This window comes from Canis lupus, chromosome 21 (assembly GCF_011100685.1).
Source record: "Canis lupus familiaris isolate Mischka breed German Shepherd chromosome 21, alternate assembly UU_Cfam_GSD_1.0, whole genome shotgun sequence".
Taxonomy (NCBI): domain Eukaryota; kingdom Metazoa; phylum Chordata; class Mammalia; order Carnivora; family Canidae; genus Canis; species Canis lupus.
In genome coordinates this window covers 28,646,675-28,718,763 of record NC_049242.1, presented here as the reverse complement: position 1 = coordinate 28,718,763, position 72,089 = coordinate 28,646,675, and the positions used below count along the sequence as shown (strand labels likewise).

The window sequence follows — 72,089 nt, the reverse complement described above, 5'->3', positions numbered from 1 at the left end:
GTGGTTTCTCCCCACCCCCCCACCTTTAAAACTGAGAGTATGGCTGCCATGAATCTTTTGTTGAGAAATTAACTTCTTTTTGCTTGCATTTAACTTACTTAATTTTTTGACTCTTGATCTTATTTAGCCAATACCATTTTTATCTATCAGATAACATGAGGTCGTGGCTTCCCTGATTGTAACCATGGGTCTTCTGTCAGACATGTTTTTCACGGCTTCCTGCTTTATAATTTTTTGCCCTCTCTGGGTAAAAAGACTCTTTATAGGGCAGCCTGGGTGGCTCAGCGGCTTAGCACCACCTTCATTCAGCCCAGGCCATGATCCTGGGGACCTGGGATCAAGTCCCAACCCACACTGGGCTCCTTACATGGAGCCTGCTTCTCCCTCTGCTTATGTCTCTTCCTCTCTCTCTGTCTCTGTCTTTCTGTCTCTTATGAATAAATACAAATCTTTAAGAAAAAAAAAGACTCTATAATTCAATCCCATCTTCCTAGATCACATCATTTAGGAAGTGACAGTATAGTCAATGTTCCTTCTAGACTTTTGGTAAATTGGAATGAGTTATCTACATTTTTTTCTGGCCTTGTTGTTTTCATAAAAGAATTATGTGATTGGTCCTGGTCCCTAAAGGAAACAACTCAGCTAAGAACAAATTCTTGCCATTGAATGTGTTAGAAAAAGTAAATAGGATCTGACTTGAAAGCCAAGAACTTTCTCAGTATCTGTAATTTTTAATAAATTTGTCATCATTGTAATGCTTTATCCACTATTCTGGACATTCAATTTATGTACTGACGCAAATTCTAAGCCTCCCTCTGGAGGGTCACAGGAGCTGTGAGTGAACTGGGGGCTTCTCTGGGGGCAACAGGCCGAGTGAAGTTTGGGTTTATTGTGAAGTATAATCGGAAGAAGGGCAGTTTGCCTTGGTGAAGTAAACTTCGAGAAATCTCTGACTGCTTTCTAACTGCTGAGTGACTGAGAAGTGACTGATCTTTATCATGAAAGCAGAACATTTGCATAAAAGAATACATTTAAATGTATGTATTGTGCCACTGTCTCTATCCTCATTTACCAGCACATCAGAAATACTAGTTTTCCATTTTAACTTCAAAATCCGTAGAGGTTTTTTGTTTTTTGTTTTTTTTTTTTTTTCTAGTTTAATAATGAAATAACAAAAACTTGGTACACCTGTGTGGCTCAGTTGTTGAGCATCTGCCTTCAGCTCAGGGCATGATCCTAGGGTCCTGGGATTAAGTCCCACATCAGGCTCTCCATGGGGAACCTGCTTTTCCCTTTGCCTAGGTCTCTGCCTCTCTCTCTGTATCTCAAATAAATAAATAAATAAATAAATAAATAAATAAATAAAATTTAAAAAAATAACAAAAACTCAGGGTTTAAGTATGTATGGTAGAGCTTCTTTTCCATCTGAACCATAACAAGACCTGAGGGACAGTCCTCTGCCCCCTTTCTAGAGGCTGTCTCCTGGTTCATTCACTAAGGGGGCAGGTGGCAGTAGTTGCAATGTTGAGAGGGGAATGGTTGGAGAGCAGAAGGCTTGTGCCTGTGAGATAAGATTCCAAGTCTAGGGAGGGGCTGAACATATGAGCCTGTTGTCTCATGGCTCAGATAGTACCCCACCTCAGCCCTCTCAGTGTTGCATGTATGGGGACTCTTGCTTGGGGAGGGGGAGGGGTTAGTCACTGATGAAGAATGAAGAATGATTTTCTTGAACTTGGGTCCCAGGGGAACACCCTGACTTCCTTTCCCTCTTTAACATCCTGCCCACAAAGAGACTTCCCCTTGGGTTTCCTTTCTGACTCTCATTCCTGTCTCCCTGGCCCTCTCTCATTTGTTTTCTCCCCTTCCTTCACTCATTTTCCTTCCCATCTATTTCACTGACCTTATCTTCCCATCTATTCCACTGACGAAGCCTCCCCCTGAGGCTTGTTCTGTCTTCTCTGCTTACTTTTTCTCATCTTGCCCACTGAGGCTCACCTCTAAGCCACTTAGTCCCCAGGACAAATCCGGATAAGCAATGCATGTCCCCCATGTGCCCTTGCAACACAACTGTCCTGCACACAGCTGATTGCCTGCCTTCTCCATGGGTGCTCAACAGTTGCTAAGTCCTCCTCTAACTGGCATTTGGCAGTGTTTCAAAGCCTGTGGTTCCCAGTGCTGGTGGTGAGGCTGGCCCCCACTCTGGCCACATTCAGACTCACATCCCCAGAGAAGCAGACAGAGGTCCTCCAAGAATGGTTAGGGACATAAACTTTATCCTGCCTTCAAGCCAGTAGATACTGAACATCTAAGACATTATAGAGAATGTCAATTGAAGTGGAGGTTACATCTGGACCATAATCTTTGACCTCAAAGGTTATATCTAAAGATTTTAAAAACCATTACCGTATAATGTAAATGTATCAGTTTATGTTGAATACAATTGAGCACATTTTACTGTAGTGCTAAGCCTCACTAGGGCCTTAATGTGCTTGGAATGGTGTGAAGCTAGTCAGTCACAGCCAGAGCCCTGTCAGGCCACAAGGTGACCTGTAACTCACTTATGTTTTAACGTATGAGTATGCTTTATGGAAGGACTTCTTTGGAGATACTAAAACCATATCCATTGCTGCGTATAAAGGAGAAGATGGTTGCTGACAAGCAGAGCAGAATATTGAGTTGTTATTCTCTCTTTATCTAAATGCCTCTCTTCACAGTATTTTCTACCACGTGCTTGATCTTACCCTTCTTTATCCTCTGAGGAGGGGTAAGATAATGTTGAAAACTTATTGCTGAGCTGGAACCAGCTGGCACAGTTTTGTGTTTGGCATCACCATACACTCTAATCCCATGGTTTCCATAGCTGGCAAACACCAATGTTACTCTGATAACACTCCTCTTAAGGCACAGAACCTGTTGCTCAGTGACCACCAGTTCCTCAGTTACCTAGATACCTCCATGGACTGTTGATATATAATAAAGACATTATTTTCAGTTCTGGCCTAGTTCCTGGCCCTAGTGATCTAAATGTCTACAGAACTCCTTACCAGACAAAAAAGAAATGTTCTTTGGCAGATGCAATAAATAACCACTGGAATTCAAGGTCATTACTAAAAAAACACAATTGGTGTTATTGAGAGTCCTTTATTTATCCCACATTGAATGGGTTGCTATGGTAAGGAGGCAAAGAACCAGACAAAGCTTGAGCAACCCTCTCATAGACTCCTCTTCTGTATCTTTTTCTTTTTCCTCTTTCTCTCCTTGGTTATCCTACAGCTCTTAGGAAAATGTGGAGACCACAATGATTGAAAATCATTCACTAAAAAAAAATCAACATTTCATATAACTCCATTAAAAAGAAAATTCACCAATGGAAACTTAGGGAAGTTGACAAAGATGTCCTATGAGGTTGGCTTCAGTGTACACAGAATATATACCCAGGAAGGAACAGGCCGACTTCAAACATAGGAGACTTTGGTTATTCACTTTGGGGAGTCTCCTGTCACACAGTGTTGGGCAAAAACTTAGAGGAATACCCCAAAGTCAGAGACTTTGATCTCCATCTCTACCTCTACACTCTATATAAAAATGCAGAATTAGGAGAAATAGACACAGGAACATCATCCACTCTTAGTTTATTATTTGATTTAATAAACATTTTCCTTTTTAATTATTTTTTGCATTTTCAAAATGTTTTATTTAAATTCAATTTTTAACATATAGTATAACACCCAGTGCTCATATCATCATGTGTCCTCCTTAATGCCCATCATCCAGTCACGCTATCCTCCCATTCACCTACCCTTCTGCAACCCTATGTTTGTTTCCCAGAGTTTGGGGTCTCTCATGGTTTGTCTTCCTCTCTAATTTTCCCCAATCAGTTCCCCTCATTTCCCATATGGTCCCTTTCATTATTTTAAAGAACATTTTCTTAAACTCCTGCTTCACTCAACCAAAGCATTATTCTTGAAGCTGGTACACAGTGGATTTCATAGTCCAGTAGGGGAGGAGCAGAGAGAGAGACACAAAAGAAGAAATTTTAAGTGTGACAAGTGCTTCTAAACAGAAAGTTGTGCCAATCCTTGGGCATGACAGATACATGATACATTACATAGCTTGTAAACTGCACCAGAGCATTTGCCAAGGTCCCACATTTGCATATTTGGCTTGCCTCCATATTACCCAAAATTCCAATGATTCTGTAAAGTTCTTCTCCTTTGATGATTAAGGGCAAGGGAAGGTGCAAGAGGTCAGAAATTCATTTATATTTAGCCCTGATTTCATCAATCGTTAGGGAAATAATCTTCCTCTGGGTGGCCTCCACAAGGCTGTTGAACTCTGGTAAATTTATTCCTTCCTCTTTCTATATTAAATCTATAGCTACCCTTACTGTCACCTTTGAGAATGGGATCTTATCTGAATCCCTCCTCACCTGCTATATGGATTAAACTTATCCTTACAGCCTGCCCTGAAACCGTTTTCTCCAGGCCAGGCTTTTTTCTGCCCCTAACACATGTGTCTCTTTCTTTTTCTTTCTTTCCCCATAATTACACACACATAATCTACCCTTTGTTACCTCTGTTCTACACACCTGATAAATATACACCAAGTTCCAAATGTGTCCAGTTCTGATCTGAATTAATTTCCTTTCAGGCTCTGATTATTTATAGTTTCTGACTAGCACCCTTTTATCAAGATCATCATAACAAACTCCTTCCTCTGGACAAGGAATTGATTCACTTCTTGATTTCAATTCACTTCACTACGTAAAAATTGAGCATTAATATATTACATGTACAGTTGTCTTGCATGCATACTGTGCTCAATAGCCATCATTTGGAAATTAGCTCAGAAAGACTGTTTCAATGATGACAAGGTTCTAGAAAATGGAGCTGGGTGCACATAGGGACACAACAGATAAAAGTTAATGGTTGCAAGGATGTCCAGTCCACATGAAAACACAACCAAGACTGGAATCTGTTAAACTTGTTGGACCATGCCACAGAATTCAGAATCACATCAGAGCTGTTATTAGTAAAATTAATGCATTTAGTACAAAATGAATATCAATTGAGTACATTCTAAGAACCTTGCACTATGTTTTGTGCCTTACTATGACTTATTACATTTCATCCTTATGAGGAAAAAGAAAGGGGGGGATGGCAGAAAAAAAGCAGCTGTATCTGTAAGACTTTTTTTCTGACATTTGCCCATTTATTTTAACGTGTTTCTTAGAAATCTGTGCCAGTCAAGTTATCATTCTGTTTATAACTTCTTAGTCATTTTCCAGATAGGAGAAAGTAAATGTCATGTTCTTGGTGGGGACAGAGAAAATAATTGGAGTATACTACCGCGAATCTGCTTAGTTTTAATACTATAGATAATAGGGTTCATGAAAGGGGGGAAAAGGAAGTAGATGTAGCTCATTATGATGTGTACTAGATGGGGAACATTCTTCCCAAATCGGTGGATGAATGTCAAACCAAAAACAGTGACATAGAAGACCAAGATGCAGCAGATGTGGGAGACACAAGTGTTGAGGGCCTTGGACCTCTCTTCTTCAGAGGCAATGCTCATCACAGTCTGGAGTATCAAAATATAGGAGCAAAATATTATCAAGCAGTCCATTAGGACCATAGAAAATACCACCACAACAGGATACAGGCGATTGAAGGTGATGTCAGCACAGGCTAATTTGATTACATCCTGGTGAAGACAGAATGCATGAAAGAGGACATGGGATCTGCAATAGGAAAACCAGTAGAGAGGCAATATTGGAGGCAAGATGAGAACAAATCCCCTCATGAAAACTCCCACTCCAATCTTTAACACTTGGATGTTGGTGATAATGGAAGTATATCTCAGTGGGTTGCGGATGGCAATAAACCGATCATAGGCCATGGCAAGCAAAATTCCAGACTCTATCATAGAGAGGCTGTGGATGAAGTAGGCTTGGAGAAAGCAGATGCCATGGCTGACTTCCCTGTGATTTATCCACATCACACACAGCACAGTAGGCATTGTAACTAGGGTCATCCCTAGGTCTGTGGTTGCCAGCAGGGCTAAGAAATAGTACATGGGTTCATGGAGGTTATGGTCAACCCTGATGAGAAATAGGAGAATGCCATTGCCAAGAAGTATAGAGATATAGACGACAGATAATGGGATGGAGATCCAGTGGTGTGCTTTTTCCAGGCCCACGAAGCCAGTCAGCAGAAAGGGTGTAGCACTGGTATTGAGTTCCATAATAGGCATTTTCATAGAGTAAGTCTTCTCTTAAGGAAAGACCATGCACAGGTCCATAGGTCTTCAGAAATGCTCCTTTAGTAGCTTCTACTTTTTTTATTTCCTGTAGTTCTTTTCTAAACTGTGATGACGTCAGAGAAATAAAGTGGTCATTCTTAGGAAAGCCTTAGAGATAGGAGAAAAAAGAAAGAAAGAAAGAAAGAAAGAAAGAAAGAAAGAAAGAAAGAAAGAAAGAAAAAAAAAGGAAAGAAAGAAAGAAAGAAAGAAAGAAAGAAAGAAAGAAAGAAAAGAAAAGAAAAGAAAAAAAAGAAAAGAAAAGAAAAGAAAAGAAAAAAGAAAAAGATCAACAACTGCAAATCATTGTTTAATATATGTGCCAGGGAATGTACTAGGCAAGGTGGATTTAATTGTGAGTTTATGAGATAGAGCTGATTCTTGTCCTTATAAAACATAAAATGTGAAAAAAAAGAAAATATTTGAGATTACACTATTAAGATTAAAAAAAGGATGACATATCTAGGGTCTGGGGGAGGGTAGAAAGGGGGAATGAGAAAAAGGGGGGAGTACTTTAGTAAGTGCAGTCCAGCCTGATGGCAGCCTGCAGCCTTAGGCTTCATGCGGGGGTGGGGGCGAGGCAAACTTTTCCCTGGTAGAGCAAAGAGAAGCAGATTGTGCAAACCAAAACTAAAAACAAACAAACCAAACACCCTCCCCACAAACAAACAATCCAAAGCCAAAAAAGAAACTGTTTTGATAGGGATGGGTCTGAGTTGCCCATCCTCACATGTCTAACCCAGGCTATTTCCTAGGTCATGCTGAGATCCAGAGGAGTATGGGAACCAAATAGGGAGGGAGAGACAGAGTTAGAGAGCATAACTGCTTCCTATTTTACAATAGACATGGTGGGATGTGCCAGTGTGCCCTATTTTTAAATAGAATGCCCAGAAACATCTTAATTACCCTATTTTTTGATAACTGTTACTGAACATGATAAAGAGGCCCCCACAAGGTCCAGATGCCAGGAAGCAGCAGAGTTGTTCTCTTCCTGTATCACATTAGACAAGGGTAATTTCAGAAATGGTGATCTCTTAGTAGTATCTGTGAAAAAAATAAGCCTTAACGTGTCCTTTTCCATGTTCACACTCAAAGACTGAGAACCTGTGCTTGACTCTAGCAAAGTAATGAGCATCCTTTGTGGAGCTGGCTGTTACTGATGTGTGTGTGTGTGTCTTGAGAGGTCCAGGGGTTGGACGAACAGTTAATTGATAATTAGGATCGTATATTCAATGATACAGTTTGATGATGTTGAAATAAACTTTCTAGGCCTGAGATGGAACTGCTTCTACCCAGGGTGCCACATTAGCAAACTGAAACTTACACAACTTTCATGTCCCTGTCAATGTTCCACTTGACCAGAAACACAGTATATCCATCCATCAGCCAAACCCCCAAAACAAAGTCAACTCTGGGCCTTCTCACCCAGACAAGATTGACTATGTGGCTTCAGACAATAAGGTGTTTCTATTGTCTCTTCCTTATTCTTTGTTCTTTATTCTTTATCCTGTAAAAACTTTCTGGCTTGCACCCCATATTGCAGTTCTCCAAAACTGCATGTCCGCTTCATGAAGTGTTAAATATATTTGTTTGCATTGGGGTGCCTGTGTGGCTCAGTCAGTTAAGCGTCTCACTTTGGCTCAGGTCATGGCTCAGTGCTCTGGGATTTAGCCCCACATCAGGTTCCCTGCTCCTAGTGGGGAGTCTGTTTCTCTCTCTTCCTCTCCTTCTGCCTCTCCCCCTGTTCATGCTATCACACTCTTCCTCTCAAATAAATAAATAAAATATTTTAAAAAATATATTTGTGTCAACTAAATGGTCTTCTTTAATCATGATTTAACACTGCAAAGACTTATAATTCTACAACTCTACAACCTTATCACCTTAAAAAAATATATCCATCAACTCACAGAGGTGTTCATTCCTGGGGAGTCCTTAAGATCTTGTATTGATGAAAAACTGTTTTCCCAATCTAATCATTCTATTCCAGAAACTTAGAGGCTTCAAGAAGACACTCTGGTTCTCTCTTTTCTTCTGTGTGTTCTCATGGAGGAACACCACCCAAACATTCAAGTAACACATTTTACATTTGCCTTTCCTTGGGATCCTTCTCTCTTTTGTTTCCAGCCTTTGTTCCCCATATTCCTGTCTGCCTTGTACCCTTTATTCTTATCTTCTGCATTCCCAGCATCATCTCTGCTGACTGATTAGATGATTTATATTATGCTACCTGTTCTGATACATGGCATCCAGTAGATGTAATGTAATCATCAAATACTCACTATACACCTCTACATTTGCTGAGGTGTATACATTTCCAAAGCCACAAACTGATCATCTTACCTATAGATGCAATAAATTCCTGACTTTCTTACCAGTGAATACTGGCTGTGAATGCCTTTCTACTCAAAGCATCCAGCTTTCTTTCCTTGGGTAGCATCCCTTGCTGGTTAAAATGGTGACCACGTTCCCCTACCCATACCACCCCATCACCAGATTCACTATTACTCCCTATCTGTGGGAGTTTAAGATCCTCAAAATCTACAGTGTCTATACCTCAATATGGAAGAGAGTGAACAAAGAAGATCTACTTTGCCTTTAGTTACAGAATATGTACACTTATTTCCTAACAGATAAGAGGCTCTCTTCTGGGAATATGAAGCAATTTAAAGCAGAGTGTGTAATGTCTGCCTCTGCTTTGATCTGAGACTGGCTTCCTTGGCAAGTTTTTCTTTCTCTTAGTCTATATCCTTGATCATTATAGTGCCTCCCCTCCTCAACCTGATTTAAGCTCTGTGGGAATAAATACTTGGTGGCACACACAGGGTTTAAGAGAAAGTTGGTACAAACAGCTGGAGAGCACAAAAATAGCTAATCCATCCCAAACCTCTGAATCATTCTAGAGCTATCTGCCTCTATTACCACAAATGTTCTGCTTTTTTCTTCCAAAATATATCTGCCTAGTAAGGAAGGGAAAGGCATATTTTGGCTTTTCCTTATTCCAAAAATCTGCAAGAAAAGATTGTTTGGGAGTCCAGCTTTTTTTTTTTTTTTTTGAGGGTGGGTTCCTTAGCATATTCCTATGCCTCATCACCTCTTGACTGACATATTGCTGCCTTTCTCCATAAGTTTCATTAAACCAACTCTCTATACTCTATCCTGTCCTGCCATATCCTGTAATCTATACTAAGCCTTCTAGGACATGATACATTGGAGTTTCTTACTGACCTGTTCATGAGTCTTTTGTTCATCGGTGCCATAGATGTGACCCTGGAAACCTGACTCTGGCCAAGGTCTTGGTTTCTACACCATCTCTTTTGGTTGTATCCAGAAGCCAAGCTTCAAGTAGCATTTGTTTCAGAAGGTCCTCCCCAAGGCCCTTTTCTGCCTCCTCCCTCCTTTGTTCTCCCAGCCTTGGGAATTTGGAGCTTTGGAACAGTGATGCCCCAAGGTCTAGAGCTATATCTTGGTTTGGGCATTAGTCTTGCCACCAGGAAGGTGATTAATTTTAAGCATCAGATATTGATAGGAAAGAAAAGTTAGGGAGGGTGGACTTTTGCTCCCCCCCCCCTTTTTTTTTTGAGAACTCCCAGGACTTTGCCTTTACATTGAAGCATATGTGGATATAAGGATCAGAACAAGGCATTAAATTGGTCTATCAGGAAAGTTTCCCCACCCTAACTCCCTTGACCCAAGTGTTCAGCTGAGACCACTGTAATCTCAGAGCTCTGTTTCAGAGGACTCATCTCCATCTAACTTCCCAGTCCTTTATTTCTTAAGAGCTCTTTCTCTGACCTTTCCATACCATCTCTGCAAGGTAGGGAAGGAGAGAAAGAGAAAAGAGAAATTTTGGAGGTGTCAAATGCACCCATTTGAAGACCTTCTAAAATATATTGTTATCCTAATGTCCTTTATATTCATCTACAATGGCAGGTCCCAGGATCACTGGGTCTAGAGAGAAAGTTAAGAAAGATTTCCTTTGATGGAGTTAAATCCCTCTGAATTGATTCCCAAGAGCACAAGGAAAGGATGCATTCTGAAATAAAGAGTTAGGAGTTTATATTTTTGAGGGTGTTACATGAAAATTCAATTTAGGATGCCCAAATATTTGAAGGTATTACAGGACACAATAATAGAGACATTCAGAGGACATGTAGATTCAGAAACATAATCAGAAGGACCAAGAGACACACAGAGACACTGGTCACTTTTTAAGTTTTATTCATTTTGATCAAAAATTTGTATTTTATTAAAGATTACCCATATGGTAGTTTCTGTAATACAGTAGAAGGTAAGACTCATCATCCTCCTGGAGCACATTGTCTAGAAACTACAAAAGGAGATAGACAAATGTCATGCAGATAGATACACAGCTGACTTGAATAAAATAAACGAATGAATAAACAAATAAACAATAGTCCAGTGAGCTCATCTGCTAAGGGTTATTTATAAGCCTGGAAGTTGCTCTAAAGGTCTAGTTTCATGTTTGTTTCTCCATAGTACTCATTAATCTCAAAGAGTTCTGGGAAATTCTCACTTTCTTATGAACAAGACTAGGTGCAGGAGTCAGAAACCATTTTGAATGCCATCATGACAGAGCCCAGAAACAAGCTCCATCTATATGAAGGAAAGTGACTAGTCACTGGGTGGCCCCTTGTGTAATCCTAGCATTTCACACTGGATCTTCTGTTCATAAAAATATCTTCTCTGATTCACATTAAAACCTGTAACCTGGGTCATGTGTACTGCTCTTTAATTGGTCATAGGACTTTATGTGAACTCCTCTGTATGTCTAGAAAATGAACAAAATCAACTTTGATAGCTATTTCGAGCCAGAAAAATGTCATTTTTTTCTTCTAGTCACAACCATTGTCTCTATCCTCTCCCTTTCTCTCCACTCACACATATGACCAACTCTTTGTCAGCTGGTATTTTTCACATCCCAGGAACCCCCATCTAGCCTTATCTGGGGTGTACTGCCAAGCTGGAACTTTAATGCCACTTCACTATTTGAAAATACATATCTCTGATTCCCTGTATCTAGGACTAACTCATTAAGACATTAAGATTTAGGAGTTATATCACTGTTATTATACGTTTTACATATATTTACATATTTACATATAATGTATTAAAATAATATTTAATAAATGTTTATCAAACATTTAACTTTGTAGACTTAGACACACTTTCTGTAGAGTTGTCATATTGAGCTGATGATAGAATAAGGATCATTTTTTTTCACTTAGTGCAATTTTACAGAAATGGCAGTTATACTATTTCCATATTAGCAAAAAAAAAAAAAATGAATGTTTGAGATTTAGAGTGTCATTGCTAGGTACGTCAGAGCCAGGACATGTAGAACAAATGAAGAAACAACAGGCTTTTACTCAAACAGTCAGAGACCCAAACTGTAGATCGAAGAATCATATATTAGGTGCTTTAGGCTCACCAAATAGGGTGAGTGACCTAAAAAAAGAGTATCTCAAGTGTCTCAGTTGGACACTTGAGATATATGCTTAGTGTTATATTTATATATGTGTGTGTGTGTATATATATGTGTATATATATATATTATGATATATAATGCCATGCACAATCCAGCAATAAATATGCTGTGTAATATGATGTTCTAAATATCAGAGAGAGGTAGATTTCGACTGACATGTCTTTCTCTAGCTACTCCTACTGATAAAGCTGTCAGTTTCCCCAGGTTCCCTGAGTTATTTCTTGGAGAGCAATGGGTCAAAGTTATGCTCTAGAATTAGGCAGAGAGAATAAACGAACTATACCACTCTGGATCTGCTTGGTTTTAATGCTATAGATAACAGGGTTCATAAAAGGGGGGAAGAGGAAGTAGATATAGCTCATTGTGATGTGGACCACATGAGGAGCATGTTTTCCAAATCTATGAATAAATGTCAGACCAACTACAGTGACATAGAAGACCAAGATACAACAGATGTGAGAGACACAGGTGTTGAGGGCCTTGGCTCTTTCTTCTCCAGAAGCAATGCCCATGACAGTCTTGAGGATCAAAATGTAGGAGAAAAAGATGATGAGAAAGTCCAACAAGACCATTGCAAATACAACCACAACTGGATAGAGTCGATTGAAGGTGATGTCAGCACAGGCTAACTTAATGACATCTTGGTGTAGACAAAAAGCATGAGAAAGTACATGGGAATGACAGTAGGGAAACCAGTGAAGGCGAATAATTATTGGCATAATTGACAGACCAGCCCTTGTCAATACCCCTATCCCAATCTTCATTACCTTGGTATTGGTAAGGATGGAAGTATATCTCAAGGGGTTGCGGATGGCAATGAAACGGTCATAGGCCATGGCAAGCAAAACACCAGATTCCACAATAGAAAGAGTATGGATAAAATAGGCCTGAGAGAAACAGACCTGATGGCCAATCTCTCTGTGATTTAACCATAGGACACCCAGAACTGTGGGCATTGTGGTCAAAGTCACTCCAAGGTCTGTGGCTGCCAACATAGCTAAAAAATAGTACATGGGCTCATGAAGGCTATGATCATCTTTGATAAGAAAGAGAAGGGTGCCATTACCAAGAATAATGGAGACATAAACCACCAATAATGGGATGGAAATCCAGTGGTGTGCCTTCTCCATGCCTGGGAAGCCAGTAAGCAGAAATGGGGAAACAGTAGTGTTGAGCCACATGGCAGGCCTTGCAAAGAGGAAAATACTCCTTTCAGGGATGCAGTAGAAGCTCTGGTTCTGTAGAAGTTACCCCTGAATGTGCTACCTGTTCATAAGATGTTTATCAGTCTTGACTTCCAGTGATAGCAAGGATGATAATTTAGTCATTCTTTTGAGATTCCTAAGTAATGGGAGAATAGAATGTATAAAGAACTCTACATATAATTCAGGGTTATTGGACAACATACTGGCGATACAGCGATGTAGGAGAATAGCCTTAGCTGATGTCTTTATAAATTATATAATCAAGAAAATAAAGACAAAAATGAAAGAAGAAATCCATATATTTGAATAGTGTTGGAACTTACAGCATGTTTCTCATGGAGCTCCTTATCTTGACTTGCGATATTGAGGGTGGATGGAAAGTTTCCCCAGAATGTATGAAACCTAAAAGATAGTAGAAAATTAGTTCCAGGTAGTGTTGGAAGTGCAAATATGAACATCTGATGGCAAAAGAAAAAAAAATATATATATAAGTAAACAAAAATCAATCAATAAAATAGACTTAATTGATTTGAGGGAATGACTAATACTAGTTGCAAAAAATGAAGCTTTAGAGACCTTTGAGAGGCTACAAAAGTGATACAAGTTAATTAATTATATGTATCTATCTCCAAAACACATAGACCTCAAAATCTATGTTGCCTAGCATCATAATCCCTTAGTTATTGATGTCATGTGTCTCAATGAATTCAAAATTTCACAGTATTGATAAAAAAAATGAGCAAAAAAAACGATTTTATGATAAGTACTTGAGAGCACTATTTGTTAACAGCATAAATTACTGTCAGTATATCACCTATTTGGAGATACAGACATAGATATTGCTTATGTAGGCAAGATCAAGGAGGATATTAAAAGTTATGGAATCTGATGATATTTAACAAAACTGAGAAGGCTCTGTGACATTAGAATTTCAGATATTCCCTCTTGTGGCAGCCAAAGTCTGGGAGTAAAGAAAGCTTGCCTTGTGGCATCATGGAGAGACAATGAAGACCATCTTTTATTTGGTTGATATGGACTAAATATCTCCCATGCTTTGAAAAGGACATCTTTCTGTGAATTTAATATATGAGTCATAGAACACCTTTTTGCCATGAAAAAAGGTCTATGAGATTACTGGACTTTAATCCTCAGAAGAATTTGATTGATGTTCCAGCTGTGCTTTGTATTGTACTTTGTAACAATAATTATATCAGGGAAGTCCTTTCATCCTGGACTTTGATTTCGTTATCTATCAATTTCTATGTTGCCCAGTGACGCTCTTGACACAGGATGTGAGAAGGGAATGAAATCGCCAATGGGGAAGTGCTTTGCAAGGGGTAAATTATTCTTCACTTCTGAAGCTTTGGTATTATTATTGAGAAGAGCCTTCTTCCCATGCTCTCTTTCTCATGGCTATGCACCATGGTTATTCATTCTGAGAAATGTGTCAATTTTTTTTATGAAGCCTGGGGAACAGATACAAGATGCTGGGTGTTTTGAGGAGGCTGGATTTGACTGTACCTGAAAGTATTAAACTAGGGTTTACCTGAGCAGTGGATAAAAGATAGTATGTGTGGGCAGAGAGAGAGAGGAGAGGAGAGTGGTGAGTGAGTGTGGAGACTTTCGAAGATAGCTAAAGACATCAAGCCTGGAGCACTGAGGCTAGAGTATGTTAAGGGAAAAGCAACTCTCTTCATATGGGTTAAAGGAGGAATAGCTGACTCCTGCCTGTGAGTGAAAGGTTTGGGAAATACTTGGCTCGTGCAGGGTTAAAGAAGCAGGTGTGGGAGCACCAGACAGAAAATACAGAGTCAAAAAGCCAATTTAAAGAAAAAATAATAGCTGAGCCTTCATTTTGTGTCAGAACTCTAGGACACTACATGGGTCTCTTTTTTGTGTGTGTAGAAACCTAATAGTAGCCTATTTTTCCCATTTTACAGAGTCAGGTTGATTATATGTCCAAGGTGATACAGTAAGCAAATGACAGAGTCCTTTTTATACACTTTGGATTAGAAAGACCCCAGGAGTGGTGAAATCTTTGTAGTATTTTGGAATACAACCAAGCTTACTGCCTCTTTTTTTCTGTTTTCATATTGAGAATCTGAACATTTTTACTTGATTTACTCAGAGCTATTTTTGTTGGACATGAAATTATCTGTAAATTTCAAGAGTTTAAAAATCCTAGAATTTTAAAATCTTGTCCCTGCAGCCACTGATGATCTCCCTGAATCTTAGAGTGGACTTGAGTTTTAATTAATGAGAAGTTAATTACCAAAGTCTCAAACCCTGCTACAAAAACTGTGTGCTCTGTATAGACACCCTAGGTATCCTGCTCAGACTTTTATCTTCCCTCACCTTCTCTTAGGCTCTTTTCCTGACAATTCCTCTATCCTGCTTCCATTTAAAAACATATATCCTAACCTCTGTTATCCTTCTTTTCTAGATAGTTCAAATTTATAGTCCATTCTCTGTTTACTCTATTGCAGGGCTTCCTATGGCTCTATTCTCAATACATAGTTCTTAGCAGAATGCCTTGCACATGATTCATGTTCTTTTCTGAATGATTGGTCTGCGTATACATATAAATTGATTTTCTGACCATCTTAGATGCCTGAGTTTTTTAAAAAAGATTTTATCTATTTATTCATGAGAGACACACAGAGAGAGGCAGAGATATAGGCAGGGGACAAGCAGGCTCCCCACAGGGTGCCTGATGCAGGACTTGATCCCAGGACCCCGGGGTCACAACCTGAACCAAAGACAGATGCTCAACCACCGAACCACCCAGGTGCTCCTTATATGCTTGATTTTAAGCAAGTTCTCAAATCATCAAAGCATATAGATTGATTGGTACTCAGTGGGTGATTGATTCTGAACACACCTGGAAACACCCTGAGGGCTGTTATAAGGGATATGGAGAGAAAAACTCTACCCTATCTTCAATTCAGGGAGTTGAATACCTATTGTACCCTGTGTCCTTTTCCAGGTGCTGAAGACACACAGCTATGCAAACCTAAAACAAAGGTGCACACACAGCCCCCACTCCATCCAAGACTAATTTGGACCGATTTATCAGTCTTGGATGATGGTGACTATTCTCCAGGAAGTGTTTATACCTCTCATAATTACAGAGCTACCCCTTCTCACTCTTTTGGAAGACATTCTATCTTTGTCATTGATCTGGGCTTCTAGGGGGGAAAAGACCATGCAGGAAATCACAGTGTTAGGCTGGAGGCCAGAGAGGCCATAGGTACAGACATGGGGAGAGCAAGAATGAGAAATGCATAATTCATCCCTGATTCTACACCCATCACCCGGTTTGTTGCCATAAGTCTTCTTTGTCTCCTGTGTTCCAGAATCTGTCCATGGCCTTATTTTATATATCTGAGAAGGTAATCCTTAAAGAAATGTTGGAGGGTCTTAAAAACCCATGACTATTCTCCACATACTCAACAGAGAATGCTATCATTTTCTTTTGCCAAGAAATCAGATCCCTATTTCCTACTCTCTCTGCCCTCTTACCTGCAGTGAGGCATTGGAGAGAAGATTCATTACATATCCTCACTAACCTGAATTTTGTTTCCCTTTCATTCTTCATTCCGTAGTTGTAAATCTGGAGTCCTTGGCCTTATCAACGACTTAGTCATAATGCCACTCTTTTCATAGACTGCACAGAATCTTGGCAAGTAAGAGCATTTATTTCAGAAACTCGTCTCCAGGGTCTTTTCCTGATTTAGGTCACTCATTGTCCCTTCCTCTCTGTATCCCTCCATCCCTTTGTTCCTCCCTCCTTCCATCTTTTCTATCTTTATTTGAACCCTTGACTTTGGAGATCTGAGGTTTGAACAGCAATCCCTAAGGTCTCCGTCTGTTAAAAAAAAAAAAAAAGTGTTGGGGGGGTGCTTTAGTAAAATCTCCGTTGCTAGGAGAGTGATTACTTGTTTATACCTATTGGTATATGGAAGGAAAAGTAGACCATATAGGACTGTGGACTAAAACAGAGTTCTTCAGAAAGCATTTTCCCCAGTTGTCTGTGGGAACTCCTCATCATTGTTCGTAAAATGAGGAACGTGTACAAGTTAGAGGAGAGCAGGACATCACTTTGGTGCAGTAAGAGTTCTCCCCATCCCATTGCCTTTCTGCTAGTCTTGAGGTCTGGCTAAAGTCAATGAGAGCCCAGATGCCTATCTCGGAGAAGGAAGCTCCCTTTCCTCCTCAGCCCCTGATTTCTTTTCCCTCCTCTATATCTTCCATCTTCACGTTCTCCATAAGAAGACAGAGCAAGGATGGCAGTTACTTTTAATCAAATTATAAGTGAGCTATGGAGGACAGAAATTGTAATGCCAATTATCTGGAAACCAAGAGTCTTACTCTCTTTTCCCATAGAGAAATGACAACATATTATACGTGTGATTAAAAGCATGAATGTTAGAACTTGAGTACTTGGTTTATACCGTGACTGGTTCTTGCTGTGTTACTCTGCCACTTTTGAGGACTTAACCTCATTGTACTTGTGTGTTCCTTATCTCTAAAATGCATGTAATCATAATCACCATCGCATAAAGTTCTTTTAAGTTTTAAATATAAATAATTTAGAATAGTCTCGACATAAACACTTGTCAATGTTAGCTATCATTACCTTGGTCATGATAAATCACACTCATTTTAATTACTTATATTTTGGACTCTTTTCTGCCACTGAATATTGAAATATTTGAGAAATGAACTCTGTCTTTTATAATTTTATGGCATATCGATATCCAAATGATTAAACTATAGAATCAATGTCATATTTCCCAGTTTCTTTTTCTTTTTCTTTTTCTTTTTTTTTTTTTTTTTTGTTTATTTTTTTTATTGGATTTTGATTTGCCAACATATAGTATAACACCCAGGGCTCATCCCGTTCAGTGCCCCTCACCCAGTCCCCCAAACCTCTGCCCACCTCCCCTTCTACTACCCTTTGTTCGTTTCCCAAAGTTAGGAGTCTCTCATGTTTTGTCACCCTCACTGATATTTCCCACTCATTTCTCTCCTTTCCTCTTTAATTCCTTTCACAATTTTTTATATTCCCTGAGTGAATGAAATCATATAATGTTTGTCCTTCTCCGATTGACTTACTTCACTCAGCATAATACCCTCCAGTTCCATCCACGTTGTAGCATGGTGGGTATTTGTCGTTTCCTATGGCTGAGGAATTGTATACATTGTATACATAATGTATGTATATGTATCCATTGTATACATAAACCACATCTTCTTTATCCATTCATCTTTCGATGGACACCGAGGCTCCTTCCACAGTTTGGCTATTGTGGACATTGCTGCTATACACATTGGGGTGCAGGTGTCCTGCCGTTTCACTGCATCTGTATCTTTGGGGTAAATCCCCAGTAGTGCAATTTCTGGGTCATAGGGTTGCTCTATTTTTAACTCTTTGAGGAACCTCTAGAGTGGAGGTTCTTACTGTTTCAAACTCCACAGTTTTTCAGAGTGGCTGTACCAGTTCACATTCCCACCAACAGTGCAAGAGGGCTCTCCTTTCTCCACATCCTCTCCAACATTTGTTGTTTCCTGTCTTGTTAATTTTCCCCATTCTTACTGGTGTGAGGTGGTATCTCATTGTGGTTTTGATTTGTATTTCCCTGATGGCAAGTGATGCAGAACATTTTCTCATGTGCTTGTTGGCCATGTCTATGTCTTCCTCTGTGAAGTTTCTGTTCATGTCTTTTGCCCATTCCATGATTGGATTGTTTGTTTCTTTGCTGTTGAGTTGAATAAGTTCTTTACAGATCTTGGATACTAGCCCTTTATCTGATATGTCATTTGTAAATGTCTTCTCCCATTCTGTAGGTTCTTTTAGTTTTGTTGCCTGTTTCTTTTGCTGTGCAGAAGCTTTTAATTTTTTAATTTTTATTATTTGTATTTTATTTTTATTTTTTTTAATTTATTTTTATTTTTTATAATTTTTATTTTTATGTTTTTATTTTTTTATTTTTTTTTAAATTTTTATTTATTTTTATGATAGTCACAGAGAGAGAGAGAGAGGCAGAGACATAGGCAGAGGGAGAAGCAGGCTCCATGCACCGGAAGCCGGACGTGGGATTCGATCCTGGGTCTCCGGGATTGTGCCCTGGGCCAAAGGCAGGCGCCAAACCGCTGCGCCACCCAGGGATCCCCTATAATTTTTATTTATTTATATTTTTTTCAGAAGCTTTTTATATTGATTCAGTCCCAATAATTCATATTTGTTTTTGTTTCCCTTGCCTTCATAGATGTATCTTGCAAGAAGTTGCTGTGGCTAAGTTCAAAAAGGGTGTTGCCTGTGTTCTCCTCTAGGATTTTGATGGATTCTTGTATCACATTTAGATATTTCATCCATTTTGAGTTTATTTTTGTGTATGGTGTAAGAGAATGGTCTAGTGTCATTCTTCTGCACGTGGCTGTTCAATTTTCCCAGCACCATTTATTGAAGAGACTGTCCTTTTTCCAGTGGATAGTCTTTCCTACTTTGTCAAATATTTGTTGACCCTAGAGTTGAGGGCCCATTTCTGGGTTCTCTATTCTGTTCCACTGATCTATGTGTCTGTTTTTGTACCAGTACCACACCCCACACTGTCTTGATGATCACAGCTTTGTAGTACAACTTGAAATCCAGCAATTTAATGTTGCTGGCTCTGTTTTTTGTTTTGTTTTGTTTTGTTTTTGTTTTCTTTCTCAATGGCTATTCTTTCCCCTGGCTATTTGGGGTCTTTTCTGATTCCACACAAATCTTAAGATTATTTGTTTCAACTCTCTGAAGAAAGTCCATGATATTTTGATAGGGATTGTATTGAATGTGTAAATTTCCCTGGGTAGCATTGACATTTTTGCAATATTAATTCTTTCCATCCATGAGCATGGAATATTTTTCCATCTCTTTGTGTCTTCCTCAATTTCTTTCAAAAGTGTTCTGTAGTTTCTAGGGTATAGATACTTTAGCTCTTTCATTAGGTTTATTCCTAGGTATCTTATGTTTTTAGGTGCAATTGTAAATGGGATTGATTTCTTAATTTCTCTTTTCTGCATTCCCCAGTTTCTGCTTCTGATGTCACAAGCAATTTACGGATGTATCTCTGATGAAGAGTAATTTTCATTTCCAGATCAAAACCACTAACTCATGAACACCATGTTACTTAGCAAAAAATTTTCAGATATCTACTATATTAGGTTTTAGTCATGGATGCATATAATAGAGGATATACAAATAAACACACAGATATATATTTTTTCAATAAGCAAATGATGAGATTCAATAGAATTTAATTCCAGATTAATTAAATTTATTCAATCATTTTATTATTGATACAATAAGGAAGAAATAACTGTATTGGGAAGTTGTATTATAGATAAACCTAAACTGACAATCAAGAAATACTCAATGAGCATTTTTAAGTAAAAAACTTATTGATGTAAATTTACATAAAGAAATGTATCCAAATTATAAAAGTTCAGCTCAATGAATTTGTTGCAAAAGAAATTCACCATTGTAATTACCACCTAGAAATAGAAACAGAACTTTAGCCCTTTTGTGCCCCTGTCCAGTCCAGCTTCTGGATGAATTTTACCCATTTGTGACTTTTATATAAGTGGAATAATACTCCGTACTCTCTTTGTGTTTGGCATCTATGCTCAGCATTAAGTTGTGAGAAATATCCATGGGTTTGCATGTAGCAATATATATAGTATTCCTTTGTATGAATAAACCCCATATTTACTTTTCCAGTCTGTATAGTCAGTAATAGTTGGAGCTATTTTAAATAATGCTACTCTGATCATGCTGGTCCATTTTTAATTGATCATTGTGTGCACAGACATGAATTTCTGTTGGATTGAATCATAGGAATATAATTCCTTAGAAAGATATGTGTTCATCAATGATAGTAGTAGTAGTAGTCTTATATCAAATATAAGTATAGTGTGTATCTTTGTTAGTCTACAGCTGACTTTTTACTTCTTTTAATAACTTTTTCACAAAATAAGTTATTTTTAATGCAAATTTATTTATGGTTTTTGTTTGTGTGTGATATATAAGAAAACTTAAATCCCAAATCAGTGAATAAAAAACACTCTGTCATTTTACAATAGCTTTGTTTTAACTTAACCATAGATTGAATTTTTTCTATGGTAGGAAGTTGGGATCAAGAACCATTTTGGAGGATGCCCAGGTGGCTCAGTGGTTGAGCATCTGCCTTTGGCTCAGGGTGTGATCCTGGAGTCCCAGGTTTGAGACCCACATCAGGCTCTCTGCATGGAACCTGCTTCCCCCTCTGTTTGTGTTTCTACCTCTATCTCTCATTCTGTGTCTCTCATGAATAAATAAATAAAATCTTAAAAAAAAGAACCATTTTGGTGTCCAGATTAATTTTGTGCCTTTCATTAGCCTACATTCTGTTCTGATCCCAGAATGACCCATAGTTTGATGTACCTTCTTATATGCTTTCACATAGTCATAGCATGATTTTGTTGCCAGGAACGGTCATGATACCATTTTATTCCCTACAGTAGCTCTCTATTCAGAACATTTATATTCTTGTGGAGCAATGAAATTTATACTTTCACAAATGGTTGATATCTGATTAACTGAGTATGTTCCTGTCACTGGGTGAGTTCTCCAGAAATAGATACGAAGACCAAGTTTGGGGTGAAAGTTGTTTATTAGAGGTTAGGCTTTTGAAAGAAAGGAGGAAACAGGATTTGGCAAAGGAAGAAGTCAAACTGAGATACAGGCTGACAACACAGCAGAAAGCTCTGGAGCAGGTCTTTATTACCCAACAGTATTACACGTTGGTGGAGTTGAAATGACCAGACTTTTAAGATCTCTCCTCGCTTAGTCACCTAAGATGGAAGGTCATGACCTTGAGCAATGGCGCTCTACAGCCAAGAGAGACCCTGTATAGGCTGAGAGTTGGAGGCTGTCTGCTGACCCCACTTTCAGAGGTGGGCAGCAAGTCTTTCCTTGAAGGGAATCTGGCCCTCAGATCAACACATCTACAACAAATTCCTTATTGATATCCTGTGTCTGGAGGCTATTTTCTAAGAGTTTTCAGATTTATTTCTCCTAATCTAATCAGTTTCCTATAACTCCTAGACCAATGGACAATTGGAGCATATTATCTAGATATTAAAGGAATATCTCCAGGATTTCACTAGCTCCCAGCAGCACATGTGGTTTCCTAAGTTGTATGGGAGTATATATTTAGAGTGTTTCAATACAAGTTCAATAAACTAGCAAACAAAACACACATTATATTTTAAGGATGTTTGTTTTCTTAACTTTTCATTCTGAAAGAATTATAGATTCATGGGATCCCTGGGTGGTGCAGCGGTTTGGCACCTGCCTTTGGCCCAGGGCGCGATCCGGGAGACCCTGGATCGAATCCCATGTCGGGGTCCCGGTGCATGGAGCCTGCTTCTCCCTCTGCCTGTGTCTCTGCCTCTCTCTCTCTCTCTCTCTCTGTGACTATCATAAATAAATAAAAATTAAAAAAAAAGAATTATAGATTCATAAGAAGTTGCAAAATATATATAGGAAGATTCTATGGACCTTTTCTCCAGTTTTCTCCAGTGGTAACATCTAGCGTAACTATAGTGTGATACCAAACCAGCAAATTGACATTGGTATGACCACAGAGATTACTTAAATATCACCAGTTTTACATGCACTCTTTTGTATGTATATACATGTAGCTTTGTGCAATTGCATCCTGTACAGATTCTTATAAATATGACAATGACCAAAATACAAAACTGATCCATCTCCACAAGGCTACCTAATGATACTCCTTTATAAACATACTCCCCTCTCTTCCTTTCTCCTTCCCTCAGTCTTAACCTTTGGCAGCTACTTATCTGTGCTCCATGTCTAAAATTTTGTTATTTCAAGAAAGTTACATAAGTAGAATTATTGGCTAGCTGGATGACTGGGTGGCTTCCTTCCTTCCTTCCTTCCTTCCTTCCTTCCTTCCTTCCTTCCTTCCTTCTTTCCTTCCTTTTCTTCTGTCCTTCCTTCTTTCATTTCATCCTTCCCTCTTTTTTCTTATTTCTTTCCTCAGCAAAATTCTCTTAAAAGTATCCAAAGTATCCAGTTGCATATATCAATAATTTATTTCTTTTCTTCGCTGAGCAGCAAGTCATTGTATGGATTTACTAATTTGTTTAAGCATTTGCTGACCGGAGAACACTTAGGTTGTTTGCAGTTTTAGGCAATTATTTTTAAAAGCTTCTATAAACATTTGTGTACAAGTTTTAGTGTAAACATATCTTTTCATTGTTCTGAGATAAAAGCCCAAAAGTACAATGTGAGGTGATAAGGCAAGTACATGGTTAGTTGTATAAGAAACTGACAAAAGAATTTGCCAGAGTGGCTGGACCACCTTTTATTCCTACCGTTAATGTAAGAATGACCCAGAACTTCTGCATCCCCATGTATTTGATACTATTTTTCATTTAGGCCTTTCTGGAATATTATAGAAATATCTGTTTGTGGTTTTAATTTGCATTTTCCTAATGATTAATGATGTTGACATCTTTTCATGAATTTATATGCCATCTGAGCATTCTCTTCAGTGAGAAATTTGTTCATGTCTTTTGCTTATTGTCTAATTTTATAGTTTGATTTTTCATTCTGTGCAGTTTTGAGAGTTCTTAAAATTTTCCGTATGCTAGTCTTTTTTCAGGTATGTTGTTTATAAATATTTTCTTCCATTTTGTAGTTCATCTTTCTATTCTCTCTCTCTCTCTCTCTCTCTCTCTTTAATCCTTCCATTCTTTTAACAGAGCCTTTCCATGGCAAACATAACTCTTCACTTTGTCATAGGACTCAGAGATTTTCTCTTATCTTTTTCCATAACTTTTAGAGTTTATATTTTACATTTCTGCTTATGGTCCATATTTATTTTGAGTTAATTTTGTATAAAGTGGGAGTATTTCTCCCTCCACCCTCCAGAGATGGCTAATTACTCCAATATTATTTATAGAGGGTCTTTCATTCCTCCAGTCAATTACTTTTGCAAGTTTGTTGAAAATCAATTCTATTTTTTAAGATTTTATTTATTTATTCATGAGAGACACACGGAGAGAAAGAGAGGCAGAGCCACAGGCAGAGGGAGAAGCAGGCTCCATGCAGGGAGCCCAATGTGGGACTCAAACCCAGGTCTCCAGGATCATGCCCTGGGCTGAAGGCAGTGCTAAACCTCTGAGCCACCAAGGCTGCCCTGAAAATCAATTCTAAAGTGCCATTGGAATTGTGATAGGGATTGCACTGAATCTATGGGTGTCTTTGGGTAGTATGGACATTTTAACAATGTTAATTATTTCTATCCATGAACATGAAATATCTTTCCATTTACACATCTTCTTCAATTTATTTCATCAATGTCTTATAATTTTAGTGTACAGATCTTTTACCTCCTTGGTTAAATTTATTCCCAAGCATTTTATAATTCCATATGCTATTGAAAATGGAATATAAATGTTTTTTTCTCTTTCTTTCATTTCTTCAGATAGTTTTTTGTTAGCATATAGAAATGAAACCCATTTTTATATGTTGATTTGTAGCCTGAAACTTGATTGAATCTACTTATTATTTCTAATAGGTTTTTTTTTTTTTTTGTAGGGTATTTAGGATTTTCTTCATATAAGATCAAATCATCTGCAAGCAGAGATAATTTTATTTTTTCCTTTCCAATTTGGATGTCTTTTAGTTATTTTAGTTATTTTTTTTGCCTAACTGCTCATGTGGAACCACTAAAATCCCAGATAGCCAAGCAATCCTGAGAAAGGAGAATAAAACCTGAAACATCACACTTAGCTGATTTCAAACTTTATTACAAAGCTAGGACCATCAAAACAGTATGGTACTGTCATAAAAACTGACATGCAGACCAATACAACAGAATCAAGAGCCAAGAAATAAATTCACACATATATGGTCAAATAATATTTGATAAGAGAACCAAGAATTTTCAATGGGGAAAGTCTCCTCAATAAATGGTGTTGGGAATACTAAATAGTCACATGCAAAGTAATGAAGTTAAACCTCTTCCCACTCACACAAAGTAACTCTAAATGAATTAAAGACTTAAATATAAGACCTGAAAGCATAAAACTGCTGGAAGAAAACATAGGAGAAAAGCTCCTTGACATTGGTTTTGGTGACAATGTTTTGAATATGACATCAAAAAGAGCAAGTAAGAAAAGCAAAATTAAACAGGTGGGACTATACCAAACTAAAAAGATTCCACACAGCCAAAGAAACAATCAAAGAAATGGAAAATCAACTTATGGAATGGGAGAAAATATCTGCAAATCATACATCTGAAGAGAGATTAATATCCAAAATATATTAGGAACTCATACAGCTCAATAGTAAAAAAACAAAAAACAAAACAAAACAAAACAAAACAAAAAGACAATGCTATTAACAAATGAGCATAAGACTTTCACAGACATTTTTCCAAAGAAGACATATATAAATGGCCAACAGGTACATGAAAATATGCTCAACATCCCTCATCATTTGGGAAATGCAAATGAAAACTACAGTGAGATATCAACTTAACCTGTTAGAAGAGGATCTTGTCATCAAGAAGACAAAAGATAACAAGTATTAGTGAGGATACGGAGAAAAGGGATCCTTTGTATGCTGTTGGTAGAAATGTAAATTGGCATAGCTGTTGTGCCCAAGATTACCAATCCGAGAAACCACCAAGGAGCCGACACCCACGCAAACACACGAGGGTTTATTTACAAGCTCCAGCTTGGGTCCAAGTATACCCGACACACCAGAGCAGGGACTTAGACCCCGAGGCTAAGAGGTGTAGCAGTTTTATAGGGGCCAGTGGCCAATGAGATTGTAACACACACAGAAAGTTTCACAGTCATGTCGGTTCACACTCAGATGGCCAATTGAATTACAATTTACCCTATAGTGACCATTTGAACTAGCCTATCACTCTGGTCAGAATTGGCATACAGGTTTGGTGGGCAAAAGGCGGGGTTTACATTCTTTTTTTTTTTTTAATTTTTTAAAAAATTTTTATTCATTTATGATAGTCACAGAGAAAGAGAGAGGCAGAGACACAGGCAGAGGGAGAAGCAGGCTCCATGCACCGGGAGCCCGACGTGGGATTCGATCCTGGGTCTCCAGGATCACGCCCTGGGCCAAAGGCAGGCGCTAAACCGCTGCGCCACCCAGGGTCCCCGGGGTTTACATTCTTATGAGCCCGTTTCCGGTAAGGGTGTGCTCAGTGGCTTGACTAGGGTGGGGGAGTGCCTTAAGCAATAACCAGGTCATGCGGGGGTCATACAGGAGATGGTGGATATAGCACAAAATGGAGTTAGCCCTGCTCTGCTTGTCCAGGGATAGGGGTTTTTGTTAAATTCCTTGGGTCCCACATAGCCACTATGGGAAACAGGATGGAGATTACTAAAAAAATTAAAAATAGAACTACCATATTATCCAGCAATTAGCTTCTGGGTACATAGCTAAAGGAAATGAAATCAGTATCTCAGCTAGCTATACCTCCAAGTTCATTGTAACATTTTACACAGTAACTAAGACATGGAAACAACTTACATGTCCCTCTACAGATGAATGGATAAAAAAACAAATATTTATCAGGTTTTCTTTATCTCTCTCTATATATAAACACACACATATATTAATATCTGTGGGACTAAGGTGATGAGATGTGCTTGGCTGAACTACTATGTTATATGTTCATGTCATTTCCTGGAAAACAGAAAAATTCTGGTGAGGTTAAGCCAATAAAAGAATGATGAGTACTATAGATAGTGGGTTCATGCTGATTACTAGAGAGGCTGACTGGCTCTTATCATATTTACTCCAGTCCATCTAACTTTCCATTCTTAAACTAGACTTGAGATAATCCAAGCAGAAAATATAATTAGAATTCAAAAGACTTAGGGGCACCTGGATGGTTCAGTAAGTTAAGTGCCCAACTCTTGATTTTGGCTCAGGTCTTGATCTCAGAGTTGAGGAATTGAGCCCTTTTTCAGGCTCTGTGCTCAGCAAAAGGTCTGCTTAAGATTCTCTTTCTCTCCCTCCCTCTGCCCCTCCTCCACTCTCACATTCACTCACATGCTATTTTTCTCAAATAAATAAATAAATCTTAAAAAGAGAAAGAATTCAAAAGTCTTAGGCTAAGAAGATACATTAAGTTTCCTCCTGAGAGCAAATGGGAAAGATTTAACCTTTGAAGTAGGTGTGTAAGATAAACGGTCTCCTAGAGGGGATAACAAGTTCTACTGGGGCCATAAAGACAAGCCCTCTGATTTCTCACACATAAAGCTGCCACTTGAGGCTCTATTAATTCTTTATCTTATTTTGAGAAGATATTTTAAGACCTTGGGGGATTAGTTAAATGTTCCTTCTCCTTCATAGGAGGCGTTAGGATACAGAAAATGTTTCTTAAAGATCTACAATTGGCTGGCAAAGGAAAATCTCGGGAGGTGATTTCTTCATTAATAACTTCACTGACTGTATCTCTTAGCTGTCTATGAGAAGGAGCTATATGATCTGAGTCCTCAGGCAGGACCCAAGAACCCTGCTTCTTATCCTTAATATCCAGGTGATGGTGCATGTATGGGTAAACACCCAGTATATACAGGAAAAGGGTACTAGGACACTCCTCTGAGCTTGTCTAGAGAGAGTATAGGGGGAAGAGGAGGGCAAGGATCTTCATAGCTTATGGCTCTCGATGAGTGCACAGATCTCGGTATGAAGTTGGTAGCACTTGGAAAGATATTCAGGCATGAGTACCTCAGATCTGCCATGCTTAGTGGCATGATTATGATTGACCATCTCACATATCTCCTATCCTTTCTAGGGGAGTGAACAGAGAGGCATCTCTTATTCTACAGGATATCTAAATGAGGCAGAGAAGGGTTATAACTTTATGTGATAGAAAATTATTTGAATTTCAACATACTCAACTATAAAATTTTCTTCTTGGTTCTATTTCAAGTCTTCATAACTTCTTTCCTTCCCCATAGTCTTTCTTTGGCTTTTGAGACTTTTCTCAATGTCCTCAGAAAATACAAGAAGCTCTTTGCTGAAGACATGTAAATTTCTCACAGGATGGAGTATGAAGTAGATCTGAACAGAATTCTTGGAAATAGAGAAGAGGAACCTCCATTGAAGGTAATTGGCAAAATAGAATGGATACTCTCCGCTTTGGGTAGGTTTCTCTATCATGATTTATTCCTGTGTTACATATTCTCATATAGAGAGAATTCTTCACAAATTGCATTAGGACTTTGGGTTACAGATCATTGCTTAAGAGTCAGAGAAGGAGGGGTAATGAAGCTGTATTTAGAACACATAAGAAGAGGAATGATTATGTGGGATTATCGTTCTATCCAGTGACTGCAGAATAAAGAATATTCATCATATTTCCAATAAACACTAAATTTATGTATCTTAATCCTGAAGATAGAGTATGGGCGATGAGAAATAATTCTGTAAATTTTTTGTCACTTAGTGTCAGGTCAAAAGGGCTAAATCATTGCCTTATGTTCAGTTGTCTGGCACCTTTTCAATGCTAGAAACTTGGAGTTTGATTTCATCTACACAGGTACATCGTTTTCTTTGAGAGCATCTTAAGGGTGGTGGCTTCCACTGGCAAAATATCTTCAAAGAAGCATACGTGAGTGAGAATATATTTTTTAACTTAGCAAAAAAAAAAAAAAAACAGCTTGAATAATCTTTTCTGGTATGTAACAAGAAGAAAAAATAGGACATCCATTTGCTCTAATCCAGCCATATTTACTGATAACTCTTGATTTCCTCATTAGTAAATATATATATCTTTCAAACTTCCCCTTTTGAGAAAATGATTGTACCATCCTCCTATTTGCTGAAGCCAAAAATCACACAGATAAAGAAATAAACCAATCTCATTTTGTTTTCCCTTATTCCGATTAACAATATATCAGCAAAACTTGGTACTACCTAAAAAAAAAAAGTATCTTTATCTGTTTAAATTTTATTTTTACTGTCCTCCTAGTCAAAATTACCATCCTCAGTTAGATTATTTTGTTTCTAAATACTTTCTTTGACCTTGCTTGATTATCTATTAGTCACAAAGTAGTCCCAGTGATAATTTAAAAATGCAAATTTCAGTAGGTCACTAGGCCCTGAAGAATTTTTAATTTCCCAATGTTGGGACGCCTGGGTGGATCAGCAGTTAAGTGTCTGCCTTTGGCTTAGGGTATGATCCTGGAGTCCCAGGATTGAGTCCCAAGATCGAGTCCCATGTCGAGCTCCCTGCATGGAGCCTGCTTCTCTCTCTGCCTATGTCTATGCTTCTCTGTCTCTCTCTCTCTCTGTCTCTGTCTCTCTCTGTCTGTCTCTCATGAATAAATAAATAAAATCTTTAAAAAGAAAAAAAAAAAGAAAATTCCCCAATGTGTTTTTATCACATTTGTGGTAAAACAAAATTCCAGTGTTATCCATAATACCCTGTGAGACCTCACCACTGCCTGGGTCTCTGATGGTACCTATTGTCTGTCTCTTGTTTGCTCACCAAGCTCCAGACATGCTAATTTCCTCCTCTAAATGGAACAGTCTTTCTCCAGATCTACTTATGACGAGCTCTCATTGTTTTTCAAGTCTTGGCTCAAATGGCACCTCCTCAGAGATATAGTCCCAGGTCATCCAAATTACTAAATTTATGCAATACCATCCCCATCAATCTCTATTAAATAGTGCTTTTTTTATTTTATAATTGCATTTCTATTTACCTAAATGTTTATTTATTTTCTAACTTAATGTATGCCTTATAAGATCAGTGACTTTGTCTTATTAGCATTTAATTCCAGTACTTAAAATGTCATGTTTATCACACAGTGGATGCTCAAAACATATTGGGTGAATTAATATATATATGTATAAATGTCTAAATGTAGGTGTGTATATGTAGATATGTACATGCAGGTTTATATGTACATGTATGCATGTATACATGTATTAACATATAGTTGATGTATAGATGTAATGGGTGTGTGTAAAACATAACATGTTAGGTACTTCACTAGGTATTGAGCAAGGCAAATAAAACATGGTTTCTATATTCAAGTAGTCCATAATCTAGTGGCAGAAGAGATGTGGAAACCTTTTTCAAGGACATACCTCTTCCCTCTGCCAACAGGCAATTCTGTGTAAGCAACAATAGGGCTCTCATTTATTATTTCTTGGGACAGGTTCAGAAGTGTATGGCTGGTTATAAAAGAAGGAGATCAAGAAGATGGATATTTAAATACAAATGGAGAACTTGAAAAAACAGAAATCAAGTTCTAGGGAGTTGTGATAGTGGGTCTACAGAAAAGTAATAGGGAAAGAAAAAGAAATGACATGGAAATAAGATAATTTTTTTTAAAACACTGAAGGATAAAGTCAATCATGAGCCATATCTTTGGCTGGCCTAAGCATTTATTCCAGCTCCAGGGTCCATAATCATCTAACTTCCAGTTAGTCTAGGCTATTGTAATGAACAGTGAGTAGTTCTATAGTGTCCAGGAGGAGGTTAATAAGCACATCATGTTTGTCTTCCCATCACTAATCCATGGAGTAGGGAAGTAAAGTGCCTCTTCTTCCTATCTGTCTACTCCTTAGCTATGGTGATAGTGGTACAGCTTTTCTTTCCATATTTTTTTTCTCTTAGACACCTGGGACTTTTATTGAGAATTCAGAGAAATCCTACATATGCAGGATAATGTGGGTTAGGAATCACTTGTGAAGGCAAGTATAGTTAGGTTAGGGTTGAGTTCCCTGAAATCCTCCAAATATGGATTCTTCTGTGAAGTTGGTATAGTTGATGGAAATGGTTTCTATGTGTAGTGTGTATCAGAAATTTGCTGGGGAGCTTATTAGAATACATATGACCATATGAAACACCAGGGATTTAATTGGGAAGTAAGAAGGAGATGGTTCCTAGAATATGCAGTTGAGAACACAGAAAATAACTGGAACACCTGGGTGGCTTGGTCAGTTAAGCATCCGACTGTTGATTTTGGCTGAGGATTCTATCTCTCCCTCTCCCTCTCTCACTCTCTAAAAAAACTCCCCCAAACTAAAAACAAGATACAAGATGTTTTAATAATACATTTTGAGAAACCATGGCTTATATCAATGTCATTATTACCTTTAAGAGAGAATTCTGAGACGATATACTTGGAGTGATACCTTGAAAGTGGAGCTGCATTTCAGTGGTAATAACAGGAAAAAAGGAAATCTCTCCTGGATAAACCCAACATGTGGCCCAACAGCAGTTCCAGTTCCTTCCTTTTGACTGGTTTTCCAGGCTTGGAGGCAGTTCACCACTGGATTTCCACACCCTTCTTTTTCATCTACGTCTCTATCCTTTTAGGCAACAGCACTCTCCTTCTTCTCATTAAGGAAGATCACAATCTTCATGAGCCCATGTACTACTTCCTGGCCATGCTGGCAGCCACAGACCTAGGGCTGACCTTGACCACAATGCCTACAGTGTTGGGAGTCCTCTGGTTGGATCACAGGGAGATTGGAAAAGTAGCCTGTTTTTCTCAAGCCTACTTTATACACTCACTTGCCTTTGTAGAATCTGGTGTTTTGCTTGCTATGGCCTATGATCGTTTTATTGCCATTTGCAACCCCCTTAGATATAGCTCTATACTCACTAATAATCAAGTGCTGAAAATTGGGCTAGGAGTTCTGATGAGGGGGTTTATATCTGTTGTTCCTCCAATCTTACCCCTTTACTTTTTTCCCTATTGCCATTCCCACATCCTCTCACATGCATTCTGCCTTCACCAGGACGTCATCAAACTGGCCTGTGCTGATACCACCTTCAATCGCCTATATCCAGTTGTGCTTGTAGTCTTGATATTTGTGCTGGATTCTCTGATTATCCTCATCTCCTATGTGTTGATACTCAAGAGAGTCCTGAGTATTGCCTCCAAAGAAGAGAGGGCCAAGACCCTCAACACCTGTGTCTCCCATATCTGCTGTGTCCTGGTTTTCTATGTCACAGTGATTGGACTGTCTCTGATTCATCGGTTTGGAAAGCAGGTTCCACATATTGTTCACCTTACTATGAGCTACATATATTTTATTTTCCCTCCATTAATGAATCCTATAATCTATAGTGTCAAGACCAAGCAGATCCAGATTGGCATTTTTCGCCTTTTCACTACCCATAGAATCAAAGTATGATATCTGACCATCACAGTCCCTCATACAGAATATGAGTACTCTGGGTTTTGGCAGAGTAGTGAAAAAGTCTCATATCAAACACACATGATAAGATTCTCTTGGTAAAATAATTGTCAAAGTAGAGCTACAAGTTGTCCTACCTTATCTAAGTTTAGGTCTTTGGTCTAATGTAGTTTGTGCATTTTTTAAAGAAAAATTTGCATACTGGATATCTCTGTTTGCCACCCAGTTTTTGTGATAATACACTAGCTGTTTAGGTGTGTCTATAATGTATCTAAAATATATTTCTTTGGGATTAGAAAGGTGGTGGATAGGAACAGAGTTATAAGGATATAAAATAATAATTGGTTTGCAAAAAATAAAGTTTGGTCTGTTTATATCCAATCCAATCTAACTTTCATGAATTTCCCCACAGATATTAATACTAATTGTGGGAACCTGTATGTTTGATGACTGATGTTCTAGAATTTTCTTGTAAAGATGTCTGAATTTTTCTCACTCAGTATTGTAATCACTTGTTATCCCAAACGTATCATTGATTCCTCCTCTCTCCATAAAATGATCATGAGTTTGTCTCAAGAACTATAAGCTTATATTTATTCCAAGGCAGGACCTACTTATGAAAAACAGTTTGTGATAAGAGGAACCATGGATAAAAGAAAGGAAATAGACATAGTCTATTACTCTGTTACTCAGTACTTCTTTCCATATTTTCCCTTATTCTCATCCTATGACTCCATCATTAGCTCTGATTTTGGTACCATCTCCAGAACATCTACCAGTGGCTAAGTAGTCTAAGTAGAAAAGATGATTTCTTCTCCCTCTTTTTACTATGAACAAAGCTTGAGGGACTGTAAGAATAGATTTCCACATTTTGATTAAAACTTTCTGACGAACGGGGAAGGGATTGCAACTCAAATCAAAATAGCTTCCAAGGATGGAGGCTGTGTCTTTATTACATCTCAATTAGGGCAAAGAAAGAAAGAGGTGATAAGCCAGGAGAAGAAATACATAGAAGGTGCTATTGATGTAATTGGTACTTTGTCCAGATCACTTTAAAGAACTGTGTACCTACTTCTTGCTTCTGTGAGTGTTAGCTGCTCATCGCTCACATTTGCTGCTTCCTTCAGGTTATTATTCTTAAGTCAATTAGAACTACTTCACCAAGATTATGGCCCCTCTTCCCCAGGAAGAAGACCATGTGCAAATAACAACTTTTTCCCTTTTAAAACTCAACTCCAACAGGGACTGTGTCCTTGCTTATTATCCCCTTTCCCTCCCTATTCTGTTTTTTCTTGCTTCTTATCTCTTGAGAAGATTCATTAATAAATTGTGTACATCTGAATTTCTGTCTCAGGTTTTGCTTACAAGGAATCCAGCACAAGAAAACCTTCAACTCTCATCTTTTTCTTATTTCATCAAGAGATTTAATTGTGAAAGGACTGAGCTTATTAAAAAAAGAGCAACTGTCAGTTAAGAAAAAAGAAAGCACTTTTTTCATCCTTATCACTTGATGATGTCCAAGTAACATACCTTGAATACTAAAATGTCTATGTGAGTGTGTGTGAGATGATAAGTGACATTCTATTTCCCATTGTCCATTTCCCCAAAATACAGTAAATCAAAGCTAAAAAATGACAGGAAGCAATCCTGGATGACCATTTGGTCAATGATTAATGAAGTGACTGCCCTTGTTTAGGAAATTCATCTCTTATTTGCAAATAATTGAGGAAAAAATTCATTGAAAGGAGAATTATAGGGTAAAAAAAGAAATGAAGATACCAGGGAAGAGATTAAAGGAATCCCTCTGTTAATCTATACAAAAGAATTACAAAAAAAAAAAAAAAAAAAAAAAAAGAATTACAAAGGACTGCAATCCACCTAGATATTTACTTCTTTTAAAAATCTATTTTACAAAGCACATCATTTCCTTGGGTGTCATAAAATTTAGAGTTTCCTGTAGATAACATACAAGTGTATCTGTTGTAAAATACAGGGTACTCAAAGTTACCTATTTGCAACAGTATATCTCAGGAAGCACTGAAAATATGTTTTGTATTCATAAACAAGGTGGACTTCGAAGTGGTTGGTTGGACCAATGCACCAACCCATAAGTGAATCTCCATCAGACAAGTTTATGAAGTCTGAAATTTAACTTATCATCATTGAACACTTGAAAAAAAAAAGAACTTGGGCAGAGTTACTATTGGAGGACTTCATGATAAATAAACTCAACTCACTATAGCCTACTGAAATGAATAATCAGCATGTAATTATAGGAGAGCTAAGGTTTATAAGAATAATATATATTAGGAAAAAGCCTTTGCAAGTATCATCCTCACTCTTCCAAAGAATATTATAAGTATATAGCATAAGCTTTAATTTAAAGGATAACCTACCATAAGGATATTGAATTTGAGTTAGGAAATGAAAGGCTGATCATGAGTTCCTCTTGATGAAAGACAAAATTCAGTCTTAAAAATGATCAGAAAGAGAATTAGAAATATCAGAGGTACATTGAAAACCCATAATATGATCTAAAAAGTCCTCTTCCAAATATAAAATAAGTACAAGTGAAAGGCTCATGGATTTCATTCAGTTAATTAACAAATAATTGCTGAATTCTTTCTCAGGAGATGCAGACTTTTATAGGGTAAATGAAAGGAGATATATTTAAAGATACTTATTAGGTTAAAATAAGTTAGATATTCAGAGCTATTAGAAATGCTTAAAGGACCCAGGGGTCTCTATATCCAATTAAAGAATGTCAATCAACTTTTATTTAATAGCCTAAATCTCATAAAGTATCATTGTTATGAATAACCTCATAGACAAAATTTATTTTTAAAGGACATTTAGAAGTTTATGTCCCTATACTTCTATTGCTAGACAAAGTTGCAATAATAGTAAAGAAACACCATAAAAAATGGGTAAGATGAGATGGACCCTTTAGAGGAAAAATTTAAAAGATGGGATCTACATAGAAGAGGATGGAATGCTAAAAGCTGACAGGTACTAGAATTGAATGCCATAGAAAAAAGAAGGCTGGTGACATCAACACAGGGTAGCAAAAAGCTCCCAGGGAAAAGAATTCTCTGAATCTTTAGTGAAGGTATTTAGAATGCCTGGATGTTATCTTCATATATGTCACAAATATGATAGGATAGGAATAGGACTTAAATTGTGTGATATCAGAACTCAGATCCATTGCCAGGGAATGGTGGGTAAGGCCACAAGAGAATATTTTAACTGGAAAAGTAAGATATTTTTTATTAATAAAGCTGTCTGAATATCTTCAAAACACATATTCTCATGAAGATAGAGCTCTGTAACCCGGAAGGAGACAGACACTGACTGTAAGACCCTTGTCACGAAACACAACATCAAAGAAAGGCTTTCATTACATGAGATGAGAGGTCCTTCCAAATCTGGGGGATTATGCTACTGTGATTCTATACTTTCACGGACAGTATTGTCGGAGATATTAAAGGAATGAATAAAGTTTGGAAAACACATGAATGGCAGAGCCATAATGGCCACTTAAGGAAATGGTACCCACCCACCTCCTCCCCGAGCCGGCAAACCCAGCTGCTTGGAGTGTTGGTTCATATGGGTTAACAGCTGCTCCCATTTTCCAGTGACTTCTCCTATGCCTCGTGTGAGAAATTCTCCTGACTGGGGCATCTTGAAGCAAATGGCCTTCTTTCTGTTCTAGAAAAAGTGATCCTTTCAGGAATGGAATTACACACAGGGGTGGGGAGCTCTGTGGACAAGAGGGTAAATCTTCCTACTGATGAAACAGAAGGAAAGCTTGAAGTCATGTGGATTACGTTACTTCACTTTATTTTTTTTCTTTTTTTTTTGTTACTTCACTTTAAATTCAAAATATGGCTCTCCCAAATCAAGTCACCGTGACAAAGAATTTTTCAGAGAAAGGAAAGTCTAAGCTAAGATAGGACAAGAGAGTTCATCAGATTCTTATCTATGCCAGAATGTGAGTACAGTCCTTTCTACTCAAATATAAATATCAGAAGAAGTAAACAATAGAAAGAACACCATCTCCATGTCCACTACTTCACTTCATTATTACTTAAAGTAAAAGAAGATTTTTTTACTTGTATTGTTCCAAATGCAAGAATATGATCTCTGGATAAGACTTACTAAGAGAAATATATAAACTCACTACTTGAAAGAATTTATCAGTAATTGGACTTATTTGTGAGATAAAATCACTTTAAGAATGCATGTATAAAATAGTGTAAAAAAATAGTGTAATAAGTGATCTCATTTGAAACCAAAGGAAGGTAAATGTCAGAGAATTATCAATGTCAGATAATTATCAATTATCTAAACTTGGCTAGATTACTTGCTCCCAGATTTAGGAATGACAAAGTCAAATGCAGTTTTGATGGTATCTTCTCTGTTCAGATGGGGCTCAGGAAGGACAAAGGTGGTTTAACAGCATGACTTCCATCTTCTAGATGGAGCTACAATTCTGCTATCTGTGTAATGTGGAGTTAAAGGACACAGCTCTGGGGGCCCTTCTTCCCCAGAGGAGGCCAGAAGAAGATAACACAGAAGCCTAATTATCCAACAGCCAAAGGAACCCTAGGGAAGCATTTTTCTATATAAATTATTTCACCAATTGATCCTATTAGCAGTTTCAAAGATAACATTTGCATTAGGTTCTATATATCAAGACCACAATTACCTCTCCCCTTAATTCCTGGTGTCCCAGGTAAGGCTCTTTAAGCATGAAAGGATGGGAAGGAGATTGTAGAGAAGAAATTGAAGACAACTGCTCTTTTTGGACTCCTCTTCCTTCATGTAGATATTGCAAGATGGTGAATAGAGAAGTGAAGAAAGCTATGTGTAACCATGGGCTGTGCCCATTGTAACAGTTTGCAGCATAAAGGTTCAACTCTCTAGGAAATACTGACTCTCAGAGATACGTAATGCAGTTTTGTCTTCTTTTGTTTTCGTTTTAAGTCATGGGTGCATGTATGAATAATCAAAAGATCCAGCTTGCTACCTAAACTTTCTTATTAGTCTAGGGCTATAAGAATATTTTTCCTATAATAAGAATATTCTTTGGAAGAGGCAAGAAGAAGAAGAGAGACTAATGTTGGGAGTACAGGTGCAGGGCAAGGTCATCATGACACATACAGGTTTTGATATCACATCTTTTCCTTCTCTTGGTGCTATTCTCAATGTTCAGTTTTCTTTCTCTCATATATTCCTATGTTACCTTTCTGTCCTCTCTTTTCTCTTCCTTCTGCCTCTTGCCTTCCATAATATGACTAATTCTCAGTTATAGGACAAAACTGTGTATGTTCTTACCATAATACCTACCTTTAAAATTTGCTGTTCCTTTAAGGCTTGGGAATGATCACAGTGTAAGAGTTCCACTGGGGGTAAGATACAGTCAGGCCTGGTCAAGAATTTCCACCAGTGAGAAAAAATCGGAGTCTGGGGAGCCTGATGATGACCACATATGCAGGGTGTTGGTGAGTTATTGGTGACTCTTAACTGGACATTTGTTTGGGAAAAGGCTGTGCTTCCATCAGTCAGCTTACACATTAGCCAATTAGTGTATAAGTAAGTAGTATTTGTTTTTTTTTTTAAGTAGTATTTGAAGTCAATGTCAATACATAAATCAGTTTAAACTTTCAGCCTACTAGCCAATTAACGTATCACTGTGTTAAAAATAAGACCATTGAAGTTTCGTTAGTGATCTGATGATCTATGTCAAAATCTATCATTGCTTCCAGGAAGACTGACACATTCATATAACAGTCAATAAAGAAAGAAATGTTAGCATTGGATTGAAAATACCCATGTTTTCATTGGAATGAGTTAATTAGAGCCCTTAGGTCTGAGGGACTGGTAATAAAATGTAAAAGGCAAAATAGTTTTCATTAAGTTTTGTGCAAGAGCCTGGGTGATGCAGAAGAGACATGTGGGACTTAGCTACATAAAATAATATATATCCAAACAAATTCACCTTGTTGGCAGAATGTGTTTCCTTATGGCACTAAGCATGACATCCCTACTTTTTTTTTTTTGCAGGCTGTCAGCTGGAACTGTCTGTCTGCTCCTAGAGGCTGCCTGAATCCTTTCTAATGTGGCTCCCTACGTCTTCAAACTAGTAACTATCTGTCAAGTTTTTCTCAAACTTTGAAACATCTTGGGTTCTCATTCCACCGCTAGTCTAAATTTTCCATCACTAGTGAAAAATTTTTGCTCTCAAGGGTCATGTGATTAGATTTGGTCCACCCTGTCTTTTCATGTCTTGTTAGCTCATTTCATTTTAGTGAGATAGATATGATTGTCCCTAGGTAAAATTTAGAAGTTGAAAAAAGTCACTTCTAAGCTTTCATCTGCTGTCTTCAGCGTCAAATGTAATGCTTCCTTGGAGCAGAAAGTTGTAAGTTCCACAAAGTTTAGTAATATTAGCAGTCCCGAAAGGTTAGGAGGTACCTGGACAGAGTTTAGGAACCTCTCTTTGGGGCTTTTTAATGTGTTGGTCCTGTGGGCTTGCATAACATACTTATCCATACAAAGTATTATAATGTGAACTACAACTCAGGTAAATATAGTATCACCCCAAGAGAGCATATTTTTTTTGTGACAAGACCATGAAGTCTGTGTCTTTAATGCCAAGTCAAGTTCTTCATTTATGTAGGTATCATCAATTCCTATTTGATGAATCAATGAACATAATATGAATGGTTGATCCAGAATGGAAGGACTGACTTCTTTCCTACCATATAAAATATGTTCACAATTGAGAGAAGAAACTATATGACAGAACTAGAGATGGATAAAGGTACAGATGGACTATATTTTAGATACAGTGGATTAAATAAAATTCAATATTAAAATTTGAAAAAAATCATGTACATGGATTAAATTATATTTCTACTGAACAATTCTGGTCTAGAGAGAGGTTTTTTGTTTCTTCTCAGGGATCCACCATGTGGCCCAACATCAGTGCTACCCCTTTTCTACTGACTGGCTTCCCAGGTCTGGAGATATTTCATCCTTGGATCTCGATCTCCTTCTTTGTCATTTATGTCTCCATACTCCTCAGCAATGGTACCCTCCTCTTCCTTATCAGAGAAGACCACACTCTCCATGAGCCAATGTACTACTTTTTGGCGATATTGGCAGCCACAGACCTTGGAGTGACTTTGACAACGATGCCTACTGTGCTTGGTGTTCTATGGCTTGATCATAGGGCCATCAGCCATGAAGCCTGCTACTTTCAGGCCTATCTAATCCATTCACTCTCTATTGTAGAGTCTGGAGTCTTGCTCATTATGGCCTATGATCGTTTTATTGCCATCCGCAACCCCCTGAGATACACTTCCATTCTCACTAATGCTAAGGTGGTGAAGATAGGTCTGGGGATTCTAATGAGGGGATTTATCCTCATTGTTCCTATAATCATCACTCTCTCTGGATTCCCCTACTGCAAATCCCATGTCCTCTCCCATGCTTTCTGCTTACACCAGGATGTGATCAAACTGGCCTGTGCCGACATCACCTTTAATAGAATCTATCCTATAGTCCTGGTCTCATTAACTGGTTTCTTGGACTCTATACTTATTCTTATCTCTTATATTTTAATCCTTAATACTATCATGGGAATTGCCTCAGGTAAGGAGCGGGCTAAGGCTCTAAACACTTGTGTCTCCCACATTAGCTGTGTTCTGGTTTTTTATGTCACTGTTACTGGGCTGACTCTCATTCATCGATTTGGGAAATATGTGCCTCATATAGTTCATATTATCATGAGCTATATATATTTCCTATTCCCTCCATTTATGAATCCAATAATCTATAGTATTAAGACAAAGCAGATAAGGAATGGTATCAATCACCTTCTCTCTTTCCATAGAATTTGATTCTGATCTATTTACCTTGTGGTATCTCCCCACTATGGGATAAGTTTCTTGGGAGAATGGGCTGTATGAAGCTAATGTGGCTTACAATCAAAAGGACTGACTTTCTTATGTCACTTAAAAGACATAGCTCATTGTCCTGATTCTTAGCCCCTTGCTCCCATTACATTCCCAGGGACATTGACCATAGCCTTGTTGCTCTGTTTGGTGGGTTGGTTTGCTTATATACTGTCATTTCTCATCTGCCAGAACTGTCTTCATAGTTACCTGAGACCAGTAATATTTGAAATGGCTGCAGACTCTATACATTGAGAGGGCAATGAGATAGTTTGCAAGAGTTCTCTGGTATTTTGTGGAATACAGTTAAAATTTTTTGAGTGCCTGAGAGTGCATCAGAGATGACAGAGGGTCTTAGACAACTCTACTAGTATTGCATTGCACTAGAGTGGAGCAAAAATAAATGAGAATAAGATATTCAGATCAAGAGAGGGCTTGCTGCCAATACCACCCAAGGCCAAACAAGAACTTGGATCCTAGCAGATTCCAGTATAGCATGCCTGCCATAGATTAATGAGAAGGGTCTGAGTTGATGATATCTGGTGTCTTCAAACTTATGGGATGAGGCCTTCAAACCACACAATAAAATAGAGTTCCATTTCTTCCATGCCTGAGGTTTTGTTTTGTGTTCTACAGTTTGTAACCTTGACATATGCTCAATTAAAAAGTGATACTAGTCAAAGAAACATTCTAATAGATACACAGGGGCAACATTTTGTCTTTTTCTGGATTGAGGGTAGTGAAATAAAACATTTCCAGGAAATATTGTAATTGTATGGACTTGAAACACATAAGATATTTAAGGAAAATTCTCTCAGGACCTCCCATGAATTTATTCCATGCAGGGGTAAACACTATGAGAATTGGTACACCAGCAATATAGGAAGAAAAGCTCTGTTTTATTAATTCATCAAAGGTAAAGAGGGCTAGGGAGAATGATGTATATTCAGCAAAATTATAGAAAACATGTTGGCAAATATAATGCTAATATATTCAATCAATAATTAGCCCATGACTTTTTCTTTTTCTTTTTTTCCCTTTTAACTGGAGAAGGAACTTCATATCCCTATGTCTAACAGGATTGTTGGAGTGACTTCCTATTATCCTCTTGTAAAGGGATTTAATTCTCCAGTGAAAATGGTTATTTTAAAATATTCTATGGAAACCAACAGTTTAGATCTTCCATCGCTGTTTACTCCCATTCTTAATTCACTTAGCATTTTTTACACTTTAGTTAGGTTTTCCCCAATTGATTCTATGAGAGATAAGAGAATAATAGATCAATTGCTTGAATTACTCAGTAGAGTAATACCTAGAAATGAATAATAGATCAATTGACTTGTGTCAATTGTGTAGTTCATGCAGTTTAAAAATTAAAAATAAGAGAATACACAACAAGAACTTAAAAGTGAAAAGATACATTTAAGAAAGTCAAGGCAATGGTGGCATACGTAAGTCTAACATAAGTCACTAGTAAAGTAATACATAGAAATGAATTCAAAGGTAATTCCTATTTAAAGAAGGTATAACAGATATGATATTTATTTTTTATCATGTATCTATATATATACATGCAAAAGCATCTTGAAAATTTAAGATTTCGTATGAATGTAGTTATCAGTTTTACTATAGTGTCTTATTATTTATAAAATTACATTCTGCTTTTTATAATATGTACTCTGTTCTCAAACTTCCCCAGATTAAATGGATAGAGTATTTCTAGACATATGGAACATACTATTACATTTAAAGAACTAAAGCTGTAATCATATTATACCTTTGAATATATCTAATTTACTTGCATCAATTTATTTTTAGGAATATGGAAAATTTGTAAAAAATAAAAAAGCACAGTATGATAGAAACAATGTGTCTTGGAAGAAAAAAGTATGTCTACTCTTGCCTCTTTTGCTTGCAACCTTTGTGATCTTGAACAAGTCATTTAATCTCTGAGCCTCAATTATCTATCAATTAGGAAAAACAAAATGCATACTATTGGCACTCATATGTCCTGTTAATTATTTTAATATCATTGTATTGGCAAAGCTGGACATCTGAAAATTATGACCTGTCAACACTAAAATAGGAGGGAAGAATATTCAGCCAGTAGGAAATCACTAAATATATGATGATTCTTTCATATGATGAAATACATAGTTACGAAGAGATACACATATCATCTTCCACTGTTCTCTCTCCTTAATCTACCACTTTCAGTCAACTTCTCCTCTTTCTAAGTCATAGAATCTTTCTTCCATATACTTCTATGCCACCCTACTGACAACATCTCGTCAGGAATAAGTCCCTATTACAGACTGGAGTAGGTGAGTGCCAGGAACAGAAATATGGGGTGACTCTTCCTTTCTGATGTTAGATACAATCAAGAGAAGCACGTAAGAAAGTTTTCCAGAGGCTTGCACAGAGGGAATCCTAGCTGAGGTAAGAAGCATCTACAGCACAGAATTCTTCCTTTTTTTCCCAAGAAGTATATTAAAAGAACTATGCTAGATTTAGCTTTTTTAATTTGCAACACTTGGGATGGCATCATCATAACCATGAATGCCCTAAATTAAATGTGGTATTATGTGCTTTTATCCATTTTTTCTGGGTAGAAATTTAGTTTTTTTTAGATCCTAACAGCACGTGCACACACATTCGTGTGTATGTGTGTGTGTTTACACTTTAGAAACTGCTGTCTTAGAAAAGACATGTGAGACTCACTAGGGAAAATAGAAAACCTGAGACCCTGGCCATGATCCATCACTCTTATACCCATAGGGCCTATACCTCATCCCATTCAGGAGGAAGGGAGTAGATGAGAAGAGCAAATGAGGAGGAGCAGGAATAACACTCTCCTTTCTGTTTACCTGTGCATTTGGACTTTGTGATGGATTCATTATTCACTATTTCCTTTTGAAGTCCTGGGACACCTGGGTGGCTCAGCAGTTGAGCGTCTGCCTTGGGCTCTGGTCATGATCCCAGGTCCTGGGATCGAGTCCCACATCAGGCTCCCTTGCATGGAGGCTGCTTCTATCTCTGCCTGTGTCTCTGCCTCTTTGTGTGTCTCTCATTAGTAAATAAATAAAATATTAAAAAAAGATGAAGTCCACATATCTTTCCTGTCCTTTCTTTTCTCATACACCCAAACCCCCTCTGCTTCTTTTCTTCCTCCATATCCACTGAGAGTCAAGTTAAGCTCTCAGACTAAGCAGTTTGGTGTATTTCTTTTTTCTTTTATTTTTTAAAGACTTTATTTATTCATGAGAGATACACAGAGAGAGAGATAAAGACATAGGCAGAAGGAGAATCAGACTCCTCACAGGGGATTCAATCCCAGGACTCCAGGAACATAACCTAAGCCAAAGGCAAACACTCAACCACTGAGACACGCAGGTGCCCCAGTTTGGTCTGTGTGTGTGTGTTGGAATCTATTCTAGTCTAGGAGTTCTATTTACCTAGAAAAACATGATAACACAAAAATCAGGTTGGTAAATTATCTAGATGTTTTCAGCATTAGAGACTCTGTTGAGATATTCATTGCCAATGTTTTGCACAAAATTGCACAGTGATCAAACCCAATTATAAACTCTGCTAGTGTGTATTGTGAGATTTTTCAGGACAGAGGCTGTGCTTATGAAATGGTTTTCTCATAGTGTCAGTGATGAGGTGTGTGCTCACTAATTCTCTCCACATTCAAAATAGTAATCTTTCTACTTGTCCCAGATGGTAGTGAGGAATGGTGCTTCTACTGGCTGTCTACACATCCAAGTGTATAGTGCCTTTTGAAGGACAATTCATCAGATATTAATAAAACAGTTCCCCCAGAACTTTAGGAATTCACTAAAGAGAATACATGTTCTGAGTTGGGAGATGCCAATTATTTTCAAGACCATAGCTTTCCTCACTTCACCCAGATATATTAGTTCTTGTGTGCCTGTTGTAATTTTCTCGACATCTGTCAATAAATAAGCCCATATATAGCCAAGCCATGTTTATGGAACTTTTGCTACATAATGTAGGATTGGAAGAATGCATACAGTATGATCCCAGCCCTGAGGAAACTGTATATAGTGGCCTCAGTTTGATGAAAGTATCTTGTACTCCTAGAAGCCCCACACACCTGCTCTTGGACCAATATCAGGGTTCTTTTTTCATCCTGGACAGGTTTTCCCTTTATTCCAATGGCTCAGGAAGATGTCCTGTTTTTTACATTCTTAGACCTGTCATAGCCTTCTCTGTATCTTGTTATTTTTCTGATGCAAGCCTAGCTATAGAACATACAGCCTCCCTGTTTCTCAAACTTTTTTCTGCTCATAAAAATATTAAAAGCTTGTGTCCTGGCTGATCTTGAACATTTTATTACCATTCTCTGAAAAGATCTCATTAATTTTTAAGAAGAAGCTTGCAATCTGGAAATATGGTTTAGTCATTCTAAATTCCTTTTTTTAAAATAAACTCAAGACCTTGTGTTTTTCTTAAAATTTATTTTGGTTTTGCTATTTTCCCCTTTAGAATAAATATTTCTTTTTTTTTTGTTTTTTGTTTTTGTTTTTTTTAGAATAAATATTTCTAATTCACTACCTTTCCTAGCTACCTTTCCCTTCCTCTGATATATTGTTTTCTCATTCCTGTTAATAAATTGTAGGGAATTTTCAGGGATAGAGCAACATTTATATAGTAATGCTAATTTAAACCTCTAAATGACTTGATATGTTTTAATTGTAGGGAACTCTTAGAGTTGGTGATTTCTTTTTTTTTTTTATTAAAAAAATATTTTATTTATTTATTCATGAGACACGTTGAGAGAGAGAGAGAGAGAGAGAGAGAGGCAGAGACACAGGCAGAAGGAGAAGCAGGCTCCATGCCTGGAGCCTGATGTGGGAACTCGATCCCGAGACTCCAGGATCATACCCTGGGCTGAAGACAGGCACTCAACTGCTGAGCCACCAAGGGATCCCCATGAGTTGGTGATTTCTGTCTCAGTGAGGACCATGCCCATACAGATGTAGCTTCAGAGCATTTCTTACACAAGATTTATATTTGTGAATTGTCCTGATTCTGATTTATTTCTGATATTATTAGGGACATGCTATGAAGAAGTGTTTCACTTTCAAATTTATGGTGAAGTAAGACTGCATCATAAATGGTAATAGTTTCTTTGTGTTGTGGCCACCAAGAAAGTGGAAGTAGTAGAGATGACTGAGATCTTCAGGCCATTGGAACATTATAATGTGACCAGTCACATAAGCAACAGCAGAAGTTAAATATTGAAGTTAAATATTGAAGGAAAAAGAGTTAAGAGGTAAGAGGAGACATAGAGATAGTATCTGAACATTCAGTTAAGTGAAATGATTTTGGAAAGACAAGAAGCAGAAAGAGAATCAGTGAATAAAGAAGCTATGAAAAAAATTGCATGAGGATATCTGACAGGAACAAAGAAATCACTCAGGTGGAAGAATCCAAAAGCATTTATTTCCAAAGATGGAATAAATATGAAATGTTTAGAGCAGTGATTCTCAAATATCACTGTACACCTGAATCACTTGGGCATCGTGATCAAAGGGAAATTTTGGCTCAGTGGATTGGAGGTAGAGTCTAAGACTATATGTTTAAAATATACATACCTGTGCTTGTTCATTGTGGTTAGTCTGTAGCCCACATTTCTGGGAGCCAATCTCTAAAAGGGAGTAACTGTTAGAGCAAGAAAGCAATTGAAAGTGATGGTATGTTCCATAAAACACCAATATGCAATTTTAAAAACAAACAAAGGCAAGTTTTTGTAACTGAAAAGTATGCATTTATCATGACTGTGAAAGACAAAAGCAAAATCAAAGTTAAATGTATCCAAAAACTTAACAATCATAGCAAGAAAGCACCTAAGTAAGATCATTATCCACTAGTATTTATTTACATTATTTGTTGTTATACAATGTTACTGGAAAAAACTTTAAGCATACACACAATAGTAGGACCTGATGTTATAAGAAAAATTAATGAATGATTAGATGAGCACTGGGTGTTATAGCCTATGTTGGCAAATTGAATTTAAATAAAATTTTTAAAAATTAGTAAAAGCACTTCATTTAAAATGAGAAAGTTGTAACTATTAATGTAATTTTTTTCTACTTGGGCAAAGAATAATATTCCTTATCGCAAGTATAACCTGCAAATTTCTATTCTTCTGAAGGAAAATACTTGTGGAGTTATGTATACCATACTGATTAATTATCCCCAAGTATGAAGATTGTGATTGAGGCTTCTGTGATATAATGCCACTAAAAAAAAAATCTGGATTCCTGGCTTAAATGTTTCTAGAAAGCTGCTTTCCATCTGTAGACATACTATATGGCCCAATATTAGCACTGCCCCCTTTTTGCTGACTGGGTTCCCAGGTCTGGAGGCTGCTCATCACTGGATCTCCATCCCCTTCTTTGCAGTCTACATCTCTGTGCTTCTTGGCAATGGCACTCTCCTCTACCTCATCAAGGACGACCACAGCCTCCATGAACCCATGTACTATTTCCTTGCCATGCTGGCAGGTACCGATCTGATGGTGACATTGACTATGATGCCTACTGTAATGGGCGTCTTATGGATGAATCACCGGGAGATGAGCCATGGAGCCTGCTTCCTGCAGGCTTACTTCATTCATTCCCTTTCCATTGTGGAATCAGATGTCTTGCTTGCCATGGCCTATGATCATTTTATTGCCATCCACAATCCTTTGCGATACACTTCCATTCTCACCAATATTCAAGTGGTAATGTTAGGGATGGGAGCTTTTATGAGGGATTTTATATTCATCATCCCTCTAATCTTGTATCTTTTTTTCATTTCCATATTGCCATTCTAATATTCTCTCCCATGCTTTCTGTCTTCATCAAGAAGTCATGAAACTGGCCTGTGCTGACATAACTTTCAATAGACCTTACCCTCTATTTTTTTCTTTCTTTCTTTCTTTCTTTCTTTCTTTCTTTCTTTCTTTCTTTCTTTCTTTCTTTCTTTCTTTTCTTTTCTTTCTCTTTCTTTCTCTTTCTTTCTTTTTTTTTTCCTAGATTCTCTGATCATCCTTTTCTCCTATATCCTAATTCTTAAGACTGTCATGGGCATAGCCTTTGGTGAAGAGAGAACCGAGTCCCTCAATACTTGTATCTCCCACGCTGGCTGTGTCCTCATCTTTTATGTCACTGTGATTGTCATTAATCCATCAGTTTGGGAAGAATGTGCCACCAGTGGTCCACATTATAATGAGCTATATCTACTTCCTCTTTCCTCCTTTAACGAATCCTACCATCTATAGCATCAAGACAAAGCAAATTCAATATGGCATTCTCTGCCTTTTATCCAAAGATCAATTTGGAAGTTAAACACTGATGGTGGGGATCAGAGGTTTCTCTGAACAGAGGGCCATGAGATTCCACTAAGTCTTAAAACCTACTGTGGCAATCTCCATTCCTTCAAATGATACAATACCATTTATGAAACTTATGAGTTATAAGTTTATGAGTTGATTTGTTTCCTTGTTATTCTGTATTCTTCTCTTTAAATTCTAAGGAGGAAAATAATAAATTCTAAGGAGAGAAATCCTTTGAATTTTCTGGAAAATTAAGTACAATTCTGATATTGTGTTTTTTGTATATGCAATTAATTTTTATGCTAAAAACTTCAATAATTTGTTGTAGCCACTTGCATGGCTTATTTTGGACTTTTCTGGTCATATGTCTTGTCAATTTTTCCTATGAGGGAGTTTATCATTTCCTAATTTATTTGTGGGAACTCATTATAAATAAACCCTAATGAGCCATTTATACTGCAACTATATCCCCATTTCTATTTGTCTTTTTACATACAGAATTTAAATGTTTAAAAAGAAATAATTTCAGATTTTATTTACTTTATTGAAATTTGGGGGCCATATGATAAAGACCTCTTTTATTCCAGGTTTTTCATATTTTTTTCTCATTTTTTGCATAACTTTTTTTGTATATTCTACTTTATAATAGGTTAATATTTGGAGAAAATTAAGACATTTAAATCAATCCTCATTGATTCTATTTTCAAATTAGTAACAGTGGTATTCAGCCATTTCTTTGGCTGTTATTTTAAGGGATGAGACAAGGATGGTCCTGAACAAAAATGATGTAACTGCCAACAAATAAATGCAAAATATTGCTTTATCTAGAGCCAACCCACTGGGGAGTCAAAAAAAAATCAAAGAAACCTACATTTAAAACTATTTCTGTCACTAGTGACAACATGAGAAGGACAAACTGTTTTGAGGATGTGGGTTCCAAAAAGGATCACATTCAGACTGAGCTAAGGGAAGGGTTCCTTGAGGAGTGTGTCTTCAGTTGATACCTGAGGTGGATTAGAGATTAACTGCTGAAATAGGAATAAGAATGTTTTAAGCAGAAATGGTATGTGAGGAGGCTATAGGTGGAATGGATCATGGCAACTTCTGGGTATGTGGCTGACATGAAGCAGGAGATAGCTCTAAGGACAGGGTGGGGAGAAAAAAGGAGGTTAAATCAATAGCATCCTGTTGGCCATGGTAAGGATTTGAGTGTCTACCCAGAGACTCACGAGAAGCTACTGGCTTCTTGTGAAGTTCTAAGCAAGGGAGTGATATGACTTCAGTGATGCTTACAATTTATATGTTCAGGCATGGTATAGATTTCAGTGAGGCAAGAGGAGCACAAGGAAATCAGAAAGATACTGTATCAGTTTGAGAGAGAAATGAGTAGCTAAAACTATTAAAATGAAGATAAATGTAGTGGACAGATATGAGATATATTTAGGATCTACAATTGATAGAGCTTAGAAAAAAAATTATTGATTATGAATAAAATCCATGTTTGAAAAATATTCTGGAAATTTGAGGATGAGGACTCTAAATAATTAATTTCAAACTCTTAAAATGACAGAAGGAAATAGTCTATGCTATAGCACACTGAGCTTTTAAGAGAAGATAGTAACATATTCATTAGTCATTTATTGAAACAATTTTTAATATGTGTATTTTCTTGCCTGATTGTTAATTTTCACAGTAAAAGCTAGGCCTGTATGAGCATGTGCTGAAAGGTTAGGGGGTACAAGAAAATAGAAATAAACTGAAGCAACTGATACTAATAGAAGCTCATAGAAAATGTGGGTCCCAGGACACCTAGGTGGCTCAGTGGTTGAGTGTCTGCCTTTGGCTCAGGGCGTGATCCCGAGGTCTGGGGTTGAATCCCATGTCAAGCTCCCTGCGGGAGCCTGCTTCTCCCTCTGCCTGTGTGTGTGTGTGTGTCTGTGTGTCTGTGTCTCTCATGAATAAATAAATAAATCTTAAAAAAAAAAAAAAAAGAAAATGTGAGTCTTTGCATTCCTACCCAGGGAGAAAAAAGGATAGCTCAAGGTTTCTACCCAGTGATTTTCCACTGAAGTATGTCCACTTCTGTCCAACCCCATAACACCCCATCATATGCACAACAACACAATTTATCATATGGTATACTGTATTTTGATTCTTCTTACTTGTTCTATCTCTTTTCAGTGTGCTCCTCACACCATAACAAAGTGACCTTTAAACAATGACTAGCTGATCATAAGCCTGGCCCATCATTTATTTCATACTCTTGCCCTTTGGGTAATGTCAAAATTCATTACATAAATTGTGAGAACTCTAGGTGATCAGAATCTGCTATCATGCACTCATTTTGTGTTAAGCTTTCTCTCATGAATTGTTCTAGAGATGCTATGATTCTTAGTATAAATTTAGCATAAATTCATCATGTTTTTTTCTTGTCCCATGACTAGCGCAAATATTTTTCTTCGGTGGGTTTAGTTTTTGTTTATTTCTGTGCATGGAATTGATACACTATCTTACAGAAAAATATCATATTCCTGACTCTTCTGTTATTCAGTTCTCAGTTTAAATAGCACTTCTAGGAACCTTGCCCAGACGCCAGGGATATCTTGTATGTACTCTCCCTAGCACACTGACATTCATACAGTAATGAGAGTACTTTGTAAGTTCATGGCAACTATTTTCTTTCTGGTCCCCACTAGATTTTTGAGTTTTGTTAATGAAAAGAACATGTTAATCACCCTGACTCTGCCACAAAACAGACAATGATAAATGAAGTAATTTTAAGATACAACATAACACATCTTTCATTCACCTTGCTGTTCACAGATTTACTGAGGTTCCTGTGAATCAGAACTGATTTCTCCAAAGTGACAAAAAAAAAAAAAATACAATTGGAATTCACAAATTCTAAAAATTCTAAGAGCAACAAAAGCACATATGTCTCCCTTGACCTTTGAAATAGACACTGGGAATGCTGATGTTGAGGATCTTGGGGCACATAACCAAGCCCTGGCATCTCTATAAAGGTGTTATTTGAGTTTCTAGTTTTCCTAAAACACCCTTGGGGAAGTGCATGAAAGGGCTGGCTGGGGACACCAATTGAATGGCTCAGCCACTTTCAGAAAAAAGAAGGGAAGGAAAATCAAAGAAACTCCCAAGTGGCTTCAAAGGTGAAACTCTGGGGAGGTGATTTCTACAAACATAAACTCTTCAGCTTGGACGCTTCAAAAGTTTTTTGAGAAGAAAGAGTCTGGAGTAAGTCCTCAAATAAGACAGAAAGAAGATAACCATTCCAGCAATAAGACTGTGTAGTAGATGAGTGCCAGGAACAGAAATATGGAATGACTTCTTATCCTTCGGATGTTAGATGCTCTCAAGAGAAGATAGATTTTCCAGAGGCCTGCATAGGGGACATATCTCACCTGGGGTGAGCAGCATAATAGCACAGACTTCCTTTGCACAAATGTTTTACAGCAGGTTTGAAATATTCAGTGGGGGACCCATGGATGGGCTTCCGGAAAACTGTAAATGTGTTCAGACTAAATATGACATTGTCTGCTCTTGTCCATTTTTCTCCATCAAGGGTTTCTGAACTTTTGTAAGAATTCCAGAAAATGCTGATAAACAATTTCAAAACAGAACAAAGTTTGCTAATAACAATAAAAAATCTATAATGATTGCAAATATAAAATTAAATCAGGTCTAAATGTATCAAGTGTATCAGTGTTTCTACAACCAAACAAAAAGACAGTGTAACTAAGCAAAGTAATTATCCCTTTGTATTTCTTCTTCTCCTTTGTCATCGTCACGTCATCTTCTTTGGCTTTGTCTCTGTTTCCATCTCCATTTCCTTCTCCTTACCTTTATTGCTTTAAACATTTTTCTAGCATATACATAACAGTGTGGCCTAATGTATTGAAAAAAAATTTAATTCAGAAAATTTTAATCAGTAACCTAATATTATATATAATGTGGGAAAATACCATGATTCTTCCCATGATTAGTATAGCCTAGAAATCTCCACTCTCTTCCAAAAGAAAATAGTTGTTAAACCACATATATATCAATTTATTATTCTGAGTACAAAAATTGTGATTGAATCTGCTGTAATATACTCACATGAGGAGGTAGTGCAAACCAAAAAATCTGGATTTCTGGGTTAATAGCTTCCATAAACTTGCTCTCCATCTGTGAACATACTATGTGGCTCAATATTAGCACTGCCCCCTTTTTGCTGACTGGGTTCCCAGGTCTGGAGGCTGCTCATCACTGGATCTCCATCCCCTTCTTTGCAGTCTATATCTCTGTGCTTCTTGGCAATGGCACTCTCCTCTACCTCATCAAGGACGACCACAGCCTCCATGAACCCATGTACTATTTCCTTGCCATGCTGGCAGGTACCGATCTAATGGTGACATTGACTACGATGCCTACTGTAATGGGCGTCTTATGGATGAATCACTGGGAGATGAGCCATGGAGCCTGCTTCCTGCAGGCTTACTTCATTCATTCCCTTTCCATTGTGGAATCGGGTGTCTTGCTTGCCATGGCCTATGACCGATTCATCGCCATCCGCACTCCTCTGAGGTATAACTCCATTCTTACCAATTCTCGGGTGATGAAGGTAGGACTGGGTGTACTACTGAGGGGCTTTTTATCCCTTGTGCCTCCAATTGTGCCACTCTACTGGTTCCCATATTGCCGTTCCCATGTTCTTTCCCACGCCTTTTGCCTCCACCAAGATGTCATGAAACTTGCCTGTGCTGATATTACATTTAATCGTGTGTACCCAGTCATTCTGGTTGCTTTGACTTTCTTCCTAGATGCTCTCATTATCCTCTTCTCTTATATTTTAATCCTGAAGACAGTTATGGGTATTGCCTCTAGAGAAGAGCGAACTAAGGCCCTTAACACCTGTGTCTCACATATTAGCTGTGTCCTGGTCTTTTATATTACTGTGATTGGCCTGACTTTCATCCACAGGTTTGGGAAGCATGCACCACATGTGGTCCACATCACCATGAGCTATGTCTACTTTCTCTTTCCTCCATTCATGAACCCTGTTATATATAGTATCAAGACCAAGCAAATTCAGAGAAGCATCATTTACCTACTTTCTGTGCACAGAAGGCCTTGAGCCTTTTTTTCAATATCTTAGGAACTCCAGGATTTCTGGGCCTTTTCATAATTGGAAGGGACCTGAGTGTTATAGCTACTCTTCCTTTTATCAGAGTGAGATGAGATTTTAATTGTTACATAAAGGTACAAGCTAAGTTGAATGAAATGAATATATATATATTCTATATATTTATATCTCTATATATCTATATGTCTACATATAGATAGTTCTATATATAACTTGATCACAGACAAGTCTTTTGGCTAATTTTCACTTTTTCTCACTGATTTTTAGGGGTTCATTGTGTATTATCCCCTAATGTTTTATTTACATTATGAAAATTTTTCCAGTTTTATCTTTCCATATAAGTAACTTAAAAGTCTGTGTATAAATAATTCTATAATTTGCTTTATCTTTTGAGATATTGGGGCGATAATTCCATAGGTCTTCCTGTTTCCAGGTTATTTATATCTTTTCTTAAACTTTTGCATAATTTATTTTCATAGATCTTATGATATGAAATATTTGTGTTTGGAGGAAGGCAAGGAATTTAAATCAGTTCTCTTGTGTCTGTTTCTTGAAGTAACAATAACATTGAATCACTTATTTGGCTGATTTTTTAAGGCTCTAGTATAAGACAGGCAATTTTTCATGCAAAAATAATATAATAGCAACAAAACAGACAAAAAACTTTCCCTCTTAGAATTTTTAAACAATTGGAGAGTCAAAAAAATCAAATAAACCCAAATTTAAAATAAATTTTGTGATCAATAGTAAAACAGAAATAAGAAATTGCTTTGAGACTGTGGGTCTCAAAAGAGACTACATTCAGGCTTGAGATAAGACTAAGTTTCCCTTAGGGTGCATGGATGGCTCAGTTGGTTAAGCATCCAACTCTTGATTTTAGTTCAGGTCATGATCTTAGGGTCATGAGATCAAGCTCTATGTTCGGCTCCACACTCAGCTTGGAGCCTGCTTTAGATTGTCTTTCTCCCTCTCCCTCTATACCCACTTGCCCCACTCTCTCTGTTTCTTTTTTTCTAAATAAAAATAAATAGAATCTAGAAAATAGATAGATAAAAGCAAGTTTCCAGGGGAAAGTAGCCCATCAGGTGAGATCTGAAAAAAAGGTTAGAAAATGGTGAAAATAGGAGTAAGAATATTCTAGAAAGAAGATAGTATATGTGGAGCCTTCTAGTGGGATGTATAATGGAACCATCTGGATAGATGGCATGGCTACTTGAAGAAGAGGATTTCTTTGAGGAGAAGCTGAAGAGAGAAGAGGAAGCCAGATATCAAAGCATCGGTTAGCCATAGTAAGGGTTTGCATATCTACCCAAAGAGACGTGGAAAGCTACTGAAGGAAGTAGCAGGATTTCATTGAGGTTTTCAAGTAATCATGGCAGCATTATATAGGAAATGGATTTGAAGTAGCAGGAAATGAACAGAAGAAACAACAGGAGGATGCTGGAGTAGTTGGAAAAATAGATAATAGTAGCTCAAATTAAGGAAGTGGAGATGAAAGGTAATGGAAATATATGACACATGTTTATGATCTGGATTTAATAAGATTTACAAATTTTTTAGAAAAGCAGAGGGAAGGAAGGCTTGGGAGGAAGCAAAGATAACCCTAAGTTCTGCTTTATGCTGTTTAAAGAATGGCAATACTAATGGAAAAATAATTTTTGATTTTGAATTATGTTTATGAATAAGAATAGTAATACATTTTTTAAATTCTGAGATTTTGAGAGTAAATCCAAATGATGAAGTTGTGATTCTATAAAATGACCAAAAGAAGTATCCCAGGATATAGGACTGGGCTTTTTAAAGCTAAAATAGAAATTAAATAGTCATTCACTAAAATCTCGTTTAGTACATTTTTCTTTCTTCCCCATCATTAAGAGTCATAGTAAAAGCAAAGCATGTATAAGAAGAATACACCTAGGGCAGCCCAGGTAGCTCAGCGGTTTAGTGCCACCTTCAGCCCAAGGCCTGATCCTGGAGACCTGGGATCGAGTCCCACATCCGGCTCCCTGCATAGAGCCTGCTTCTCCTTCTGCCTATGTCTCTGCCTCTCTTTCTCTCTCTGTGTCTCTCATGAATAAATAAATAAAATCTTTATAAATACATACATACATATATACATACATAGATAAGCAGTGTAGAAAATACTGCCAGATAGGAGATGATACATAAATTATGATGTGATATAATGGGTTAGAAACAGAAGATCTGATACAACTTTAAACATGGAGATGGGACAGAATTGAAAGCTGGATTACTCTGGTTTATTTAAGTAACTATATATAGTTATAGTTACAGCCTTAACTGTATACAGAGTTAAGGCTGTATCTTCACAAATACCCAATCACCAGTCTCTGAGAAGACATACATGTGGTTTTTAAAAGTCTATACTTCATTATTTCTTTCAAGTGAACTGGTTGATTGGATCATCCTTTTCAATTTATAAAAACAATTTGAAAAGAAACAAAGAAACAAAGAAACAAACAAAGGTAGGTCTTCACCAGGTGGAACTTGGTTTGGAACCAAGAGCTTTTGAATTGGGCCAAACCAAAATATTCCAAGGACTCAGCCTGAACTCCTATAACTTGCAATAGTAAGAGATCTTGCTTAGTGATAGCCTTAGCAACCAAATATGTTTAGCCAAGATTCATTTTCTGCAGCCAACAACAATCAAATTTCTTTATAAACAACACACATAAGCTTTCCCTTTTATCTCTAAAAATCCTTGACTTTTGTTCCCCTGGACGGACACTATTTGATTTGCTACCCATATCTGTGCTCCTCACATTGCAATTCTGAGACCCTGAATAAATGCTCTGCCTCTTTTCTTGGTGGACACAAGTCATCTCTAAGATCTAAGAGACTTTATACTGCTAAGCACCTGTGTATTTGTGTGTGTGTGCACCTATGCACAATAGTGACAGATCTCTTAATATTTTATATTATAATGTCTGATCTCAAAACTTTCCTTTTATAACTGTCACAGTAAATTTAATGAACTATAAAAAATGTACTGAATTATTTTTTATTGTGGTTTACATGTGGTTTACATTATTTTTTATTGTGGTTACATGTGGTTTACACGTGGTTTACATGTGGTTTACAAATTATTTTTTATTGTGGTTTACATATTGTGTGTTTACATTACAAGTGTGGTTTACTCGCTTATACATATCTTTTCATAATGAAAATGCCATCTTACCATTTTTAAGTATACGATTCTGTGAAATTAATTACAATCATAATGTTGGGCAACCAACACCACTATTTCCATTTTTATTTTTTGTTATTCTAAAAGAAATTCATCATCTATTAATTGACAACTCCTCATTCTATCATTCTTCCAGCCCCTGGTAACCTCAAATCTACTTATGTCTCTATAAATTTGCCTATCCTACATATTTCATGTAAGTGAAATAATATAATTTGTCCTTCTGTGTCTGGCCTATTGTACTCAGCACAAGGTTTTCAAGCTTTATTCATGTGGTGGCATGTATCAGAAATTCATTTCTTGGGGATCCCTGGGTGGCTCAGCGGTTTGGTGCCTGCCTTTGGCCCAGGGCGCAATCCTGGGGTCCCTGGATTGAGTCCCGTGTCGGGCTCCCTGCATGGAGTCTGTTTCTTCCTCTGCCTGTGTCTCTGTCTCTGTCTCTGTCTCTCTGTCTCTCTCTCTCTCTATGTCTATCATAAATAAATAAAAATAAATCTAAAAAAAAAAAGAAATTCATTTCTTTTAGGACTCAGTACTATTCTGTTCTATGTATATAGTAATATTTTGTACATTATGTTTATTCACCTGGTGAGGGACACAGGCTTATTTCTATCTTTTTTATTTTATTTTATTTTTCTGCTGGCAGGCCTACAGTCTTGCATATCCCACCCCAGTGGCATCCTCCCCAAATGCTCCACAAGGGCAATCCAGGGGCAGCACAGTCCCCAGACCTGCACACTGAGTAGCTCACCACTTGGGAGACCCAGAGGCCCCTCCACCACCCCCTAGAACAGGGACACCTTCAGATTCCACCGTCTCCTTGATGGTGAGGCTCAGGGCAGGCTAGGGGGAGGTGACAGAGGGAGAGGAGGATGGGAAGAGTGAGTGGCGCACGTTCTCACCTGACCCCTGGAGTCCAATCAGGTAGCAAGCAAGATTGAGGTAAAGTGGGTGGAGTGGTTGGGGTGCCTGGAGGAGGCAGCAGAGAGAGTGGGGCACAGAGAAGGCAGGGTATACCCCAGGAGCCCAGTTTCCTTAAGATCAGCTCTGCAGCCAGGAACACCCTGGGGCAGGAGTGAGCGAATAATTTCTATCTTTTGGCTACTGTGGATAATACTGCAATAAATATTGGCCTGTAAGTACCAGTTTGAGTATTTGTTTTTACTTATTTTGAATACATACCTAGGAATGGAATGGCTAAGGTCATATTGTAACTTTAGATGAACTTTTTGAGAAATTGTCAAACTATTTTCCTCAGAACTGGCACCATTTTATATTCCCACCAGGAATGCACAAGAGCTCTACTTTCTCCACACCCTCACCAGTACTTGTTTTCTGTTATTTTAATTATAGCCTCTTTCCTAGTGTGATGTTGCATCTCATTGTGCTTTTGATTTGCTTTTTCCTAATGACTAATCATATTGCACATCTTTTCACAGGCTCATTGACCATTTGTATATATTTTTTTGAGAAAAATCTACTGAATTATTTTTAAAATGGAATTTCCAGATGTCCTTTTAAATACTCTAGTTTGAGTCTAGAGACCTCTTAAACCCCTAATTTTCATTTCATGTTTTCCTAATAAAACCAGAAATCCCTCATAATTTTATAAAATCATTAGTAAATTATTCATGCTTTCCTTTAATTATGCCCAAAACTTACCTAAATATATCTCTTCTCCTCCCACTTTGAATATTATACTGTCCAAACTCATCCCTTGACTGAGAAAACTAGACGAGTTTCCTGGAAGGAAGACATTTGTATTTCAGATTATTTAAATAAAATTTTCATTTGACTGGTGATGGTGTGGCAGGGCAAAAGACAAAAAAAAATACAACCATTCCAGAACTAGAAATATAGGACCTCTTCATTTTATAGGTACATCTTTAGGGAGAAAGATTAGAGCTGGTGATTTCTTTTTAACAACTATGGACTCTGGCCTCCTCTGTATAAAGCTCTATCTTGAGAAAATAGGAAGATATGGAGAGGAAAAGAATTCAGTCCTTGCAAGTACAAGAGATAATTTGGGGAAGAAGTTTTCTGTATGGCTGTGCACTAAAACTTATTCAGCTTTATTTAGTTGTGAAACTTGAATTATTCCTCCACAAATCTCATGAGGGATGCAGGGTGCCCCAGAGTGCAATGCTCAAGCCATTGATGTCAAATATAAACCAAAATCCTAAAATCTGGTTTAACATTACAAGTGTCTTACTAGAAAATTCCACTCCAGATTGCTCCTATCTTGATTTGCTGACCTTAGTTTAGAGGTTCTTATGGCTGAGCAAAGGCTGGCTTTGCAAGTCATAGTTGAAGCCACAGAAGATGTGGGAAATCTATGGCTCCCTGTGATGGCCAGCAGTTACTGTGATATTGTACCGTACTCTAATAATATAATTAAATTTAAGGATAGGCTGCCTCTTTTAGAGTGTTACATTTTTTTTAAGATTTTTTATTTATTTATTCATGAGACACACACACACACATACAGAGGCAGAGACACAGGCAGAGGGAGAAGCAGGCTCCATGCAGGGAGCCTGAAGTGGGACTTGATCCCAGGACTCTAGGATCACGCCCTGAGCTGAATGCGGCGCTAAACCACTGCGCCACCCGGGCTGCCCTAGTGTTACATTTGATGGAAGGAATCCCAGCTAAACTGGTCAAGGCCCTTCAAGTTAAAACTCTTAGTTCCCTCACATAAGAAAGATCTCAGTCACCTGGCATGGACTTTCAAGTTAAAATTTATTAATTTACCTATAACTAATGTCTAAGAGGAATGGAAGACTCAAGCTCTAGTGGACCGGCATCATCGTCATGCTTGTTGGGGACACAGTGGGTTGGGATCTGATGGTATTTGTTGCTGAAGAGGTAAAGGAAGGCTGCTCACTGTTGGACCAGCATGGGTGTTTTCAAGATAGAGGAAGCAGATTGTAGGGAGGTGGATTTATTGGTGAAGGTGTCCCCAAACTCTGTGTAGGAGATTGAGTGCTTAGTTTCGGGTGCTACCATAAGTGCTGAAGAACTTTTTCAGAATGCCTCTGAGAATACAATTCCTTAGCATTGTGTTTAGTTGACACAAGTTCTTATTCAGCTGGGGTTCAAATTATCAACTGTTGTATACAAGGAAAATAGACAAGATGATAGAGACAGGCTTCCCAGACATCATGTCAGCAGCAGGAGCAGTAGTTAGTCACTCTACCTTCCATAACCTAGTCAGGTCAGACCTACTGTGTAACCCCATTTTTCATCATTATCTTTAGTGGAAAGCCTCCTTTACAAATCCTCCACACACTAAATCCTCAACACGCTTATACACATCTTTTCAACCTTGTCCCTGAATCATTAGGCCAGTTACCTTGTCCATATGTGAGGCTCAACTCAGTGACTTCACTTATGACTTTCTGTCTATACCTATATGGTGACCTAGTTAGAGAAGAAAGAGGAAGAGAATAAGTTTAATCTGTGACATAGCATCATCTAGGTAGAGTGCTTTATTGAAACTAAAACTTCCTTTCATGAGTATTAGTCCAGCCACTTAGTAGTCTGTGTAGATTACAGAAATAGAGAGTGTATTTACACGTATCATTTTTCAAAGCAGACTTTCAGGCAGGTTGGAAAAATATAAGTTCTATAATGGGTGGTTGAAAATTCTTACCTTAAGTCTCACTGACCAAACAAACTTTCTGAAGGAAAAAGACACAGTCTTCTTGATCCTGCCATGTTATGCATTTCTCTCTGTAATGGGGTTGACATAAAAGTTGAAGATACATAAATGATAAAAAATAAAGAAAATGAGATATCATGATTTGACTTACTGGACTAAGGAACCGAATCTAAAACTCTTCATTTTATTTAAAATAAAAGTAAGAACTCTATAATTTGACCACAAAGTCCATTGCCGAATTACATGATTCTGCATGCTTTCACTCAACAAATATTTACTGAGCACCAAATGTGTTCATTTCTCTGGTATGCACTGAAAATGCAAACCCTTTAAAAAAATTTGTGAATTTTAGTTTATTATGAATGCAACAAGAATTGAATTGATATCAAAGTTATTAAAAAGCTACATCACCTGGGGCATCTGAGTGTCTCAGTCGACTGGATGTCTGCCTTCAGTTCAGGTCATGATCCTGGGGTCCTGGGATGCTTGAATGGAGCCCTGCATTGGGCTCCTTGCTCAGTGGGGAGCCTGCTTCTGTCTCCTTCTGCGCTTCCCCCTACTCTCTCTCTCTAAAATAAATAAATAAAATCTAAAAAAAAAAAAAAAAAAAAAAAGCTAAAACCCCTTAACTATAATCCTAAAACTAAAGATTCTGAAGAATTATGAAATGTATTTATTGGCAAAATCTGACATGACCTAAAATCATAATGTGGTCAAATCTGACCTGAACATATGAGCAGTTATTTACTCTTTCTTTACTGTCTTAACATAAACAAGAGGTACTTTATAGCGTGTTACAAGGTATAACTTGCTGAGGGTGCCCTATATATTGTATAGAATACACATTTTTTACTTTTTTAGATCTTGAAGACTGAATCTGAAATGTGTTATGAGACAGATCTGATAATACCTACCTTATTTATAAAAGTCTTATGTTGTGTGAGAATATAATTCATGAACAGTTTTAAAAGAGAGGGGACGAATATTGTTCCCCAAATGCCAACATTCAAGAACAAGGGACTGATCCTCTCATTCAGGGACCCATAAAACACTTGAAAGTGACTTAGGTCATGCTTCACATGGCATTAGAGATGCTGCTTCTCTTAAAAATCTTCCATCCAGAGAGGAAAGGGAGGGCATTGGGACCAACATCAATGGCCTAGAACTTTCTCAAATTAAAAAAGAAAAGAGGATTATTTATTCCCAAATAGCCTACATAGAAATGAGGTATAATGACTCCCATGGGAGTTGTTTCTTTAACAAATATATACCTCCCCTCACAACGCTGAATACACACTTGAGGATGCAGCAATAATGCTCTCATTTGGTGCTCAGGTCCCACAAAGGCAAAGCTGTGGCTCAGGTGAGGAAACTCAGGCATTCAAACGCAGCAGGGATGCTTTAAGAATATTTCTTCTACGTGGCTTATACAGTTTTTCTGTAAAGAATGAGAAAGCATTTAAGTCTTTCTCTTTCTAAGCATTTTTTGCTGTTGTTAATGAAATGAAGACTTCAGGAAAGGGGATACCTCATGGGAAGGCAAGCTTGGCCAGGAGAACCATTTATATTCAATGGATGTCAGCTGAGAACTTGAGCTTGGGGTCAGATAACCTCCGTTTGAATCCCTATAGGCTACATACTCATTGTGTGACCTTGGACAAATTATGTAATCTCTTGAAGGCTTGATGGTGTCATCTGAAGAATGTAAATAATATATTGTTTTCACTTTCTGACTATATATTTATCTTCCATTTCATCATCATTAGGCATGTACTCCCACCATTCTATTGAGACAGAACATAGACTCCTAACTCTGGGAAACGAACTAGGGGTGGTGGAAGGGGAGGAGGGCGGAGGGTGGGGGTGACTGGTTGGCGGGCACTGAGGGGGGCACTTGACGGGATGAGCACTGGGTGTTGTTCGGTAGGTTGGCAAATTGAACACCAATAAAAAATAAATTTATTATTAAAAAAAAAAGAAACTGTTAAGAGCACCAAAGACCTATTTGCCAGAAACAATGCATATTTTCAATTTTTATCTTACTTGGCAATTCTGTGACATTTTTCACTATTAAACTACAACACTACTTCTATAAAATTTCTTTTCCACTGGCTTTTATAATTATAGATCACCTTTGCAATCCTTTTATATTTCTGCTTATTTCTTTGCCCATTTCATTTGAGATATTTTTTTTCTATCCTAAAATGGAGATTTTTCTAGGTTCACAACTTTCCTCTACATATCTATTTTCCTACATTAATTCATATCTAAGGTAAGATTTAAGCAATCACTTAAAAGCTCTTTCAGATTGTTGTCTCCAGCCCATAGCTTCCCATTATTAATATACAGTAATATATATACTAGTTTATGTATATAAAGGAGCACAAACTCTCAGGTAAGAGGTTAAGTGTGAAGAAATTGAAGCAGGAGACACTGATTGTATGGGGTGCTTGCAAATTATCCAGAAATAAAGAGAAGATTTTCCTATTTTGTCAATATGATCCTAATGTGCTCTCTTCTTTCCCTTCTCAAATTTCTTATGTCTTTATAGCTGGTTTCGGGGATAGTTCCCAAGCCTCTCGTCAGCTGAAGAAACTTAAGATGTATCTGCATGATTCTCCAAAACTATTGAAGACACAGGGTTAGCTGCTTTCAGAGCATCAGCCCAAAGAAGACCCTCAGGTGGGATAAGGGGATAGTGAATTCCAGTCACCTCTATATCCCTGATGGAGCCTGTAGGCTTGCCTGATGGTGATAAGAAATTCCACTGAAGTTACCACTATCACTAATGTCATATTCCACATTAAGAGAATCCCTAAACTGAGCAGCTCTTCCCTTTGGCATGTTTGGGTTGTGTGGATAGTTCCTGTACTGGCAAATCTTCTATAATTAAATGCCAATGTAGCTGCTACTAGGGAGTATAGATAATGAATAAGATACTCTTCTAAATTAGGGGATCCCTGGGTGGCGCAGCGGTTTGGCGCCTGCCTTTGGCCCAGGGCGCGATCCTGGAGACCCGGGCTCGAATCCCACATCGGGCTCCCGGTGCATGGAGCCTGCTTCTCCCTCTGCCTGTCTCTGCCTCTCTCTCTCTCTCTCTCTGTGACTATCATAAATAAATAAAAATTAAAAAAAAAAGATACTCTTCTAAATTAGGTTAATCAAAATATATTAGTAAAGAGGGATTCCAAAGTGATTACCACAGAGTTTTGGAGCCTAAACCCATTCAAAATCTAAATTTGGACTTTTACATCACTATATAGTTTAAGCAATTTTGAATTTTCTCCTACTTTTTCCCTCTGGTCCTCTTTCTAGGTGACTACAGGTCTAAGGAGGTCATTTGTCTCTATCCTACACAATAAATTGTAGCATTAATCCCTTCTCTATATCTCCATTATTAGAAAAGCAATGTTGGAAGGTTATAGGAGTACAGCAGGTAGGAATTATAATCTATAATGATATACACATCTCTCCTGTGTAGAGGTAGATAAGTGTTATCAAGGTGAGTCCCACATTGGTTGTAGTTCAGTGGATCAAGTTATACAGCAATAGTATCAGTGTTCACATCAATAAGGTACCCGCCACTTTAGTACCCATGCTGACCTTTCTGTCATCGATAGGGTACTCCAGAAAGGATTATTGCTTCCACAGTAATCCACCTTTCCTCTATTTATCTCCCTCCACCATTCACTGCTCATTATTAGAGATGTTGCCATATATCAAATTCTAAAACAAAAACAAAAAACTATTGGTGTTTTTATAGGTTTTTGTGAAATGGAGGTACTGCAAAGATCACCATCACCTCATTATTCCTTAATTCCTCTTTAGAGGTAGAAATGGTGATGTTTATAAGAGAAAACAATCAATGTTTATTTTTTAAAAAATATTTTACTTATTTATTTGAAAGAGAGATAGAGATAGCAAGAGAAAGCACAAGCAGGGAGGAGAAGAAGAAGCAGACTCTTTCGCTGAACAGGGAAGTATGATGCTGAGCTCAATCCCAGGAACCTGGGTTCATGACCTGAGCTGAGGGCATATACTTAACCCACTGAGCCACCCTGGCTGCCTAAGATAAGATAATGTTTAAAAAGACCCTGAGCAGGACACCTGGGTGGTTCAGTTGGTTAATCATCTAACTTGATTTTGGCTCAGGTTATGATCTCAGGCTCTTCAGATCAAGCCCCGCACTAGGGTCCACACTCAGTGGGGAGTCTGCTAGAGACTCTTTCCCTTTGCCCCTCTCCCCACTGGAACTCTCTCTCTCTTTCTCTCAAAATAAATCTTTAAACAAATTAAGTAAAAAGATCCTGGTCACATATTGATTCAATTGAAGCGGGGAGAAATTTGTATTTTTTTTATGCAGTTCTCTTTAATCATTGTAATCAACTTGTCACAAAATTTCTTGGTCTTATGCAAACAAAGCTAACTTGATTTGATAATTATAGATGAATTATAAAAATATTTCAAAGTTCTCTATAGAAACCCATTCTTAATTTTTCTAGATATAGCTTTCTAGATTCATAAATATCAGAAGGTCTGCATGATTGTCTTCACCAGCACTCTAGTCATTGTCTCTTTCCCTATGGGAGTTCTTACCTACTTCCTAAAACTGATTGTTTAAGGATGCACTGATTATTTCTGATATTGCTTTTGCCTTTCCAATACTCTCGTCTTTTCTTTTCCTTTTAATCTGTGGCTCAGTAGAAGTATTAGGCTTCTGGTTTCTGAAGAGGCCTTTGTTCTAGGGACTGTCTTCCTTAAAATGTTTCCTGTAGAAGTTTCCAATTCTCTTCCTATTTTAAAGTTTGTCCCTGGTGTTATAGGCCTCAGATCCTTTGCAGCACTGAAAATTTCTGAACACCAAGTCTACTGAATAATCCCACCCTCCTAAATTGAGTTTACCACCTGTGCCCACTTGTTCTGACTTCTGTAGACTTCTATGTGAGTCATCTCTTTCACAGTCCCTTTGAGATGGTAATATTGATGACAATATTTCTCAAACAGTTCATGACAATAGACTTATTTATACTGATTATTTTCCTCAGTGATTAATCAGTGAAACAAATAGATAGTTGTTGTCAAGAGAGAAAATCTGAACTGGCCCAAATTGGAAAGAAATACCCAAAGGGTTTATATGAAAAATAGTATGAGGGGCAGCTTGGGTGGCTCTGTGGTTTAGCGCCACCTTCAGCCAGGGGCCTGATCCTGGAGACCCGGGATCGAGGCCCACGTCAGGCTCCCTGCATGGAGCCTGCTTCTCCCACTACTTCTCTCTCTCTCTCTGTCTTTATTTATAAATAAATAAATAAAATCAATCTCTCTCTCTCTCTCTCTCTCTCTCTCCCTCTGTCTTTATTTATTTATGAATAAATAAATAAAATCTTAAAAAAAAGATAGTATGAGGATGAATGAAAAAGCAAAGGGAACAAAATAGAGCCCAAAGGAATGATTTTAAGGAACTGTGAGTAAGAACTGAGATATAAAGAATAAAAGTTGGATACTAAATAGTAAATTGTTGAGATTATTAATATGTCAGCATTACTGTTATTTCTTATTCTAGACAAAGACCTTGTGAATTAATTAAGACTGAGAAAATCCACAAAAGCTTGTAAGGTTTGAAGTGAAAAATAGCCTGATGACGTGCTCCAGAAAGATGGACAGAAAGAAACAATACTGATTTTTTAGTGGTCGTAACTCTTGAGAGAGTTCTTCACTTGAAAAACCTACCATGTGGTCCAATAACAGTGCTGCTCCCTTCTTGCTAACTGGCTTCCTGGGCTCAGAGGCAATTCACCACTGGATCTCTATTCCCTTCTTTATGATCTATTTCTTCATCCTTTTGGGCAATGGCACACTTTTCTTCCTCATTTGGAACGACTCCAGCCTTCATGAGCCCATGTACTATTTCCTGGCTATGCTGGCAGGTACAGACCTTGGAATGACACTAACTACAATGCCCACAGTCCTGGGTGTCTTATTGCTGGACCAGAGGGAAATTTCCCAGGGTGCCTGTTTCACTCAGTCCTACTTCATTCATACCCTGGCCATTGTGGAATCGGGTGTGTTGCTTGCCATGGCCTATGACCGATTCATCGCCATCCGCACTCCTCTGAGGTATAACTCCATTCTTACCAATTCTCGGGTGATGAAGGTAGGACTGGGTGTACTAATGAGGGGCTTTATGTCCATTGTGCCCCCAATCATGCCACTCTACTGGTTCCCATATTGCCGTTCCCATGTTCTTTCCCATGCCTTTTGCCTCCACCAAGATGTCATGAAACTTGCCTGTGCTGATATTACATTTAATCGTGTGTACCCAGTCATTCTGGTTGCTTTGACTTTCTTCCTAGATGCTCTCATTATACTCTTCTCTTATATTTTAATCCTGAAGACAGTTATGGGTATTGCCTCTAGAGAAGAGAGAGCTAAGGCCCTTAACACCTGTGTCTCACATATTAGCAGTGTCCTGGTCTTTTATATTACTGTGATTGGCCTGACTTTCATCCACAGGTTTGGGAAGCATGCACCACATGTGGTCCACATCACCATGAGCTACGTCTACTTTCTCTTTCCTCCATTCATGAACCCCATTATATATAGTATGAAGACCAAGCAAATTCAGAGAGGTTTCATTCGCCTATTTTCTCTACACAATAGGGCTTGAGCTTTCATTTCAACAATCCTGAGATTTCTGGGATTTTTTCATTTCCTGTTATTGGAAGAGAAGCTTGGTTTTATACTCAGTGTCTTTTTTCAGAGTTATATGAGACATAAAACTATACGTTGACTTGTGCCTTGGCATCTTTATATTAGAGCTATTGTTCTCCTTTCTTTATTATTTGTCCATCCACTGAGTGTTCCCTCAGAAGATATCATCCCCAACCGCTCTCTTTATCTGACTTCTTGCTGATTGCCTTGTTGTCTTCACTGGCCCTGCCTCCTCTGATAGCTCACTTGAGCCTCTTAGCATCATTATCAGATGCTATCACTACTGAACAGCTGGATGCAAAAGTATTATTGACAGATGGGGCCAGGGAGAAAAATGCATTGTAATAGGGATAAGCACAGGTTAGTCAAATATATCCATGCAAACAGAGTTTGTGGTCAAAATGAGAGGAAATTTTTCTCTCCTTCATGTTCTTATCAGATTAAAAGAAAGTATTCAGCCCATCAATCATTCCTTAAATGGGACCCTGCATATCTGCTAAAGACTTGGTGGAGGGTTAGGTAACTCAAACTATTGCATCTGAGAGATGAGTGAGGGTGGGTGATCCTAACAGAAGGGAGAAGGAAGTCGGCAAGGCTATGTTTATGAGAGTATATATAAAATCCACATTATTTTATTCTATGTCAATGGGCTTTATTTATGAATAACATGTGTAAGAAAGTGTGCCTGTTTGCATGTAAGTGTTTCAGTATATCCACTACTTTGAGTTGATGGATATCTATCCTATAATATGCCTGGATATCTCTATTTGCTTTCTTAAGTCCCATGATAAATGTGTAGCAGGGTAAATATCTAATAAATATCTAAGGAATCATTTAATATTTATCCATTCACCAAAATTCATTAACTGCCTAATCTGTACCAGGTTTTATAGTAAGTACTTGAGAAATAAAGGTGAAAAAAATACAATCCTTAATTTAAAGAGCTGTATGGTCTAGTTAGGGAGAAAAATATACAAACACAGAACTGATATAGGTAGAAATGAGCCTTAGGGAAATGCAGTACACTTACCAGGAGACTTTGGGATCATAGAAAAGATGATCAGCTCATACTGCCAGGAGCTGACAAGAGAGAGTTTACTAATATATTAGAAGTGACATTAAAGGAGAAAATGTACCAGACATTCCCTTTCCATATTTCTTCATGATGTCATCATGATGAAATAGATGAATGCAACAAATACATTTTAATAAATAATATTTATGCTTAATAAGTAATATTTATATTAGATGTCTTAACCTAAATCTGTCTTTGAGTGCTGAAAGGCAACTGTTAGCCCATTGTTGAATAAGAATTAAGGTAGGAACCTATACATGCAGAAGAACAGAAGGAAGAAAACAGAACAAGGATAACAAAAACCTTACAATCAAATTGAAATTAAAAAGGGAACACCAATCAAAAATAAACTTGTTAAAAAAGACACACACATACACACATACAAAAAAAAGGGATCAGAAAAACTGATGTTTATGAAAAGTGAGATGGATAGATAACACATGGCTATAAAGGTAGTATTTTGAGGAAAAAGTAAATCTTCATATTCTGAGTTCCTTTGTATAAAATAATTAAAATCTATGGCCTTAGGTTATAAGAAAGTAAACTTTTACATCAGTGTAGGAAAGACATTTGTAACTATCAGAGTTGCACAGTAATGAAACAGGCTATGTTATATATTACCCACCACAATGAATACCCCAGAAAAAACCAGAAAAATCATTTACTAGCGTTTTAAGTGTCTAGTCATAATGTAGAAGATTGTACAAGGCCTCTAAATTTTCTATGAACCATCTTTTCACTTACCTGCAAATATTTTTGATACAAATGCTTACATCATAATCCATCAAAAATCTCTGTACATTACTAAAAATTCCCCATTTGTAACTGTTATTGCTGCTTCTCTTAGGGATAGCCTCTGTTTTTGATATACCTGATAAAAACACATCCCTTTCTAAAGTCTACTTATGTACTCTCTACTCTTTTAAATGTCCATTCAATTTTTTTTTATCTATAGAAGAAACTTCATTTTTCTTTGTAACGTATGTGTGTACGTGTGTGTATATACATATATACACATATACATATACATATATATATTTTCCAAGTGATTATTACATGGAGTACTTATTCATGAACCCTAGGACCTAGTTTTATAAACACTTATAGACTAGCCATATTTTAGTATTTGTGGGAAGGGGAGAGGTTTATCTCATACCCACAGATGAGGCAACCAATAGAACAGCACCTCTGTCCATGGCACATGGTTCCTGCAAACACTGAATCAGAGCTCTCCTTGGCATACTAATGGTCGCTGAATGGATATAGGACAAGTGGCTCCTCTTGAATAGATGTCACTTCTGCCACATTGTTCTCCAGAAAGGACTTGTATCTCTCCCTTTTCAGAGAAAGATCCATGTTTAGCCATTGACAGGGTGATCTCATTCTTTGACTCCCACCTCCATCCATATGTGATCTTCATGTCCTTGCTCACTCCAATTCCCACACCCTCAACATACACATGACAATAATTCAAATGTAGTATTAATAATAGGGATGCCCGGGTGGCTCAGTGGTTGAGCGTCTGCTTTCGACTCAGGGTGTGATCCCGGGTCCTGGGATTGAGTCCCACACTGGGCTCCCTGCATGGAGCCTGCTTCTCCTTCTGCCTAGGTCTCTGCCTCTCTCTCTGTGTCTCTCATGAATAAATAAAATCTTTAAAAAATAATATTAATAATAGAAGTAACCATATGATTATTATGGCTGACACTATGCACAAGGCATTGAAGAGTAAATCATTTACTACTCACAATAACTCTGAGAGTCAGGCATCTGTAGCAGCTTCGTTTCTACAGAGGTGGAGACTGAAACACAGAGACACATAGTGTTGTCCCAAGATTGAAGAGCCAGTAAGTGGCAGAGGGGAAAACTCAAGTCAGGCTGTTAGGTTCCAGAATAGGTGCTCTTATACTGTAATAATACCTGACAAAACATGTTTCAAAGCCTAAGTTATTTGGTCAATATTATGGAGTTTGGCAGATCCCTGGGCGTCTCGGCTGTTTAGTGCCTGCCTTCTGCCAAGGGCATGATCCTGGAGTCCCGGGATCGAGTCCCACATCAAGCTCCCTGCATGGAGCCTGCTTCTCCCTCTGCCTGTGTCTCTGCCTCTCTCTCTCTCACTCTCTCTCTCTCTCATTCTCTCTTGAACTCTCATAACTAACTAACTAACTAACTAACTAACTAACTAACTAACTAAATAAATAAATATCTTAAAAAAGATATTATGGATATTATGGGCTTCTGGCTCTCCAGGTCTTATCCTCATCACTTATGCATAATACCTACGTGCTTTCACACACCTTTGCTTTCACAGTCAGTACTCCTGTTGCTTTTGGATGTGTGAGGTAATGCTGATTACTCATGATAAAAGTGGCAGAAACAGTACAGATCACTGGGATCTATGTGTTCCTCCATCTTTTCCATCAGCCTTGCAATTACATTGGCCACGTAGCTGATTCTGGCTGAAGGAATGTGAAAATAATCATGTGTTCCTGGCCAAACCAGGGGTGTTTTCTCATCATGCTTTCTGTCCTTCTATGTGGCAAGAAGTAAAGGACTGTGAGATGTGAATTCAAATGCTGGAAAGAGTCTGCATTCCTGTGCCTCTGCTTGGAAATGAGCACTCAGCAAAACTGACTGATAATTCACATCTGAGCAATAAATAAACCTGAATTTTGTGAGAAACTGCCTAAAATTATTGAAGCAAATCATGTTTCTGATGCAAATTTGTATTTATTTGTGGCTTATTTACTTGTTTCTAATTCAGTTTTGTTTTCTGTCAAATGCTATTTCAAATCTTCACCTCGTGGGCTGAGATAAAGTGGCCATCAGTTCCAGACCTCCAAAAATGACAAATGTTTTCTTAGTTCACTCTCCAAAGTTTCTCATTTCCTCAAGTTCTCCTAGATTGATCATCGTTCATGAATTGTAAAGAATCACTGAATGTTTCCTAAATCCATTGTTGCACACTTCTACATCTGACATGTTAACTGTGACCCAGATCTCGCAGTAGAGTTAAGACAAAAGGTGTTAGTCTCTGCAGGGCTTTAACCAGCATGCCCATGGTGACTAACACCAACAGTCTTCTATTTTATCCTCACAGTATACCTGGTCTTCCCTGCCTGGATCCTATCCCTTCTATTATCTCCACCATGTCCTCCTGGCCAACATCAAGATATCTTGATGATATCAACTCTTGGCCGATGAGCCCATGTTCCTCTCCATGTTGGCTCAGATAGGTCTGGTTTTCACCCTTCCACATCCTTCCCACAGTCATGGGGAGCCTGTGTTGCAATATTTCAGAATTTGGCTTTTAAGCTTCTGTTCATTTATGCTTCCCTTTTGGATTGTCTTTATGAAATCCTCTACACTGATGACCCAGTCTTTTGTCTGTCAGGTGGCTGCGTCCTACAAAGTGTGTCATGCCTCTGTCTTTATTTACACAATCATCTGCACTGTTGGTGTCACCATCATTTGCTGTTAGGTGCTGTCTGTCCTTTTCTATCATTCTGATCAAATGCTTTTCATTTCTTGCTTCCACCATCTCTCTCATCCCTCTTGCCTCCATCTTGACATGATCTACTCAGTCTGTACTTTTGTCCGGACTAATGATTGGTTGGGGTTTATGCTAGTGTTGCTCATTGCAATATGGGACCCATTGTCCATTTTTTTCCTGTCCACTGATCTGGAAAAGTGTCCAATTTCACTCTTTGTGGAAAATATCTATAAACTTTTTAGTTCACTCTGCTATAGCCATTTCAACCTAGACTAGTGAGTACCACAGTACCTTCTCGGATTTGATGTCCCACAGCCTGTGGCCCACAATCAGGAGAATATGAGTTATTACTGTGAAGATTGAGAATGTCAGTGGTAATCACAATGATAAAGATGGATTATTTCAATCAAAATACTATTTTCTCTTTTAGTAACTTTTTTCTTACACGTTATCTGGAAGAACCCTTTAGAAAAGTAGGCTGCAGTTGTTGCTTTCACCACTAGAGGGAAGGCGACACCCATGAATTTAAGAGGCCAAGATGGGTGGAGCCTCACATGAGAGAAGTAGGTCTCTTGAATGAAAGTGGGAACCCCCACCTTGCAGAGATGGGACATCTGGGTACCCCTGTCACTTTCCTTTTTTTCCAGTTATATTTCCTGAGAAAATGTCTGCACTGCCTACCCTATATCTAAAAAGCAGAGGATAGCAAGATATCAGCTTGGATTTTCAAAATGTCAGACTTTTGAAATGATTTTAGATACTAGTCTGTCTTTATTTATCCTAGGATTGCAGAAAAGATAATACTACCTCCAACTTAATATAATGGAAATAATTTTTTCAAGAGATAAAGAAACAAATACTAAATCTCTTTCCCCATCCCCTCCTTCCTTCACTCCCTCCCTCCCACTCACTGCCTTCCTCTGGGATAATCAGAAATATTTTTGGAGGACTCACACCAGACAGCTACAGCTGGTTGCCTTTAGAGAAGAATGCTATTAGAAGATAGGATTGGGGCCTCTGGGTGGTGCTGTTGGTTAAGTCCCTGACTCTTGTTTTTGGCTCAGGTGTGATCTCCGTGTAATGAGATCTAGCCCTGCATGGGGCTCTCCACTCAATGCAGAGTGCTAAAGTTTTTCTCTCTTTCTCTGCCTTTCTCCTGTGCTGTCTCTCTCTCATATAAATAAATGTATTTTTTTTAAAGAAGGTAGGTTTACATGGGA

General features: G+C 37.8%; 6 protein-coding genes and 1 pseudogene across 6 annotated transcripts; 5 read left to right on the top strand and 2 right to left on the bottom strand.

Annotated features, from left to right (window-relative positions):
- Positions 1 to 5,304: 5,304 nt before the first annotated feature.
- Positions 5,305 to 6,258, bottom strand: OR51B9 (olfactory receptor family 51 subfamily B member 9). Its single transcript, NM_001388931.1, is given in 1 exon segment — positions 5,305 to 6,258. A coding segment is annotated over 1 exon segment (954 nt).
- Positions 6,259 to 12,048: 5,790 nt separating this feature from the next.
- Positions 12,049 to 12,987, bottom strand: LOC485259 (olfactory receptor 51B6). The gene has a single exon (XM_038568164.1). It carries the CDS (start codon positions 12,985 to 12,987, stop codon positions 12,049 to 12,051), a length of 939 nt encoding a protein of 312 aa, XP_038424092.1.
- An 18,337-nt stretch (positions 12,988 to 31,324) lies between these two features.
- On the top strand, positions 31,325 to 32,263 carry OR51B5 (olfactory receptor family 51 subfamily B member 5). The gene is given in 1 exon segment (NM_001389190.1): positions 31,325 to 32,263. A coding segment is annotated over 1 exon segment (939 nt).
- A 6,977-nt stretch (positions 32,264 to 39,240) lies between these two features.
- Positions 39,241 to 40,173, top strand: OR51B10 (olfactory receptor family 51 subfamily B member 10). Its single transcript, NM_001388963.1, is given in 1 exon segment — positions 39,241 to 40,173. A coding segment is annotated over 1 exon segment (933 nt).
- Positions 46,571 to 47,588, top strand: OR51B11P (olfactory receptor family 51 subfamily B member 11, pseudogene; annotated as a pseudogene).
- On the top strand, positions 51,780 to 52,715 carry OR51B18 (olfactory receptor family 51 subfamily B member 18). Its single transcript, NM_001388697.1, is given in 1 exon segment — positions 51,780 to 52,715. A coding segment is annotated over 1 exon segment (936 nt).
- Positions 52,716 to 65,312: 12,597 nt separating this feature from the next.
- LOC100684060 (olfactory receptor 51B4) lies at positions 65,313 to 66,257 on the top strand. The gene has a single exon (XM_038568163.1). It carries the CDS (start codon positions 65,322 to 65,324, stop codon positions 66,255 to 66,257), a length of 936 nt encoding a protein of 311 aa, XP_038424091.1. The 5' UTR covers positions 65,313 to 65,321.
- Positions 66,258 to 72,089: the final 5,832 nt, after the last annotated feature.

What these genes read in the sequence shown, in the direction of transcription:
- LOC485259 (XM_038568164.1), bottom strand. Translation starts at nt 12,987, where the DNA reads ATGTGGCTCAACACTACTGTTTCCCCATTTCTGCTTACTGGCTTCCCA.
- LOC100684060 (XM_038568163.1), top strand. Translation starts at nt 65,322, where the DNA reads ATGTGGTCCAATAACAGTGCTGCTCCCTTCTTGCTAACTGGCTTCCTG.